The sequence below is a fragment of the Leptinotarsa decemlineata genome, unplaced genomic scaffold, assembly GCF_025532065.1.
Source record: "Leptinotarsa decemlineata unplaced genomic scaffold, Ldec_3_MD MMD2_P_RNA_scaffold_6, whole genome shotgun sequence".
In the NCBI taxonomy this organism is placed as follows: domain Eukaryota; kingdom Metazoa; phylum Arthropoda; class Insecta; order Coleoptera; family Chrysomelidae; genus Leptinotarsa; species Leptinotarsa decemlineata.
In genome coordinates this window covers 1,170,388-1,229,614 of record NW_027412533.1, presented here as the reverse complement: position 1 = coordinate 1,229,614, position 59,227 = coordinate 1,170,388, and the positions used below count along the sequence as shown (strand labels likewise).

General features: G+C 32.0%; 3 protein-coding genes and 2 long non-coding RNA genes across 8 annotated transcripts; 3 read left to right on the top strand and 2 right to left on the bottom strand.

Moving 5' to 3' along the window:
* Positions 1-1,812: 1,812 nt before the first annotated feature.
* On the bottom strand, positions 1,813-11,895 carry Nup37 (nuclear pore complex protein Nup37). The gene is made up of 5 exons (XM_023155775.2): positions 11,658-11,895; positions 11,420-11,599; positions 9,822-9,969; positions 9,081-9,297; positions 1,813-2,194 (listed from the first exon to the last, which is right to left on the bottom strand). Exons 1-5 carry the CDS (start codon positions 11,826-11,828, stop codon positions 1,945-1,947), a joined length of 966 nt encoding a protein of 321 aa, XP_023011543.1. The 5' UTR covers positions 11,829-11,895; the 3' UTR covers positions 1,813-1,944.
* LOC141480058 (uncharacterized) lies at positions 11,529-12,368 on the top strand. Its single transcript, XR_012464140.1, has 2 exons — positions 11,529-11,669; positions 11,892-12,368. It is a non-coding gene; the product is annotated as an uncharacterized lncRNA (long non-coding RNA).
* A 1,739-nt stretch (positions 12,369-14,107) lies between these two features.
* LOC141480059 (uncharacterized) lies at positions 14,108-19,407 on the top strand. Its single transcript, XR_012464141.1, has 3 exons — positions 14,108-14,867; positions 14,929-15,250; positions 19,060-19,407. It is a non-coding gene; the product is annotated as an uncharacterized lncRNA (long non-coding RNA).
* On the bottom strand, positions 18,132-19,010 carry LOC141480057 (NHP2-like protein 1). The gene is made up of 2 exons (XM_074169752.1): positions 18,830-19,010; positions 18,132-18,779 (listed from the first exon to the last, which is right to left on the bottom strand). The coding sequence occupies exons 1-2, from the start codon at positions 18,830-18,832 to the stop codon at positions 18,399-18,401; spliced, it is 384 nt and encodes a 127-aa protein (XP_074025853.1). The 5' UTR covers positions 18,833-19,010; the 3' UTR covers positions 18,132-18,398.
* A 4,754-nt stretch (positions 19,408-24,161) lies between the features above and the next one.
* Positions 24,162-47,782, top strand: Ranbp21 (exportin-5-like protein Ranbp21). 4 transcript variants are annotated; one of them, XM_074169748.1, is made up of 13 exons: positions 24,162-24,308; positions 24,466-24,753; positions 28,466-28,687; positions 30,202-30,513; positions 33,020-33,169; positions 36,737-37,122; positions 37,544-37,872; positions 38,077-38,466; positions 40,112-40,698; positions 44,611-44,734; positions 44,790-45,176; positions 47,085-47,401; positions 47,464-47,782. In XM_074169748.1, the coding sequence occupies exons 2-13, from the start codon at positions 24,478-24,480 to the stop codon at positions 47,590-47,592; spliced, it is 3,609 nt and encodes a 1,202-aa protein (XP_074025849.1). In that variant the 5' UTR covers positions 24,162-24,308; positions 24,466-24,477; the 3' UTR covers positions 47,593-47,782. The 4 variants fall into 4 exon arrangements, with proteins under 4 accessions (XP_074025849.1, XP_074025848.1, XP_074025850.1 ...); XM_074169747.1 differs by having other exon boundaries at positions 24,205-24,408; XM_074169749.1 differs by having other exon boundaries at positions 24,205-24,753; positions 44,790-44,999; positions 45,066-45,176.
* The last annotated feature ends 11,445 nt before the right edge of the window (positions 47,783-59,227 follow it).

The window sequence follows — 59,227 nt, the reverse complement described above, 5'->3', positions numbered from 1 at the left end:
ATGGACATTCAACATAGCTCTTAATATTTTTTTTCTGTGCTCTGAATGCCTTATAGGCATGTGGCAAAAAACCCCAGGGTACTAATCCATATTGTAGAACTGACTGAACAAGTCCATAATACAATCATTTAAGTACATTAAAAGAAACAGAGTCTCTGAGATGCCTTATCATGTAACAGCATGTGCTTGGTCTGGAGCATACAGCAGCCAAAAGAAGTTTTTATCCTTCAGATACATTAGGACCGATTTTCGAAGGTTATTTCTATTGGTATTGTTGGATATATGAGTCTGTTAAAATCTGTTTTTCCGTTAATCAGCTGTCGCTTCCCTACGAACGAAAACTCTCAAAAGTTAAAACTTGTGCGAGTTAAGGATTAACGAGATCTTGCCTTTCAACGTGTTATTCCTAACATAGGTTGGACGATAGGAAATGGAAATCACTGGTTCACACAGCGGTTGATTGAGTGAGTGAAGCAAACCACCCACGTCAACCCAACAGGCTACTGTCCCACCTGTGGATATGGCAAAGTTATTTCGCCATATGGTTGTCATCTCCATGTCAGTACATGAATCACAATTGCGAGCAAAAAGGTGGGGATGCTTCGCGACAAACATAACAAAAGAAAAAAGAAAGAAATATGAGGGCACGGTGAATATTCCAAGTTTTCTGAAATAATTCACCCATGAAACCCCTGATCAAATGGAATTTCAAGCTACCTTCACATACGTTTTCTGATGTTGAATACAGATTATTTACTCTTCGCATAGCTATAAAACCATGTTTTACATAGACTAACTAATCCCACCACTTGATAGTTTGTGTATAACAGATGTTTGAAAAATGGCCTCAGTTATCTGTTATTCCGTACCAAATAATAACCAACAAATGAAGTCAAATTATTAATTATTTGTGTTTTAATTTCTTTCACCTACAATTTCCCAAACATTTAATATCAGTAACTGAAAGTATTGAATAATCCTAAATGATTTTGTATAAGTAACTGCATCTGAAATCGGTATACATTTTTTTCATGCATACATTTCCATACCCAGATTCGAAATTCCATATAAGTAACACCCCTGATACTTCTGAATAAATGCAGGTCGCTCAAGGTGTGCCCAAGGTTTTGTGTCTGGACCGCAACATTTTATAATTTATATAAATAATATATTTTAATTTTCTTGATACTACTCCAGGGAGCAGTATCATGGACTCACTGCAGGCCTGACAATTTCTTTCAGATATATCTACTGAACAATTCAATTCCAATAAAATAAAGAATTTTAACATAACTTCTATCACAACAGAACTAGCATAAACTTGTTATGCATTACATGTGACGAAAAACTAAATTGATTGTCCTCATGTGAAGACACTAAGAAAAAACTTGCGTGTATTATTTTTCTTCTCGAGCAGCTTGGAAACTTTATTGGTGCTGGTTCTGTTTCATTATATGAGAAAATCCCTCAAAACTTTATCTTAAAAAAATCATCGAAGTAAAAAATCTCAATTTGAACGAATTCAAGAAGAAAATAAAACCATATTTTCTCAAATACTATTTCTTTTCCTGAAAGAATTTCAACATGCCATTTTAAAATAATTATCATCCTGTGAATGAGTGTACTTGATATTCAATACATTCAATAATCAAAAATCTATTTTAGTTCTTGGACTCCTTCTGAGAATATGTATTGTTACTTCCATTTCATTTATCAGTCTTAACGCATACTTATTCTAATTTTAAACTTTCAAATCTTCAATCGAATTACGTTTAACAAAACTAAAATACTACAGATGAAATAAAACTCTAATTTCAAACAGAAAAGTGTGTTTTTCAGCAAAAACAAATTCAAAATGCGATGGAAAGATTCACAGTGATACAATCAAAAGAAGATAATATCTGATGAAATGCAATAAAAAATTCACCTATAAATAAAACTTTGTTATTTAGCAGAAACCTTCCAAAAACATAATTTGTAATCATCCCCGATACAAACTAAAGGGTATCTATAATGCCAGCAAACATTCGTAGGTAATGTCACGCTAGCAGTAAGTTTTCCAGCTTGACTCCTAACATGAACAATTTTCAAGGTTCTGTCCAAACTATTCACGGCAGCAATAAGTTCCCCCTGAGGAGAAAATTTCACATTTCCGCCATTTTCTGTAAAAAGTAGGTTGTTGTGAATTGGTAAGCTGAAAGAAAAAATATCAAACTCTTAATTATAATGCTCCGTGTGAAGCAAAAGTTGAAAAAGAAAAGTGTAGCTATGGTTTTAAGTTTTATGCTCATTTATGATTAATATTTTAAAATCAATTCATGAAACTCATCAACTGATTGAGAAACTCGGATATAAGTTAATAATATATATGATTTTTTTACATTCAAAAGGATTTGAATGAAATGCTTTCACCTTAAGATAACGAAATGCAGTACCATGAATTAATAAAAAAAAATATTTCTCATACATAAAATCTTCATAGTAACTTAAGAACACAATGCAATGATCTCAAAGATTAATATGCCTATTTCAAATCAAAAATGTCATGAACCAATCATATCAATAAAGAAAGCTTCAGAACAAATGATACACTATCACCAGAAGTTCATAAATGAACATTATCTCATAACAGATCATTATTTAGACCTCAGATCTAAATAAGAGTTATATGCCCAAATTTGAAATCCACTCTATCATAAATATACTGCTGTTAACCTGACAATCTGAAAGTTACAACTTGTCAACCTCTGAATTTTCCCAATCTAGGTCATTAACAGATCATCTTGTACAGAAAATCACTAGAAAATCTCCAGATGCAGAAAATACACCAAGAAAATTATAGAAGTGGGATAAGTAATAAAAGCTCATAGTAATAATAATAATCGTCTTTATTATTTTTAAATAAATATATACAAAAACAGAATATAAAAATACTAATAACTACCTTTGATGTTACTGAAAATAAAGGGCGAAGTTTATTTTTGTTAAGTGTCAAACACCATAAAAATATTCTTCCACTTAACTCAAAAACAGAAATGTGTTCTAATTTGATATAATATTTCAGTTACTCATTGCAAATGTATTCCTCTCTGATAATAATGTATTTCAGAATTGAATTCCTTTGGTGTTCTTCACCATTAACTATTGCTATACACACCTATAGATATGTTTACTTACCTACGTACACTCAAAACACGAGTATCGACAGTTCGGAAAATAAATAAAACTTGAAAATTCGACCGGATCAATAGAGTGTACCTTCCATCAAAATCTAAATACTTCATAAGTTATTTCATGTGAAATTGCAGAAATGAATTATTTATTTCTCACAATGCAAAAGATGAGTCCTATGTAGTCAAAACCCTTACAGAATTATTTGTGTAAATTCTCTTAATTCCTATTCATTTTCTATTGAGAATGAGTGTTTTTGTGGGGAGTTGAGGAGACAGATAGGTTAATCCTATATTCATATGATTTTTTTGGCCTAACAATTGTTACCCTCCAGTACATTGCCATGTTCTGTCATGAGCATGAGTTTTGTGAGAAATGATATTTCTCAATATAAACTCAATATAAATCAAAGAAAAGATAGCTTTTGAATTTTATAACTAATCAAACAGTCTAAGCAAAAACTTCTCTTCGAACGTGAGAAGGAAGTCCACCCGGGTTATAGTTGGAATGTGTCATTTTGTGAGGCAGTCTGAATACTCACCTTCCAAAATTTGGTCGAAAGACATGAGAGGGGGTAAAAATTCCAAGAACGAACATGCAGTTATCATCAAAACAGGCGCCCAATTCAGCCCAACGTGGATTTATAAAATGTTGCATAGCATGAGGACAGACTGGATTGAGGGTAGACAGCAAGATGCGGAAGAGTTTCTTGGTTTTCTTTTGAATGGTCTAAATTCTAAATGATGAAATGTTGGAGTTAATGGATTTGTTTAAATGTTACGCTGAAGAAGGAAAACATCCTTTTCACTCTGCTACGGGCAATGATTCAAGTGATAAGTGGAAGGTTATACGATCAAAAAATAATAGATATGTAAACAAAAGGACCAACTTTGACAGTACACCCATAACCGACATCTTCGAGGGGCAACTAAAGTCGAGCATACGTCGTGCCGGAGATCACATTACTGAGAATTTCCAGGTTTTTCTCACGCTGCCTCCTAATATTGTGGAATTTGAATTCGACTTGAAAATTAATTCGATACTAGTTTCGTCGAAAAAACATTTTCCAGAAGAGAAGCATTACAAGCAATTCGCCGTTGTGTACCACGACGGCAAAGAGGCCAACATGGGACACTAAAAACCGATGCCTTCCACGTCGGCTACAACTGTTAGTTGAGGTAAGACGACTCCTCGGTCGAAACCGTGCAAAAAGACTACGTGCTGAAGCAATCTCAAGAATTAAGAATTGTATGCCTTTACGCGCCATTTTAGATGTATATTACAGTCTGGTCTACAGCCATCTAAGTTATAATGTGATCCTATGGGGAAACAGTGTTGACAAAGATAGGGTTTTCATTGCTCAAAAAAAAGTTGTTAGGAAATTACTAGGCATCCATTGGAGGGAATCATGCAAGACGTTTTTCATTAGTCATCAAATTTTAACCTTTCCCTGCATCTATATCTTTAAAATACTTTCATACGTTCGCGAATGTATAACAGACTGTATTAAGAACTCATTCTATCATAGCTACCCAACTCGATATGCAGAGGAGTTGAGCATTCCTAAACATAAAACTATAAAATTCGAACATTCTACCAAATATATGGGAATAACATTTTTCAATCGGTTACCAGACCATTTCAAACAGATGAACACTGTAGCATTTAAAAAAGCAGTTAAAACATTGCTTCTTTCTAAGGCCTACTATAGTATTGGCGAATTTCTCTCGGACCATCTCGACTGAATGGGTTCATGCGGCTTTGGCATGACATATTCAATTTTTATAACTTTTTTAATTTTTGTAATTCTGACTTTTGTTATATAAATTTTTATTGTATTATTTTTATCTACTGATCTACAATTTTATCGTTTGATGTGATTTTTATGTGCTTAATACTGACCTATCCTATACGTTTGTCAACGTCTTTGAGGATGAATAAATATTATTATTATTATTATTATATGGGGCTTCTGTGCTGAACAGCCACAACACTGCGACCTTTGCAGGTTTATTGTGTGTGCACTCATGTATACTAGAGTTCCTTGTCTAGGTCCGTCCTTGTAACCAGACTCCATAGGCCAGACCTCAAGTTCCCCATATATTGAGAGGGTTGTGGTTTTTTCTCCCCTAATGTTGCAAACCTTAGCCTTGACAGACCTTCGCAATAGCATAGTATGTGTACGGAGGTTTCCTCATCCTCTTGGCAAAGCCTGCATAGGGCTGTGTCTGCCAGTCCGATGTTGTTCATGTGTTTGTTGAGTCTACAGGGTCCCGTCAATATCCCGATCAGAAACTCTAGTTGATCGCCTATTCAGACTTAATAGGTACTCCGTGAATTTTGGTGATGGCTCTTTAATGAACTTTTTTGCCTGTCTCAGACCCGGCGCCTTATTCCACCATTTTTGAGATTGTGTTTCCTTCCAGTTGCTGTTACGAGTTTTTCGCAGCGATTTTGCTATATCACAAAAGGGTTCTGGGCCAATGGGGGAGCATCGTGCTCCTTCTCGTGCTAGTGAATCAGCTTCTTCGTTGCCCTTGTATCATATGTGGCCTGGTACCCAGGCTAATGACAGTCTTTTTTGACTACCTAGTTGTGTTGTGTTGATTACTGATTAGTTATTTATACCCTAAGTATATATATGATATATATCACGGGGACTCTCGCCCTTCTCGAGTTATACGAGGAAAACCAAAAATGCTGTTTTTCGTTTTTTTTTCGAATGGAATTGTTATTTTGGAGAATATCACAAAATGGAAAAAAATGTTATTGTATTCGAAGTGTACTATGACGATGTAATAATAAATATTAGATAAAACGTTTCATGTCAACATGGCCACCATCAACTTTTTTTTAAATACGGACCTGTCTTTTTCAATACAGATATTGATAAAGCAACAAATTCACAATCCAAGGGTTACCACATTTGATATTTTTATAGCGTTTCATTTGAAATAACTACCATCATCAGTGATAACGATTTTAAATTACGGCCCTGGCGTTACTTCTTTTGTAAATTTTTTCGATTTCTTCCCAATGTAATTCAGACAACCCAATAAATTCGACAGGTAGGTACCCCAACACGATGATAATTCGTACATTTTCGTTTTAGAAATTTTTGTATTGCCGTTATTCTTCTTGCAAGGCTGATTTTTCCCTAATCAATTATAATTCGTAATATTTTTATAATTCTCAATCCTTGAAGTAACGAAAATATCAGTTTATGGTCAATATTCGATTGTTGTATAATTTGGTATGATCAAATAACATCTCAATTCATTTACTATCTTGAACGCGTAGGCTTTGCTTGGTTTCCATGGCAGGAAAAATGAATGCGTTGTTGATATCTGTTGGGAACTGCCAGAGTTCATGAACGTATCAAAGATATATTCAAATGATGACAGGGCTGATACCGCTGTTCAATTATGCAAAATCAAGGAATATGTATGTTGAACTATACTCGAATCGTCGTATTCCAAACATCCAATTGTTTATACGATTAGAAATAAATTTGAGAGACCATGGTGCATTTGACAGAAAAAAAAACAAGAAGATGTGTGGTTACTGAAAGTGTGAGGAATGAAATAAATGTTATGGGTAAGCAAATATTATTACATAAAAATTTACACAGTGAAAACATCTTTTTTTTTTTAATTTAGGATTGGCCAGTCACAAAAATTATGCTAATCAAGATTGTTCTTTACGAGAAATTACCCAAGAAATGGGGATTTCTGTAAAATCCACCAGAACTATTTTGAAAAAGTACAAATATAAATGCTATGGGATACGCAAAGTTCATTACCTCAATGAAAGGGATTATGGAAGGAGAGTATGATTTGCGAAGTAGTTAAGACGTAGAAATAGGGAAGTTGGAAATATTTGTAAAAGAATAATATGGACGGACGAATCAAAATCACCAACAATGGTTGGTTAAACCAATGAATTCGATAGCTACTTAGATAAATTGCCACTAAATATCCGCCATGAAATACAATATTTTCAACAGGACGGCGCTCCTCCCCATAATGCAGCAATAGTAAGGGAACATTTAGATGCTATATTCCCAAGAAAATGGACTGGAAACAACGGACCAATTAACTGGCCAGCTCGATCCCCAGATCTTACTCCTTACCCCTTAGTCAGCTGACATGTTTTCGTGGCAATTGTTTTAAAATTTTCCACACTACAATTCACTTCATTTTGAAAAACCGTGCACTTTGCGCCTCATTTATGCTTCAAATTCTCGACAATATTCAGTGTTGGTAGACCTGGATATATCATAAGTGGTTTCATAGATTCTTGCTAGCTTTGTTTTGATTTTTATTTTGTTAACACTTCTTTTCGAATCACTTATCACTGTAGCACAAAGTTCCACAGTTTCATGTACACTCGGACTTCTATTTTCAGTTTTTTTTTTTTTAACAAAATACCCGCATCAACCTTCAAGGTTATTAGCGGTTTGACATAGCATTTCACAAAAGTTATTTACAATTTATGTCGGTTGAGAATGAGATGAGTGGTTGTGTATAACAGCTTTCCCCTAAGATGTCCTTGAGATTTTCGGCTAAGTTATGCTCCAGCCTTTCCGCATAGTACATTGGACACTAGTAATATGTGTTTTCCTGAGAGGTCTGTATCGCATATATCGCAGGATGGTTTTTGTTTTCCAGTTATTAGATATTCATGAGTGGGCCTTGTATGGCCGAGGCGAAGTCTGGTGATAACTATTTGATGGCTTATGACTTCAATTAAAGTTTTGTAAGGTATTGAAATGATTTGTTTTATTTCAGCTAGTTTGGAGGATTGTCGGGACCATACGTGTTGCCACGTATCAAGCACTTTGTTTTTGATGAACACTTTGAGGTCGCTGGGTGTTGTTCTTGTTTCTGTCATGGCATCTGCTTGTAGCCCAACTTCTTTCGCACTTTGGTTGGCTTTTTCGTTCCCACTAATGCCGATATGGGATGGAACCCATACTATAGTACTATAGTCTTTGTTGTATTCGAAAGAGCTTACATTTGATAAGTTCAACGATGGAGTGATGGGTATATATTTTCCGTATGGACTGGATGGGGCTCAGAGAGTCGGTTATTATAACGTATTTCGGGTAATCTGTTTGTTGCACATGAGTAAGAGCTTGAAGGGGAGTTTATATTTCATGGTGGTTACAGGAGTAATGACTGCTGCTCCTACTTCTTCATTCATTTTCGAAGAGTCGGTATATATTTGCAAATAGTCTGGATATTTGTCCATGATTTCGGAAAAGTGTTTTTTAACCACAATTTGTTTTATTCTTGCTTTGTCGTATGTCGTGAAGTCAGTGTTTATTGAAACGGATTGGCTCGTCCACGGCGGTGGAGTTATGATGTTTGTGTAGATAGGCGGTAAGTGGGAAAGTTCAATTTCTTGCAGGTACTGTTTTGTTCTTTCTGAGAAAGATAATTTGGATTTGTTGTGGTTTATGATTCGGTTGACAAGGAATGAGGTTTCTTTGAGGGACGAAATATGTACAGTGTATGACAAACTTAATATCTTTCTTCTTGTTGTTAGCGAAGACTCTCCAGTTTCTGCGAGAAGACTGGACAGGGGTTGTTATATATGCACCTGTAATTATGCATAGGGCTGCGTTATGGATGCTGTCAAGTGACTTCAGGAGATGTCCCGATGCTGAGATATAAAGTGTTGATCCATAGTCGATTTTGATTTGATTTGATTTTTAGTTTTTGTTTCATAACAATTTGAAATAAGTGTCTTTACATTTTTTTCATATGTCACAAGCCGACATGGAATTCATAACATTTCATTCATAAAATACATTACGGATGCGTTTACAGAGTGACATTTATAAATGAATGCACTTTAATATAACAGTATAGCTAGTAACTTTTTTTAACAAAATTGAAACTCACCATGGTTTTGTTAAGTCCCATATGAGAAGTTCGCCAAGTTGCAATGATGCTATTAGATCTCTATCTGACGGCGCCCAATGTACACTAGACAGTGGCTTGCTATAATCAATAGATATAATGGGAGTCTCACTATCGACATTATAAAACCTAATAATGCCGATTTTTTCAGCAACAAGAAGCTTACAGTCATCTGACCTGTGCCAGCACACATTCATTCCTGAAATGAAAGTTTATCGGTGAATAGTTTCCTTTCTTTAAACGAATTGATATTTCTGATTTGAATTCAAATTTACTTTTATTTCATTTAAAATACACAGGGCGTTATCAAATAATCAAGGGTGTCATTACAGACAAGTCGAAATTAAAAAAAGAATGTCTCAGAGTTGGTTCTCTCATTCATCTAGGTTAATGTTTTTTAACGACGATACTGAATGTATGAATTGATATCATAAGGCCTAAAAACGCCGTAAACCTCAGGAGAAAAAAATAATTCAATAAAACTTGATATGGTATGTATTCCTTTTTTCGAAGTAGGTCCTTAGGGCTACCCTGGCCACATACATTTTTGAACTGTTTTATCCCTGCTGAAAAGTTAATTTTCACTGAAAAATCAGTTTTGGCCAAGAAATTCTATATATCGAAGTGAATATTTTATATATAAGTATATTAAATATACCCAAATGAATGGTGAGCTATGCGACTAACTTGAGAATATAGGGGTAACCCCACTATTTAACTTACCAGGTGAAGTTAAATTGAAAGTGGACTTCAATTTGTAATCATCAGTAGACCAAATTTTTACGGTATTATCATCACTTGCAGAAGCTAAATAATTATTTTCAGGATCAAACATAGTGTCATTAATGTAGCTCGAGTGTTTACCTATTACCTAGAAGAAAAGAAACCTAAATGAAACATGTTTATGTGTGGGTTTAATTCAACTCGAGTGTGTACAACATACTTTCCTAGAGTGACCTTAAACTGATATCATTGACCAATCACAGGTTCTATCATCCATCCGCTAAAAAGTATTTACATGTATCTCATGTAACTACACATTAAAGCCAAATGCAAAATTATGATATTTACAACAGATATATATTGGACACCCCAACAATATTCAAAATAATCTACTACTATACGCTTGCGATACAATCAAAGACTTGGAACTTTTTTTTAACAAATGTGTCATTAACCTACTACATCAATAAAAGAAGCCTTCTAGGTGAAGAGATTCATTATGAAACATGGTAAAGATTTGTACTCATTATTTTCTAATCCATTGGATAATTGTCATTATTGCTGTTACTATTCATTCATTACTGCATCTATTTTCTTGTTTTATTGTGTCCTATAACATTACTATCATTATTACTGTACTATCAAATTAATCAACTATACTAATCTTTCACTCTATGTCCTGAAAATAGGTGAAATGCCCCTTGACACCTCTCTTTACCAACCAATGCAACTTTTAGTATTCAAGATGACTTCATATGCCTAGGTTAGTTCAGAACTTGCTCAGAAGATGACATGGTGTATCGAAACATCTGTTAGCATTAAATATTAGTGTTGAATAGAACTGGCCCATACTTGATGAAAATCCATATAAAAACTCATTAATACAGTTTGTGAAACCCTTTATAGTGAAAATCATACAAAAAACTGTGTTAATGAATGTTAAATATGTTAGTGTGAAGTATTATTTACACCTTACCCATTTAACCAAACTGAATCTTTACCTGTCCAGTTCAGTAACCACTTGATATTTTCTCATTGAATTAAGCAGGCAGTTTTCTCTGATGAATTAGTTGTTTTGAAAGAAATTTTACTTTATGACACTTTGGGGAATTTTAAATAGTTACACAATGCTTGCAATGGATTTTTCTTTAACAAATTCAATTTCTCAATACCTTTCCTAAAGGTTTAGCATTATTATATTGGTTTGATAACGGATGAGAAGGTGGTGTTGATATCATAGGTTTTTAGAAATACATCCCATAAATTTCAATTTTTAGAAATCTTGACTAAACATATTTATTTCAGTCTGTGTCAAATATTCAAAAGACATGAAAGAAATTATTTGTGCCAGTACTCTTTAATTCATTATCTCTCAACTGTTTTCATTTCACAAATATTGATAAAGAAGTGACTTCAGTAAGATTGAACATGATTGTTTCAGATGGAATATCTCATATAATTTTTGTTCGAAGGAACATCTGCAGATAAACTACACATTTCAGTGAATTTGTATTGATTTTTTTTATTTCTTCATTTGTTTGGACATTTCCAATTCTTATATTACTCTAGAAGACAATACTTTCAGAAATAGGACTCACCAAACAAGTATTACTTTCAGACAAATCGCTAGTGATAATTCGAATTTTAAAATCATTGCCTCCTACACAGAATATAACTCGATTGGGCAAAGTACTCAGTGATGTGTCTGGAGATATACTAAGGGTTGTACATCTTGCTGGATGAGAAAATTCTGTAACAATTCTCAACTCGATGGTATCCTAAAATTGTTTGGATAAATATACTGAAACAAAAACAGTTTCAGGCAATTGAAATTACGATTAGATCCAGGTGAGCCAATAAAATCTTCTTTTTGAAACCTATAAGCAATATGTCTTGGGACCATTCAAATTGTGAAAACTGGATGTGTAAAATTTGTCCATGTTCGGAAAAGTCTTTCACATAAAAAGGTTCACTATAGGCTTTTCTAGCGGTTTCAATCAAATCCATTTTTATTTTTGAAATTCAAAACGGAAAATTTCAAACAACAATATAACCAAACTTCTTTTTCAGTCCACAGCGGCCAATGCTATCTAGGCTCTCCAGCCAAGGAATCCAAGACAAATTAAAAAAGTAACAAGAAAAATTATTCAGCATGTCCACATTCCAATTACAACCAGCTAACCAGTCTTTCCGCAGGACCACTATACCACTACCAACAACAATTCTAAATTGAAAGAAAATTACACAGAAATAGTTGAAATTTAATTCAAAAAGGAAGTACTCAATCGACAGTGGTTTTAACATCAACTTCTATATTTTTAAAAGTAATGACATTCCAATGATTTCTAAAATACGGTTAAATGAGAATACGTTCTGCTACGACACTTCGCCACGTTAAATAAAGACGTTTTATTATTATATCTGTTAAATATTCTGCGATTTCTAAAAATTTCCTTTTACTTCTTATGGAAACTTTTTGAGAACCAATAATTTTGCATGTAATTTCGAAGTTTGTCATTCGTACAACACTTCCCTATAAAGTTCAAATATATTTTTAGGGCGATGTAGATACAATATGACATGTATCACATATGTTCTGTGATTCCATGATACATACGCTTCGCATCAAAGTTCAAATATTTGAACTTTCTAGCGACATTCGTATTTTAATTTGCTAAAAAGGATGTGAAATTTGGACGAGCATGGCTGCCCCTTATTAATGTTAATTTAAATTTGGTATTGTACAATTCCATAATAATAAATGTTCACCGTGCGGTGACCATTGTTTTTCAGCCGCGCGCATGACGCACTGGGGCGTCATGTACATTATTTTATCAAACCGGCGGTATTTTGCTAGCGCTTGTAGTGGATGTCACAAACCACCTACTATATAAGTAGTTTGTGGTGGATGTGTCGAAACAGTGGGAGCATGTTTAATAGGGTTGGGTTATAGTAAAATCGGCGTCGTCTGTGATTTCATTAGATTTAAGGGATAAATTTAGAAGTGCAATATGGGTGATTCAGAGATGAGTGAACCAAGTACCTCAAAAGGAAAAAGGCGAAGAATCGAAGTTAAAAACCTCACAGAAGAAGAACTTTTACGTATATTAGAGGATTCAGATATTGAGGACTGCGATTTTAATAGTGAGGGCTCCTATGTCCCTAGTGATTATGAGCTGTCCTCTGATGAAGGCGAGTCTTTTCCTTTTTTTGTAAATATGTTCAGCTATTTTTTACTTGTTTTTATTGTAGATGAAGGTAATCAAACCACCTTAACAGTTGATGACATCCGTATTTCGGAAGGCAGTACCAATATTGTGGACAATTCGGATGTATGGAATGATTTTTGTATGAGAATGAAACAAATTGATTTCCAAAAAACTCCAGGTTTCTTAGTTGCAATTCCTGAGAATGCTAGTCCTTATGATTATTTTAGATTATAATTTGACGACAATTTGTTGGAACATGTTGTTAATGAAACCAATAGTTATGCTGAAAACATTTCTTTCTGTTGGTATTTCGCAACATTCAAGAATAACTCGTTGGAGAAATGTTACCAAGGACGAGTTACTTCAGTTTATAGGACTTATTATCCACACAGGAACAATCAAGTGCAACGTTTTGAAGGACTATTGGAAAACTCATTGGCTTTTTGGGATAAAATGTTTTTCAAAATATATGAGTCGCGATCGCTTTTTCCTAATTCTGAGAAGTTTGCATTTTGCTAGAAATCCAAGTGAAGAAGAAACAACGCCAGAAGATCGTTTGTATAAGATTCGTCCCTTATTGAACTATTTCCATGAAAAAATGAAAACTATTTACTACCCCAACAAAAACTTATTCTTGGATGAATCAATGTTGTGGTTTTAAATTTAATGAACCATTATTTAAATGCTGGCCACGCCTTATACATGGATAACTTCTATAATAGTTTTGGTTTAGCCAAAAAGTTGCTTGAAGTAAATACTTACTGCACGGGGACACTAAGAGCAGGAAGAAAAGAAACTCCAAAAGATGTCACGACAGCAAAACTCAAGAAAGGAGAAACGAAAGGTGCATACAAACAAAATGTTTTGATCGGAAAGTGGCGAGACAAGCGGAATGTTCTTTATATATCTACGGAATTTAAAAATGATATAGTCCCGGCGCAAAATAAAAACGGTATTATCAAAGAAAAACCGTTGCCCATCGCAGAATATAATAAATTTATGAGCGCCATCGACCGTATGGATCAAATGATGTCTTATTACCCAAGTGTTCGAAAATCACTCCGGTGGTATAAAAACTAGGGATACATATATTCCAACTACTACTTTTTAATTCTTTCATTTTGTATAACAAACATTCGAAAAAGCGGTTATCCTATTACGATTTTCGTTTATCCGTTCTAGAAACAATTCTTCCTGAAGAACAAACCATAGTCGAACAAAAAATCACAAAACAAGGCACAAGACACTTTCCTGAAAAAATTGAAATAAGAAATAAAGAAGGAAGAGTTTTACGAAAAAGATGCAAAGTGTGTTGGGCAAAGAAAATAAGAAAAGATTCTACATATCACTGAACTCAGTGTCCTGATAGTCCAGGTCTGTGCGTTGGAAAATGCTTCGAAGAATATCATGAAAAAAAAATGTAGTTTCAAATATCAGATTTTTAGCTATGACGTTCTTAGTTTTGTTTTGTTCCTAGTTGAATACTTCAGTTTTACTGCGTTTATTTTGTTGTTGTTTGTTTTTCATATTATTTTTATATTTGTTTTTGTGTTTATTTTACCTTTGATGACATTGTGTTCGATTCACTATGTTTATTTTCATTGAGTATCTTTGTTATGGATATCATAAAATTATATTGCAATAATAATCTGAATGATTTATGACTCACTGGTGTGTCATGAGCACACTGAACCAAAGTTAGGTTCATTGTGCGCATGACGCGCCGGTGCGTCACAAAAAAATTATCAAATTAGCTCCTATTTTATTCCTTATTAACAACTGATAAAAGCAGTTCAAGGTCTATTCACCCTATTTAATGAAAAAAAGTTGTCAGGCCGTACGTAAGGTTCCTAACGTGTTAAAATGAAAACATTATTATCAAGTTGGGATTTTTTTAGGGCAAGAAAATCCTTAAGGCTTTTTCAGAGTGGTGCCTGTGCGAAAGTAGCGATTCACATTGGATTTGAGTCTCTGGAGATCAATTCCATTGGGAAAACGTTCTCAGGAATTTTATTCTACATAAACGCAGTTCTCCTGATGAAAGAGTTCTTATGTACCGCTCTTGGTGAAATCAAATGTGCCAAGTCACTTGAACAAATACCTACTACATCGTCTGTTCAGTATAATTTCCGTACTCCACTGCGAGAGACGGATAAAGGCGAAAACGTCAGTCATTTCTGAAAATTTAGTGACTACTTTTTTGGAATTATACCTACTATAGTAAGTTTCTGGTAGTGATCAATGGAATAGACCCTATATATGTCATGAAAAAATGAGAACTTTCAAAAATACCTTATTTTAAATATGTTATGTATATGTTTTTGCGAAGGATAAAACTCAGGAAAATCTTTTTTCGAAAAGCAATTGACAAAAATTATTCAATATGCAAAAAAACATTAAAATTCTCCGGCAACTATACCAACTTATACAAGCTCCCGAAATTACATTTTGAATTACATCCGTAAGTTAGTGGTAATGATCTAACGGATTCTAACGTAACACTGGGATATGTGATGGAATCGGCCATTACTTGACGAAAATCCATAACGCATTCAATATATTGTTAGTTGAAGTTGGGATGATTCTGCATCGTTACATGTCTCAAACGTTACATCGTTCTCAAATTTATCAACGGATACATAAATTGGTCCATTCGAAACGTATATTTGTTAAAGCAATTCCTAAGAATTTTTTTGCTGAATTCAGAAATTCCCCTGGACTGTTCGTTTGCTGAAAGAATTCAATTATTTCTCATAGGTACCCAAGATGTCTTGAGAACTTGAAAGAATCAAATACTGCGATTCTTGGTATTCGATTCCATCTATCACTATTTTCCAACCTTCAGAAACAGTTGGGTAATTTTGTGCGAAAATTTTCACAATTTGAGATGCAACAAGTCCATATGTATTACAAAATATAGAATAGAATAGAATATCCTTTATTCGCCATAAAAAAAATACAATAGTATTATAAGGTTTTGTCAAATATCATATATCATAAGAATATCATAAAAACACTAAATGAATAAATAAAAAATAAACAAATAAGAAAATGAGATGTGAACAATTTCTATATAAATTCACTGTCTACGTATATTGTAAATTCAAAATATTAGTTAGTGTTGAAGTCAAATGATAAAAATTCGTCGATACTATAAAAAGCGTTTTCCAGGCAGATATTCTTCATATAATTTGTAAACGAGGCTGTATTTAAGTTTTTTATATCTTCTGGTAGTTTGTTAAATAAAATAGGACCATAATAATTTTTCGAAAAACGGCAGTGATTTAGTCTTGTGAATTCAATTTTAATCTGTTGTGCTTGTCTGGTGTTATGTGAATGAAAATCGTTTTGATTCAGGTATAAGTGAGGATTTTTTTTTACATAATTTATACATGAATAGACGTAAAGAGAAGGTAATGTAAATAATTTATTATTAATAAATGTTGTTTTAACGTCTTCTTGATAACCCAGTTTGAAGATAACTCGCAAAACTTTTCTTTGCAGTCCAAACACTCTTTTTGCATGAGGCGAGTGTCCCCAGAGTACTAGACCATAAGATACATGGGACATAAAAAGTGAATGATAAGCAGTGATAATGGTTTCAATAGACGAGATGCCCATTAAACTTCTTATAATATAAATGCTCGTTGCCAATTTTTTGCAAATAAAATCTACATGTTTTTCCCAAGAGAGCTTTGGATCCATTTGGAATCCAAGAAATTTAATCGATTCATTTTGGTCTATAGGCAGTTGTTTGTGTGTAAAAAGTAATGTTGCGTTTTATTTGTATTTATTGTAATTTATTATTTGTCAGCCATCTATTAGCATTCGATTCTGCTACTTTCATTTCTTCAACTATAGCCTCGTAATTTGTGTTTTGGAGCGTTAATGACGTGTCGTCAGCAAATTGCGTAATCTCAGAGTCATCTTCAGTTTTGAAATCAATCACATAAATCAAGTATAGAACTGGTCCCAAAACCGAACCTTGGTAGACTCCGTTTTTTATTTCTTTGGTATCAGATGCCTTATTATTCAAAAAAACGTATTGTCTATGTTCCGATAGGTATGATCTAACAAGGTTAATTGAGTTTTCCTCAAATTTGAACCTCTCCAATTTTTTAAGCAGAATTTCATGTGACACACAATCGAATGCCGCCTGAAGATCGCAGAACACTGTTCCTGTGTGGACACATTTCTGAAATCCTACGACGATTTTATTTACCAGTTGCATTACAGCGTCCGTGGTTGATTTTCCGTTCCGGAAACCGTATTGGTAATCTGGAATGATGTTATGTACCTCAAGGTGTTCTACTAACTGCAATTTCAGAGCTGCTTCAAATATTTTGCCGATTACGGGAAGTATTGAGATGGGTCTCAGTTTACATAATTCTTCGGCATTTTTTTCTTTCGGTATTGGGATCACTTTAGTAATTTTAAGGCAATCAGGAAAAATTCCTGATTTTATTGCTTCGTTTATCAACTTTGTTAAGGGTGAGATTATGATATTTTTGATTATTTTCATTAAAAAGATATTTAGTTCATAATGGTCAGCACTAGTTTTATTTTTCATTTTATTTATTATATTTCTAGTTTCATTAAAGGTTACTTTAAAGTTTGGGAAACAGCTAAAATTTCCTGGCAATGGAGAAGTTACATGTGATTGGGTTTGTACTATACTGTGATATATATCGTCTGCTTTGTTAATGAAGAAGTCATTTATCTCATTTTCCTTTAGTTTGATTTCTGTCTGTTTTTTTGTTTTGCCCCTCTCTTCATTTATTATATCCCAACACGTTTTATTAATATTATTCGAATCCTTTATTTTCCTGTTATTAAACTCTCTTTTTGTAATATTGTAATTTTGTAATAAAGATTCAAACATTTGAATGGTATCACAATTATTTGAAACTGAATATTCAAAGCAGTTTGGGAAAATTTGATAAGAAAATATTTTAAATCTCTCAAATTAAAAAAAATTGAGCACCTAGAACATTTGACTTCAGATGATCACGCAGTTTAGAAAAGAAAACTAAATACTTTTTTGAAGGCGACCTAAAAAAAAGGGATGATTCAATCAAGTATTATAGTGAATAAAAAACAATTATAAATATAAAACTTTTACTACAATACTAAAAACATTCAATTTTCACTCTTCTTTTTATGATTATAACAATTAAAACCTCTCATTATATAAGTTTAGTAAAAACTTGTCTTTCGCACTGAAATGACTTCTTACAATGGATATTGGTATTAGTATTAGAAATGCCAAAATATTTTAATTTATCCACATGTATACAAAATAATAAGTAAACTTTTAAACTTAATTAAAAAAGTACATATTGAAATTAAAAAAATTTTTGTTTTCAACTTAAACTAATAGTCGTTCAATTTCTTGTTGAATTGTTTGTATTTGGGGCTTCAATTGGGACCCCTCATTGATAGTTACGCTACAAGCAATAACTGACCGTGAAACACCACATGCTCGGCCCAATGCTTGTTTAGACCTAATGAACACATATGGAACATTCTTGTCCTCGCAAAGTAATGGCAGATGTAGTAGGATGTCTAAAGGCTCAGCGTCTGCTGCCATAACGATAAATTCAGAAATTCCCCGATTAAGAGTTTTGGTAACTTCGTTCGCCCCCTTACGAAGTTGTTTATAATTCATAGCCTGCTGCACCAGATTCAAAATTTTTGTAGTAAGGGTAGCGTCGGCCAGTGGGTAAGCTTTTGGATTGACTTCTTCAGCCTGTAAAATTGCATGCTGTAAAATGATTTTCCACTTAATGACAAACTTACCATTTTTTGAAAATTATGTTCGATACAATTTTGAAGTGAGACTATATTTTTCACTAATTCAGTAACCTCTCGGCGATTCAATCGCTTCACTGAGGTGAATTTACCAATTTAAAAATCTCTACACACTCCAAACCACCGAATGACAACAAACTTTCAACATGTGCTTTGTCAGTGTTGCCAAACGAGTAACACCAGTATCACAAAATAACATCTTCTTCTTCTTTTTCCAGTAATGACTTTAGCTGCCAGGGATACCCAGCCAAGAGTTCCAGGATCATGTTGCTACTACAGATGGACCCAAATCCCACCTGGGTTTGCGCTAAAACAAAGTTCAACTGTAATTTGAAATCAGTAATTTTTTTTTGGTACTGAAGTCAGACCACTGATACCTTCCAGCGATTAATTCAAATTCTTCGAATTCTTTGAACATAATTCAATTGTAGTCCAGAAATAATCACATTGTCTTATCGACAGGTTGTTAGACCAACATTTCAACCAAAGTAGCTTTGTTTTAGTATGTTAACGTTCACTAACAACTCAATTACATTTTCAGGTTATCAATAAATACCTCAAGAGTTGCATTTCTCTAATTAGAAAATTATGTTCAGTAAATAAAAGTGAATAAAATATTCATTTATTTCCAAAGGTTTCGATAATTAACTGTCACTACCAGTTTGAATACTTCTTATGCTAAAAAGTAAGTAAACTATTGAATATTATTTATTTTCGTAAACATTAACTAACAATCATGAAAAATTAAACCCTTCCTCCCTTGTTATGGATTTGATGAAGAGAGATTATAAATTAAATAAATATAGTGGATAGTCTCAAATGCAAAAGTGTTAAGGTCCTAATAAAAACAAACTGATTCACAAACAGTATAGACACAGAAATAATTATTATATTTCGTCTTAAAATATACATTTGAGTTTTGTGGTTCCCACTCCTCAAAGAATGAAGAATATTCATATAGAGTTGTTTTCCAAATTTCATACTTCACGGGAATAAAGAAATGAGGGGATTGTTTACATGTGCATTCACTCAAAAAAACTGTGATAATAATACGTCTATAACTGGAAGCTCTGGTATAGAATAAATCTAAAACAAGGACTACTCCCAATCACCAGAACTGCAACACGCTTCTCGACGCGTGTTTCACCAACCAAGTTGGCGTTTTCAGGAAATGAAGAAGTCTAATGTCAGTAGGTAGTGATTAGTCTACTTCACCTCCTGGAGACTCCAACTTAGTTATTGGTGTTACGCGTATCGAGAAAAGAGTTGCAATTCTAGTGTTTGAGAAGAGTGGTTGTTCTGCAAAATAAATCACAGTCAATAAGCCCCAAAATCCCACGAAAACTTCAAAATTTCAATGAATTCAATAGTAAACAAAACAAGAAATAATCGTTTGATGCTTATCGCAGTAAGGTAGATCACTTCAACTACTACCGCATCCCCTTCAATAATGCATATTGCAATTGTAGACGAAACGTCAGGATTAAATATTTGGAGACCACGGATAATAATCCAGTAAATAGCCAATGATCTGAGAAACGATGTGAACAAACTCGATAAATACTTATAAAAACACAAGATGAGAATAAAACCCATCGGATGTGAAAATATGCCCGATATATATTGACAAAGGTCAATCCAATATTGTCTATTCTATTATTCTTGTTAAAAATAGTTTGGGTACAAACCAGTGACGCTCATGCATTGCAGAACAGGGGAACAAAGTTATAAAGACTATATACACACAGAAAAGCCCGCCGGAGGCGCAACATTTTTTGGAATACCACACCTATTCAAAGCAAAATACGTAATATTTGCATGAATGCAAACAAAAATTGTGTATTGCCGAAAATTATACGTTTAAAACTGACCATTTTAAAAACAAAAACAAGGAAAAAGGGTTGTCTTTGAGTTATTTAATATACCTAGATTAACTCTTCTCAGTCAATGAATGATAATAATTTTCTCTTCTAATATAACAGTTTTGTTAAAAAATTGCTACAAATATTTTATAAGCACATGTACTTAATTATGCTTATCTTTGACATATCTAAAAACGATTGAAAGTTGTGATGTACAGGTAATATAGGTGGTTTAATCAATTTCCCATGCAAAAAAAGAAATACTTTCAATCTCCTTGCTCATATTTTCCTTAATAATATATGCCACACTGTCTATAAGCTCATTTTGGATGGTTTTTGAGGTGACTGAAAAAACGCTACCGTTTAAAAAAGTGCCAAATTGTGAATCATATTAGCCCCATAACATTAACAGTTCCTTGTAATTGCCGCGATCAATCGAATCTTCGGTTTCATCGTGTCCGCGAAAAGCTCATTCTGGGGAACCCAAATAAATCGTAATATCGATAAGTCTTTTTGAATTCAACCGATTTTCCCTAACCTGATTATTAAAAGAAATTATGGCCCCTTTTTGAGCTGTATCTGAAGCTGTTTCTATATTTTGTTTGCTGAACAATTTTAATTTACAAGATGAATTTTTTAAATCGGGGTATCCTATTTTAGACCACGTTTGGTATTCAGTTTGTACGGAAAATAAAACACAGGTCCAACAAAAAAGTAAGAAATACCAAAACGATTTACCGAAATATTTTTCAGTCCCGGTCCGTCACGGCATCCCGTCAGAATAATTAAATAAAAAACAAACGCAGCCGTACACTAACGGAGACCAACTGGAGGATAGCCTCCTCTAACGCTATAATTTCTGCAAATAAAAGTACAAATCGGGACGTATGTCGCTGGTTGGTTCGGCCTCGCGCGGCTTGTGTTTTTTTAAAACGGTCGGAGGCTTGGCCCCCTTGCAACGTATGGCATTTATTATTTCGGGTTGATGGTTTATTCGTTCATGGGCGGTGCGTTTGAGGTTTATTGATGCAGGATACAGTGTGGTACGTACTACGTAGTGAGCGATAGTGTTTTTTCGGGCATATTATGTATATATATATATTAAAAATTAATGGTAAAGTAATGATACCCAAGCATTTTTAGAAAAAAAAATCGTAATTATTTGTCAATATCTTTCAATTTATTGCGATGAATAGCCTCAAATTTTATGGGGAGGCTAAGCCTCCCTTGCCTCCTCTGACGAGCCGCCGCTGGTACAAACAACACGCCAATATTCTGGCTACGTAAAAAAGAATAGTAGGGCGTTTTTATACTTTTCTTCTTCTGATGCCTATTTCAAAAGTTCATTTGAGCCAATTCAGAGCGGTCGGGCGGTATATACTGCGATCTGACTATTCCAGTTTAACGGGCAATTAAGCGCCTGAACGAATAATTCCAACTGCGGTTATTGGTTGAAAATTTCACTTTTTATCAAAACGTGCCATCACTCCGATAGTTTCTAAGTATTCCTAGATATGTTTTTGATCAAGAAAATATCACACCTTTGAGCTTATTGACTGTAGCGAAGTACACTTTGTCCTAAAAATTATAGAGAGTCGAAAAAAGCTTACAGCGTATAAAAAAATGTTTCCTAATTGCGGTAAAAAATGTGAATGCATATTCGGGAGTTAATGTTATTAAAAAGTTTATATTATAGGTCCGAATGGGGTGTTTCAAAGATGCAGGGTGTTATATTCTTAATTCCACAGACTATCATCGTTACTACTAAGCTGTCCTGCAAGGTGTATTGAACTTTTTTGAAAAATCCTTCTTTCAATATATAATATTGTAAATATCCATCAACTGATTTTGATGAAATTTGGCAATGTTACTTTCCGTGATAAGTTTCATTAAGCTTCAATTGACCTTATTAAGTGATGTGACCTCATAGTTGCCAACTGCGTTAAAATAATGACATTTGACATTTGCTTTGGGACATAATTGGAAAAAACCATCCTATATTTCTTCATAGCTGATTCTTCATTCTGGAGCCCCAACTTCATATAGGACGACTGGAATATTTTCAGACATATTCTGGAAATCAGTTTCTCATTTACCAAAATGAAAATGCAGAAGAAACTCAGAAAGATAGGTTATTTATTTATTAGCAGATGTCAAACTGTCAAATGTCATTATTTTAACGCAGTTGGCACCATGGGGTCGCATCATACAAATTATTGAGTTCAGTGGCGTCTCGGGGATACAGTATACAGTTTAGCCAATATTATTGTATGACACTCAATTTTTTGCTGAATAAAACATCTAAAAATGAAACTTTTTCATCCTTTGCCTTGTTTTCGTAGCTCACTTTGTTTCCCAGAAAAAATAACATCAAAAAGCGGATAAAAACAACTAGGCCATGTTTGCTATTTGTCAAGTTACATTTGAGCAAATATGCATAGAAACCCAAGTGTTTTACTTATTTGCTTTTGTTTTGTCAAAAAATCTCGAAGCAAGCAATGAGATTGAACCAACTTGTACACATATCGATAGATGGGTCAAGAATCGAAATCTGTCGCCCGTATTTTGTTGGGATCTCCAATTTATGGTCTATAATTTAAAAACATTTTGCCTGCTATCAATTCATTTCTAAATGTGAACCACATTGAAAATTGAAGGGCCAACTTGACATTGTCAAGCTGCGTCACTTAAGTATATAGAATAAAGAAAATAACTTTTGTCCAATTTCTATTAATATTTTTATTTGTTACGACCAGTTACAGTTCCCAAGTAAACTTGAGAATAGTTCAAGTAAACTTGACAATGGTTTAATAAACCGAAACCGGTAGTAACAAATAAAAATCTCAGTAGAAATTAGATAAAAGTTATTTTCTTTATTCTATATTGAATATGTATTTCTACAAAATAAATAGGTCATCTATCGAACAAGTGCGTCACTCAAAAGTTATATTCAGCAGCTCTGTGAATAAAATGCTGAATCTCTGTATCATTTCTTTACCACGAGTGCCGTAGGTCGAGGGTTTTGACAAAATATTTTACATGGCTGCCCAGAATGAACGTGATATTAGTAAAAAATTTGCAAATTTGAATCATTCACATAATGGGCTCCTTTCTAACTCCTCTATTCAGTGTAATAGGAATGATGTACAATAAAAAATAAAAAACTGATTTTTCAACTGTTTTTTAACAAAATCGACAAACGACAATTACTCAAAACTTTGTTTAAGTGTCTTACAAATATTATCCTAGTAAGTTAGTTCATTCATTATCGTGACCAATGGATATTTACAGTATTACCTAATATAAAAAATAAATATTCAGAAAAATGCAACACCCTGTGTTTTGAAAACAATGCATTTCCAGACCTATATGTTTGAATGAATTTTTATATTAAAATTAGGCCCAGAATACGGTTTCAGTTCTTGTAAAATACTTTGCTCTATGACTCAATTATATTAACATTATCCGCTAGAGTTCGCTGATTTAGGATTTAACCTTTCAGCCAATGTGATCGGATGAAATAAGCAACCGTCCGTCAAGTCAAATTGGTTTGCACATTTTTTAACAATGTCCAATCATATGTCGTAAACAAAAACTAAATTTTCGTAAGTTTTTCAAGACATATATTCAGATCCTTAACCTACATCACACTGCCAAATTGTCTGTATTCCCCCACTTAACTGGTTCCTACGAAAAAACGGAAAGGCATGCTTGCTTCAATGTGCTCGCAATTTATGAACTGATATACATTTTTGGCCGCAGAAATAATTAGAAATGGCTGGACCAGACGTTGCTGCATTAGCAGCAGATTTAGCAAGAGCGGTCGACCTAACCCTAAGTGATGGTGCTTCACAACAGGATAGAATGAGGGCCTACCAAGCTTGTGAGAGTTTTAAAGAAACTTCACCACTGTGTGCAGAGGCAGGTCTGTACTTGGCTGCTGGTATTCAGCACTCACCTATTTCCAGACACTTTGGTTTACAACTTATGGAACACACAGTTAAATATAGGTGGACTCAAATATCGCAACAAGAAAAGCTGTTCATTAAGGTTTGCTGCTCTAAAAATTTATTTATTCTATATATGTTGCTATTCAAATTTGAGTCTATGTATGGGAATTTTTGTAAACTTTGAGAGATAAATTGTGGCACAGTTGACTATTTTAGAGGCTTGTTTCAAACTGGAGCTGGTGGTAGAGAACAGTTTTTATAACTTAGGGTCTAATTTCACATGGTTTTTTGATATTTCTGTGATTTTTACAAAAATTATGTTATTGTTATAAATTTTAATAAGTTGAGTAGGAGTATTTACTGATCTTTAATTTTCAGAATATTTGGGACATTTGAGTTTTTTTTTAATTGGCAATAGTTTAGGGTCTTATCTGAAGACAACATATAAAAATTACCCTTTAGGTGAAAACTATATTTTTTTGCTGAGTAAAATAGGATTTTACTTTATGCAAAACATCTTGTTACCAAAGATTTTAGTGCCATTTACATTTGTAGGTAGTAATATTTTTATTTCTAACAAGGGGTCAATACATTCAATAGTAATTTAATATGAGGACATAATACAATTATTCAAAAAAATATTGACAATTAATGTTTGAAATGTCTCTCTCCAGCTCTAATGCTTAGCCTTCAGCGTCAAAGACTTCTAAATGCTGGTAGATTATTTGATAGTTCATCACTTCATGATGAATTCGTTCTTGCAAATCTTGTTCCTTATTACATTCTCTTTCATATACATGTTCTTTTATCCCAAAAAAAAACAAGAGGGTTCAGATCCAGGGACGTTACTCTTTTCCATTCATCTTTTTTGTTAGGCATTTGTTAAAACTTCCCATACTTGGCTGTCAAAATGTATAAAAAATCTTGAAAAGGACCAATTGATCTTTCATTTATTTTACCAGCTCATACTGGTGCTGAAAGTGATAGTTTCTTATTGAGTTTTCTACTGCCTAGTATAAATTATGTTTGTTGAATATTCATGTGCCATTAAAATTAAACTCCCAGATTTTCTGAAAACTGAATTTTTTACAGGACATTGCATATGAAAGACCAAAAATCCTGCTACTTATGTCTGGGTCTTAAGTATGTTTTTTGTTAAAATAACAAAAATAAAATTACTTGAAAACAATAGTAAAGAATCGGACTCCATTATTGGAACGCTGCGAAGGTGTTCTAAATTAAAACAAGAAGTAGCAAATTTTAGATTCACAAATTTTTAGCTGAATCAAATATTTATTGAATGTTGAAGATATGGAAGAATATTTCTCAATGGACAGGCTCAGAAACTAGCCAACAAAGTCTGTTTCATCTCAATACTGCAAACTCTATAGCTGGCCAGGAAAGATTTACACTTGATTCACTTTTCGCCTTCAATAAATTGCCTGAACATGAAATTCAAAATATTTATTATTGAAAAAATTCATTTTTTAGGAAATAAATGAAAGAAATTGAATATTTTTTATTAATATCTACATTTTAACTAATTTTTCCTTTTTTTTTTCTCTTTGTACAAATAATTTATGTTTTATGTGTTTTTGGACAATCATATATTAATTTATAAATTATCATACAAGAGTAGTTGTACCAGCCTAAATGCTGTTTGACTATTGATATAAAATATATTATTTGTAGGTAAGAACACTTTTATTTTTGAAACACTTGTAATGTAATGCTTGTAAATGTAATAATGATGATAATAAATAATATTTTATGTGAACTTAACAATAACTGATACAATTTACAGCAAGATTTTTACTATATACCCTGCAATATTAGGTATTACCTACAGTTCAAGCAGACAATTAATTAGTTTACCTACCTGAAAAACCAAGTTTTTATAATTCACTGGGTTCTAGTAAAACCAGTTTTATTCTCAGAAATCATACATAGAATAAATGACTATTATATTGAAAATCTTGCAAAAAATTGTATCAGTTATTCTTAAAACAAATTCACCAGTTCTGTCCAATTTTATGAGCTTTTCTAATCAGAAATAAATACTTTATTGATGTCGAAAACTATCATGTCAAAATCAATTTGAATTTGTACAAATATATAGTTCATATTCTCTATAATCTTTTTCAATTTGAACCATGATTTATGAGACATCCTCTATATCATTGGACTTCTTTTTGCACTATATTTAATGTTTAACAAGGATTCTGTTTGGTATATCCAAATTCAATGCTTTTCTTGGTCGATGTAATATTTGCTGATAATGCTGATAATAATAATAGTAAGCAGATTTCTTATGGAATTCACATATCTATTGACTCAGAATATGGGCATATTTTATAAAAGTTCTCTTCTTATATTCGAAATTGAAGTTTTTGTTTCATTCATTAGGATCATCTGACCACAATTCTGGTTACTTTTGAAACATACTTATAATATTCAGTATCGTATTTGAAACGTTTATTCTAGAAACCCGTCGACTGACATTTTTGGCAAAAATAAGATTCACAGTGATTTTCAACCGTACTATATGAGTTTTTCATTGGAAAATTCGTTATCTCCATTTTGATCAATATACTAGGCAACAGTGAATTCTGAATGGTTGCTTTCTCATAAAACTTGTGGATTCTCGAAATTTGACAAAAATGGATGTAGCTAGTTTTGTATTGTCATGTAAATTAACATTTTTTTTTTGTAAAATTCTTTCATCTGTCATGCATCCGTGTGCATGGTTTTATATGATTTTATTGCAGAGAATCTTCATTAATGTTGAAGATGAAAGTTGTTTCTTGTCTATCAAAAATTTGATTAAATGAATGTTAGGGATTTCTGAAATAAACAATTCATTTATGTATTTACCTCTATTTCCAGTTTCTACATAGGGACAATGACAGACTATTCAAACATAATTTTTGTAGTGTTAACTTCTTATGGGAGGGTTAACCGCTTTGTAACGTAACGCATCAGTATGTCTGGCTTCCCTTTCTCCACACTCTATCGCGACAGAGAAGTATCTCGCATGTTAATTTGCGGACGGTCAGTCGGGCTGAAGTAGTGTTGTGAGCAATATGTCACGTCATCGTAACACGTTAAACTATTGGAGCCAAGTCTACTAATGAGAACGGAGTTATTATTACTCAGATATGGTGTTCATTCAGTAAATGATGAAAAAAGTTATTTTGGCAATTTTTCTATCCTTTGTTATGAGCTAAGGTGTCATCCAAAAAAAACTTTACATCTATACAACTTAGTTTGCACATATGATTATATTTTAGAGAACATAAAAAGAAATCTGAAACCTGTTATTTTTGGAAGTTGTGTAATTATGCCTGAAAAACTGTTTTAACGCTAAAATAAGTTGTCGAATGAAAGTAAACTCGCTTTCTCTCGCTCTCTTTATACCTATACATATTAAATATGATTATTATAAAAATCTAACCAGCAAGCACCTAATATTATTTTCTTATGTGAAACGTAGCTTAAAAATGATAATACTGATTCTGTGTATATAAATTATTAGTATCATTATTTAATCCTACAAAAGTAACAATTGGCTTTTGGTAGCTATAATATATGTACATACACAAAATATTCAATAAAAGATTTTATTAATCAATAACCTTTCCTTACATTATCATATTAATATACATAAAATATAACTATTTCAATATTAAATAGTTCAACTTAGATTAGTTTAAGTTATCACTTCTGTAAGGCGTTCCAAGACGCACACGTTTTTTTTACTTTTACTATCTGATCAATTACCCATATTTTATATTTGATTAATTTTTTTTTAGGAAAATGCAATGAAACTTCTATCTGCTGGGGGCATCAGTGACGAATCTCATATGAAAGACGCTCTCAGTCGAGTAGTTGTTGAAATGGTGAAAAGAGAATGGCCTCAGCAATGGCCTGGTTTGTTATCCGAATTGTCGGATGCCTGTTCCTGTGGAGAAACTCAAACAGAATTAGTACTGCTAGTGTTTCTACGTCTTGTTGAAGATGTAGCCCTCTTACAGGTACCTTGTGGTGTAATATTTTAATGTTAATTTCAATTAACAAATTCAATGTTAATTTTTAATTTCAATTAATGATGAGAACTTTATGCTAATGAAAAGTTATATATGATAGTTTCACAAATATCAAGAAACAAAATACGGATTACAAAATATGTATATGAGCAGTAAAGTAACACAATCAATATAAAAAACTCAATATGCACAACATCTGGGTTCCCCAGGATCACATTTGAGTCCACTACTCTTCAACATCTATATAAATGATATTTCAGAATGTTTTAAGTATTCCATGCAGTCTCTAATTGGAATGATTATCTGCTAATACAAGAAGTCTTCGACAGGTTCATGAAACACTGAAAATAATGTGCTTTACCCAAACTTTCACAAATGCTATCAAATTAAATTCCGTCAAAATAATCCATAACATTTTGGCGATAAATTAGGAAATACATATATATATATATATATATATATATATATATATATATATATATATATATATATATATATATATATATATATATATATATAATTGCAAAAAAAATATATTTTTTCTCAAGAATTTGATCTCGGCTTTTGATGTATTCAAAATTTTCACTATAGAATTGTATAATCCAACCCTATTTTGATTGTTATGCAATTTATAGTCATTTGACCAAAATAAGGTATCGGCGTTACAAAAGTTAGAGAATCGTGGAATGAGGATTATTTTACAAGTGATCAGGTATACCAATATATTAAACATGTTGATTCCGTGTTAGGAATCACACGTTAAAAGGTAAGACCTCGTTAATCCTTAGCTCGCACAAGTTTCGGCTTCTGAGGGTTGTCGTTCGTAGGGGTGCGACAGCTGGTTAACGGAAAAACAGATTTTAAACAGATTTTTTTAAACATTGCAGTGGCTGTCTGCTTTCCAGAGACTGTACGAGTTAGCAATGATTTTCATTTTCAAATTAGTACATAACTTACCTGCAACTTATTTTGAAGAATTCTGTTTATATAAATCTCAGATCCATAACCACTTAATAAGAGAGAGAGAGACACTCTCAAATATTTCACTTTCCTCCAGCTAATTTGACTAGTACGGCGAAGTCTTTCTTTTATAACGGTTTTACTGAGTATAACAAACTCTCATTTTCTTTGAAAGATTCAATAAATGTTTTTCAATTTTAAAAAACTCATCAGCTATATAAAATCTCACCCCTGATTTTTTCTGTTTTGTAATATATTAGTTATGTATATCTACATATTTAAACCATTCTGGAATCATTGCAAAATGAATATATAATAATGTATGTATATTAGGATGTCCTAAAGAAATCAATAAATATTATATGTGCACTTACATGAAACTTTTTATTAGCACATACGCTCTCAACATTCATTAAAATTAAAAATTAACTTCGATATACTCTAATGATACTTGTGAATTTATATAAATATAAGATATCTAACAATAACTGTAAATATTGATGACAGAAAGATAAAGTTGTGGTTAATATATTCTTTTCCAGACTCTAGAATCAAATCAACGTAGAAAGGACATATACCACGCACTTACGGCAAACATGGCAGTCATATTCGATTTCTTCCTGAGACTCATCGAGTTGCATGTTGGACAATTTAGAATTTTTAGTGAAACAAATGCAGTTAAAGCAAGCGCTCACGGACGAGTTGTACAAGTGGTTTTGTTAACTTTCACTGGCTTTGTAGAGTGGGTCTCTATGTCTCATATAATGGCCCAGAATGGAAGGTTACTTCAGATACTCTGTCTTTTATTAAATGACACTGCTTTTCAGTCTCCTGCAGCTGAATGCCTTTCACAAGTAAGAACTCAAGTACTTGCCACATTTGTTATTTGATTTAGCTGAATTTTCATTTTCTGAACCTAACCTAATCTCATTTTTTATATATTTGTACTCTCAGTTAAGGTACTGTTGGCGAAATGGGGTGGAAAATGGTTGTTCATGATTTTCACTGAAATTAGAACTTCTATTGGAACAGGTTGAATATTAAAATTGTGCAAAATATAAAGATTTACAACGTTTGTATGAACCATTTTTCCAACTTCCCAAAAATTTTCCGAGAAAATTTTGAATAACTGGTTTGTTTCTTGAAGTTTCTTAAGTTTTCTACCTTTCACAATCTGAAAAACAAATAAATATAGATCAACAGAGAATCTGTTCAAAAGTGTAATGAAGGGCAAACTGAAAAGTAATCTGTAAAATAAACCTTTGTAAAGTTTAATCAGTCAGATTGTGGAAGATTAGAAACCCAAAATACTTGAAGAAACATTGACTCCTCCACAAAGGATAATCTAATCAATGTTTTTGATATGCTGTACTTTTTCCAATCGAAATATTCAGTATCACATTTTATTTTGATGTATTTTTTCAAAATCGATGGTGAAATTTTTTGGTGAATTACCTACTTCCAGATGGTGCAAAAAAATAACATTACTATGAAAACATTTGTCAGAAAATACAAAAACTGAAAAAACTTTTCTTCAAATGGAATTGGCTTGAAAAAAAATGACTGCAATATCAATATATGAAAATTGATTTCCCAGATAGATGAATTAGAAAATTATATTCTAGAATTCTAGAGAAATGAAGTTATATAAGTAGTATTCATTAATTTTTCTCAGATTTCAGTGACATTGATGAAATAGAAATTTTTATATTAGAAAAATAAAGTTATATAGTACATACTTATATTTTAGAAATATACATTATTCTACAAAAAAGTTAACTGAATTAAGATACACTGTTATGAAAATTATTGATTTTCAAAAAAACAATTTTTTTTTCATATTTATCACTAGTTAAAAATATACTCAATTATGCATTAGTTTGCACCTCTCACTTCGTTTCAAAAAATCGCCTGCAATGAATGTAATATAATCTACTGAAAACCATCCAAATAAGTATAAAGATTACAATTTTTTGTATGTTGAGACAATATGGGATTAATGTCCAATAATAAAGAGATTATACTGTCCAGTTATAATGAGGAAGGATGGGAAATATTGTGATTATAACAGGAAAATTAATTGAAAGTCAATCCAAGCTAAGAGAAATAAACTAGAGTAGACTTTTAGGGATGGTATAGTATATACGAAGTCAATTCAAATGGCATAAAAACTAAATAGTTACCGAACGTCGGCAGTTTCCTTGTATGGCATGGGCGGCGTGGTATAATTACGAGGTCTAATCGTTATTTTTATGTGAGAAGTTCATATAGACTATTAATGGATTTTTCACAATTTCCATCGAAACTAGACTTCTTTATGCTGTAGGTAAAACAATATCTATAACTTCAGTGGGAACTATTTTTGTTACACAAATTTATTATTTTTTGTTTTATTCATGAAAATTACTTATTTTTACCAAATTTGAAGGAGACTTCATTCACTAAATATTTTTTTTGATGTTGAACCTGAAAAATGTCTAATGAAAATATCAATGTCTTAGAAACTGTTTTTTTTTCAAAATCAGCAGGAGTATTTTTCAATTGATATATTTTCCAGGTGACACACAAGAAAAAACAATTTAGTAATACGGATTTTTAAGAAAAAATCCATGGTAACTGCGACATCACCTGAAAATAGATAATTCAACAAAGAAAGACACTGTTAATTTTGTATAAACTGTTTTCAGCACATGGGTATCAAGTTGAAAATGAGGTATTTTAAGGGTTGACATCAGTATAAAATTTTACACTGAATAATATTACGATTTAAAAAAATTACAGAAAATTAAGGCCACAAAAAAGTGAGTTTCCACCCAATATTGTGAAACCAAATGATATTCGTAGAGGAAAATATAAAAAACAACAAAATTGTTTTTTTTTTTTTTCATTTTTCTCAAAAAATGTTAGATCATTTGGAAAAATTGTTCATGCAGAACTGTAGATTCTGATAATTCATACATCTACTTTTTTCAGTAGGAATTCTAGTTTTGGTAGAAATACTTATAATTTACCTCATTTCAACTCCTCTACCTCGAAACGACTCAAATTCATGTTTTATTTAATAAGTATGATATTTTCTATCGTTTCTAATAATGTTTATGATATTATAATATTTTTCTGTTTCTAGCATTCTAACAGGCTTCTGCACTTGTTCTAGTTGCATGACATCTATTTTGAATATCCCTTCAACTGAAAATTGATTCTAAAATGTTTATTCTTACAACAGAAAACAGATCCTAACCTAGTGCTTGTTGGGTATAGAAAAATTCGAAATTTTCATTCATAAAACATGTACATTCGCTTATAGAGTTTTTGGGTTTTATGCTAATGTCAACTTACCATTTTTAACTTTTTTCTCAGATTGTGAATCGCAAAGGAAAGGTAGAGGAAAGGAAACCCATTTTACTATTATTTAACACTGAACCAATGCAATATCTTTTGACGGCAGCTAAGAACCCCGGCAGCTTATCAGATGAGCCACATTACTTATTTAAGAAGAAATTGATACAAGTAAGTAGTTCTAAGATAAAGGTGATCAAACGTTATCAAATAATTAAGTTATTAATGAAATAAATGGCTGAAATGGGATTACCTAATATTCAGCATACATATATCAGTAAATTAATAAATATAACACAGCAGTATAAAATTACAACACAAAAGATACTTAAATCATCTAGTGTTTTTTATATACTTGTGATGCACTGTTTGGAACCTTTGGTGTAGTAATGAATATTACTGGAGTTTTTTATATGTTTAATAATAGGGCAAAATTCAGAGTATAGTTGTAGGGTGGTTTTATATACTGTTTTATTGAATGAAAATTTTTGAACAATTGTTTCTAAGAGTGGAAACTGTCAAAAATCAAGATGAAGATGAAATGTATACCTACATTAAAAACTGGAAAAACTCAATAATACATCTAATTTAAACTTCTGAAAAACCAAACCAAATAGAAGTTGTTGAAGAAAGTTTCAGTAAATACCCTAAACATTCCTCATATATTTTTTTAATATACAGTGTGACCGTCAGAATCTGATTTTATTTAATAGCTCTTCAGAAATTTAACTTTGACGTCTGCATCGATCAAAATGAAAAATAACAAAAAAGGGAAATCATGTGATATGCATTCCTCAAAATTTCAATGTTTTTATTAAAAAAATTCCAAAATTGGGTTTATTTCTCATTATTTCAAAAAAAATTTCAACTACTTCAATAACTTCGATATTTTACTCAGTTTTCGTAAATCGTAACAATGTTAAAAATATGACTTGACACTTGATGAAAATCCATAACGTGAAATGTTAATTATTCTTCGTTTTTATTACAATACAATATGAATAATTCCAACTACAAATGCATTAATTTGGGTAGTCATCGTCATAGGATGAACAATATCAACTTCGACTGAACTAAATATAGATTTTATACAACCAAAACACTAACTCATTTCATCAACTGTGATGAAATATGAAATTTTTCAATCAAAATACATTCTTCTAAATATGTCAAAAATTAGTTTGCCAATCATGAAACGCCTGAAACATGTACTAGCACTCTTACCGAAATATGGTCAATTAAAGGTGTGTTTTTCTGCTGATTTTTTGAACCTGTATAGAAATTTAATAACATCTTGAATTTCGAGTAACTTTTGCCTAGTATAAAAATGGATTACTAATATTCTTTAAATAAAATTAGGATTATTATTTATTAATGAATATTCTTACAGTATAAATTTTGTTGAAGGTATTTTTATTCATTTATTTGCTTCGCCAGTTTGAAAACACGATACATCAACATTTTAGAGTGTTAACATTTGAATTTCTTAAAGTTTTTATGAATATACAAAGTATTGACCCTAATTTCAATAAGGTAAAATTAGAACATTTCTCAAGCATTACTTTTTTCATGACTCCAACAAGTTCACTTGAGATAAAAGAGACAATACATAAAGTGTGTTCTAAAGAAGCCACTGGAATTGATGAGATAAATGGTAAGTGCTTGAGAGCTGTTAGTGATGCAGTATGTTATCCTTTGTGTCACATAATCAATGAATCATTCAGTACAGGAAAATATCCTGAAAAACTGAAAGTTTCAAAGTCAGTACCGATATATAAGAGGAAAGGTTCCAAGGAAGACATCAACAACTACAGGAATGTATGCTTACAAAGTCAACTAGCAAAAATAATCGATTATTAGTTCAATTTCCGTCTAAGGAATTTCTTGAAAAATAATTTATTGAAAGGATGTCAACATGGATTTCGGGCTGGAAAATCTACAGAATTAGCTATGAACGAATTATGTAATATGATTTATTATAACTTGAATACTAGGGAATATCCTATTGCACTATATTTTGATCGCAGTAGAGCATTCGATACTGTTAATCATGAGCTTCTATTTCAAAAATTGAACCATATTGGAGTTCGTGAAGTAGCGAATAGATGGGTTTCTTCCTATTTACAAAATAGAAGTCAGATTGTCATGATGAATTCGTTCAAATCAAAGTCAACCAATGTTTCTATGGGTGTACCACAAGGCACAATACTTGGTCTACTGCTTTTTATCATATTTATTAATGACATGATTTTATCATGTGGTTCCCCGCAAAAAACCATAATTTATGTCGACGATACAAATCATATAATATCACAAGATAATCTGGACAAAAGCATTCATCTGAGCAATGTATGCGCTGAGTAATTCTTTCAATGGTGCCTTAATAATGGATTGATTTTAAATGCTTCCAAAACATTCTTCATGGTTTTTCAACAAAAAAATATCAGCAGTAACGCAAGCTCTCTTGTTAAAATAAATCATAAGTCAATTGAGCAAGTATCAAACATAAAATTTCTGGGTGTAACAATTGATGAGAAACTGACATGGAGAACTCATATCGAAAATTTGGTAGGGAAATTGAGTAGTATCAATTTTATTATCAGACAACTGAAGGACACTGTATCTTTAGAGGTTCTCAGAACCTCTAAAGATACAGTGCATATCATGGTCTAGTGTCGTTGGCACTCACATATGGCTTGATCTTCTGGGCTGGGGTAATTCAACACATATTGCTAAAGTATTCATTGCTCAGAAGAAAATCATAAGATGCATGATGGGAGTTCGAAATAATGTATCTTGTAAAGCTTATTTCAAGTCACTGTCAATTCTAACTTTACCATCACTTTATATTTATCTTCTAATTATGAATATTAAAAAAGAGCAAGATACCTACATGAAAAGTAGTGAAATTCACCAACACCAAACACGGAATAAAAATGACATTCGCTTACCATTCTCTAGGCTTAGTGTGGGACAGAATTCTCCAAAATACCAAGGAATTCTATGTTGTAACCGTTTCAATAGGATCTTTGGTGAGATAAAAAAATTTATTTGAATTGAAGGGGTTATATTTTTAGGAGTGATTAATTTTTGGGAAAGAAAGTTTTTTGCTTTCTACCACTCCATCTGATACAAAAAAAAGGGATGAGAGAATCTTCCAAAGAAAGGAAGGAAGTAATCAATTTGAAAATAAGTAACTCTATACATGGATGTGTAGATCATGCAAAGAAGTAACTTTCAGACTTTCTTTCAGTTTGTGTCTGAAAGTTACTTCTTTGCATGATCTACACATCCATGTATAGAGTTACTTATTTTCAAATTGATTACTTCCTTCCTTTCTTTGGAAGATTCTCTCATCCCTTTTTTTTTGTATCAGATGGAGTAGTAGAATGCCAAAAACTTTCTTTCCCAAAAAATTTTAATACCTTCAAAACAACATTATTCAATTACCTCAATGAAAATACTTTTTATACAATAGAGGAGTACCTCACTGTTTGATGCACTGTCTGTGAGTTTTTCATATTTTTGTGTGAGCTCTATAATGTTTTTATGAGTTTTAATACTATATGTTTTGACTAGTCTGATAAGTTTTGTACCATCGTGTAAAAAACTTCAATGATGAATAAATTATCTGTATATATTGGAACTTCAAAACTGAAAGTTTCAATCTAGTCTCAATACCAACGTAGTATTGACTTGGAGTAAATTATTCTCTAATATTTTTTAATTTGTCATCAGGTACTAGGTGGCCTATCAACTCAGGTCTGTAATTTATGGGGTAAGGAGGGTATTTCTCGCCCAAACAACTTTTCAATGTTCTTGGAAGCTATACTAGCCTACAGTAGTCATCCAAGTCTCACTTTGACGCATTTAGCAAACCCATTGTGGAATAGTATGTTGAAGAACGATCACGTGTCTAGAGATCCAGTTTTTCAGTCATACATCTTGCAATGGATCCAGTTCACCGCCCCAAAAATCATCAAGTTTAGCTATCCTGTAGGAAGAAGTCCTTCGGGTAACGAAATCACTGAAAGCGCATTGTATGCAAAGCTGGATTTTGACAGCGAGGAAGAATTTTCAGCATACTTTTATAGATGTAGGTCGGATATGTTGGATTCGTTCAGGTAAGATTAGATGTGATAAAGGTAAAAAATTTTAAAAAAAATCAGTTATAAACAATAGTTATCCAGTGATGAATGAGAAGGACAGTAATGAAATTCCTTAAATTTAATACTCAAAACAATACACTCACAAGAATTTTCCTTTTTTAAAATCTAGATTGCGAGGTAGTAATTTTTTTTGTATTAATGGGTCGAAATTCTTCACACTGGTCCTATTTTTTTTTTATTGAGACAGTCATCAATAATTACAATGATTTTCAATTCAAATAAGTCAAACGTTTTGAATTCTTCAAATTTTGTTTTAATTCGGTCAATATTATCTAAAATTTCGTTAATATCCCAACTTTTCTGGATTGTGTCTGATTGCACTTCTAGTCATTGCTTGTCTGAAATTATTATTTTATGTTTGTTTTTCAATTTTCAGACAAGCTACCGTAGTTGCTCCTCTGGTGACATTCAACTACGTTGAGCAATGGCTGATGAAATGTCTGGGAGTGCCAAACTTAACGAATGGTCTTACATTATCTGATCCCTTCTATCAGGAATGGGATGCTCTAGCTAATTTCCTTGAAAGTATTTTGAGCAGAGTATTGCAAGCTACAGAAAGACCTTCCATTGCCTCTGGTTTGAGATTACTCCAGTTATGTCTGGCATATCAGCCTGCTGATCCAATGATATTGTCAACTCTGCTAACATGTATATCAGCCTTGTTCGTATTTCTTAGTATGTCTACCGGTCAGATGGCACCTCAAGGTGAGTGGACTTATTTATACTTAGTGAACATTCTCAAATTAGGATTTGCATTAATGAGTTTTGAATACGTCTGTGAAACTATACAAAAGCAAATGTGACATATGATTGAATAGTAGCGATCACATTATTTCAATAGGAGGCTTCTCATTATGTCATTATTCTACTTATTTAAACATTGTCAAACTAATAAAATATTTTTTCTAGTAAATTCAGTAGCAGCTTCGGGTGCAGCGCTACTTCCCCAAGTCTTGGAGAAAATTTTCGCAACATTAGTCTACACTCCAGAAGGCCAAACTATAAGTACCAGGTCTCGGGCAGTGAAAAATGTTAGACGTCATGCGGCATCTCTTATGGTAAAAATTGGCAACAAATACCCTCTTCTATTACTGCCAGTATTTGATCAAATTAGAGCGACCGTAGAGAATCTTTCTAGAACTGACGGGCCGGCTAATCTGAGCAGTCTTGAAAAAGTGACATTACAGGAAGCTTTGTTACTAATTTCAAATCATTTTGGAGACTATGATAGGCAGAGTACCTTTGTTGGAGAGATGTTGAGGGAGGCGAATGGCCAGTTTCTTGAAATCGTTAATTCAGGTGAGTTTTATTTGAATTAAATATTGCCTATACTTTATATTGTGAGAGTTAGATAAAAAATTTCTTGGTGAATTCTTGCTGATAAAGTTAAGAGATCAAGTATTATATATAAACCTGTGTATGACTGCAAATATAAAACATATAACAATATAAAAACTAAAAAATAAAATGAAAGACAAAAATTATATATAGACTACAACAAATGAAACAGTCATCATTTGAAACATTTCTTCATAACGTTTCTCCAAGAATGAATATTTCACTGTTTTCCTGAATTGTTTATATATAGTTATAGTTCCTCCTTTTCTTGGACTTGTCCAAGAAAAGGTAATTCAGTATGAAAAAATCAAAACTGTAAAAGATACACAGTTAATTACATCAAGGAAAATATGTCCATTTTAGAGCTTACCTATTTGAGTGATGTTTGGAAATATAGAAAATGATGGTTAATTCATGAGATATTTGAAAAGAGCAAAAATTGGCCAATAACATTTAAAATTTTTTCTGGCGTTATTAAAGGAGATATTTATAAATTTTTAATCCGACGCTTTTTGTCTGAGAAACCACCAATTTTACTTTTTAGTAAGTTAGGCTTTATGCCGACAACTTCACTAATATATCACACGTAATCAAAATATCCTAAATTTTGAAACGTTTTGCAAATAAACTTTTTCCCTAATTTAACCAACTTTGTATCTTGTACAATTTCTGATTTTCCATAGTGATTCTCCCTATCTTGAACACACTGTATTCCTTTTTTTTGGAATCAAATATAATGGATTTTTTACTTGAGCTATGTTGGTATTAGCAATGATATGTGGTCATTCTGTCTTTGGTTTTAGTTACTTGTGGAAACAATCTGGAACCACATTTTCCAAGTACCCTGCACTTGCCAAAAAAGTCCCATTTTTCTTCAACAATTTATTAAAATTGCAATAAAGCAATTCATCAATCAGTCAGACCCTCAGGGATCAGTTCTGGGCCCGATTCCTTCTATTATAAATATAATTACTGTTTATTGCCTAATAGGATTCATTTATTTACAGGACATTAAAAATAAGTACAATATTCAATTAAATAATAGCAAAACTAATATTAATAACAATAATGTATAATATATAATATATTAGTATATAATAATATTGAAAACCTTAAGGAAAACCATTAAAATAATGATTAGAAGAAGAAAGATAATCAGTGTAATAATTAATGGAAAATAACAGATCTCTTGGCGGAAAGAAGACTACACTATTAAGGAATATTTTTCACTTGAAATTTTGTCTTTTCATGATATTTCCCAATTATCATTTTTTTTTAACTTGTGATGTGTACTTGTATTTATTATTTTCCAATTTCAGCTTAAAAACATTTAATTTTTCATTTCTAGCTTAAAATTTTCAATTTTTATCGATTTTTTTTAATCATTAAATGAAATGTCGAGTGAACAAATTTATGAAATATTGTATTTTTTTTTAAATTGGTGAATCATAACAATCTCAAATTGTTTTACTAAGTGTCAGTTATCTGCGAGCCTACAAGAATCGCAACTAGTGATTATCTTTTATCCTCATTTTACAGTTTATTGAGGCTTAGTGACTTTTTGATGATGAATGAAAATTTGCTCGATCAATCAATTATATTTCAGGTGCTTTCAGAGGTGCCCCAGAATTCATCAGATTTGTTGGACTGGACAAACCTCCGGTTCCTACGAACATGGAAGATGATTGCGGCCAAAACCGAAGCAACATTATCCTTTGCGTGAACCTTCTCTTAGGAGCTATTAAACGTTGTGCCTGGCCGGATGATCCGGAAAGGGCTACCCGCGGAGGATTTGTAGTTTCTCTCACAGAATCGGGTAATCCAGTTTGTCGAAATCCTGCCGCCCCCCACATCGTTCCTCTCTTGCCCCATATTCTCTCTCTCCTCAAAATCTTCAATGAACTTTTCACGCCTGTAGCCCAAAATCTCATACATAGCAGTTACAAGGGTTGTTTGGCGATGCAGGAAACTGAAAAAATGAATCTGTTAGGGCTGATCGGACATTCCGTATCTGAGGTTAGTGAAACGCAGGTTGTTCAGAGCCCCCTTGAAAGGATGCAGAGGTTCCTGTCGGGATTGCATGAGAGCTGTTATCATATGATGGGTTCTCTCGGGCCTTCTCTTGGAAGAGATTTGTACAATATTCCCGATCTTGGATTGGCTATTGTTAACAGTGTCCTGTCTCACATGCAAGTAAGTGATTGTTTCCTTTGACCACTAAACTTCAATTTACTTTTTCATCAATAGAATTTGAAATAGTTCAACTTTTTCACATATTAAACAAAATATGTGCAAAAAGTATTTTAGGCTTTGAAGAAGAAAAAATGAACAGCATTAAAATAGGTATTGAAGAAAGAAATGGTCTGAATTTTTGTAGTGGCCCTTTTATTGGGAAAATTGAACACAAAAGTTGTATAAAATTAAATATCTACAACCAGGGATCACACGTTAAAAGGTAAGACCTTGTTCATCTTTAGCTCGCACAAGTATTTGCGTCTGAGGGTTTTCGTTCTTTGAGAGTGACGGAAACACAAGTTTCAACAGATTTCAACCATTTTCCAAATACCCTGAAATTTTCTGAAAAAGTAGAAAAATCGTTTTGTTTTCAAATTTTAACCCTTCGACAATCATTTGTTTTTCACAACGTGTGGTGATAACTTTCTTTTTGACATCTAAATATGCCAGTAGTATTTTTTGGTTGAATTTCCATAGAAAATTTGTCAAATAATAGAAATAACTGAAAAAACCTTGTTTAAATACAAACATTATCTAGTTAATTCATTTGATTTCAGTTTAAATCTCTGACGTAGAGGGTATTGTTACATTAGTGAACGAGGTAATTGAAAATCATTACAGTGTCAGATTCTGCAAAAAAAAAATTAAAATGATAAGGTTTCTCAGTATCAAATATTAGAGTTCAATTTTGACTAAGAAAATTTGACTGCCACTACTACTCCTAATACGACAAAATGTCTAATGATTCCCTTTGTTTTATCTTTGTTTCAAGAACCTACTTGTTTATCTGAAATAGAGGATATAATTGATAAACTCAATTCTAATAAAGCATCTGAATTTGAGAAAATATCTGCAAAAATTGTAAAAACAGTTTGAGTGGAATAATTCCATACAAAATGAAAGTTGCAAAGGTTCTGCCCATATACAAAAGTAAGAAAAAATTGGACCAATTATCTGTGCTTCCAGTTTTTGCAAAAATATTAAGAGAAATTGATACATAGAAGGCTATTGAAATCTTGAAAATAACCTTCTATATAAAGCTGAATATGGTTTTCGCAGATCTTATGACACATAGATAGTGCTATGGAGGTAGTGTCTCAAACTTGAATGGAAAGTTATAAAAATAAAGATGTTTCTTCGGTCTCGATTTGTGAAAAATTTTTTGATTCAGTTAACTAGTATATTGTTGAAAAAATTATCCAATATTGGAATCAGAGGTAATCTTGAATGGTTTCAAATTTTTTGGATGTTAGAAGACAATATGTTTATATAGGTAAAAAGCTCTCTCTTGGACTTGTTTTTTCTTATTTATAATTATTCTCTACACAATTTCCAATTGAATGGTATAATCAAATTATTTACTGATGATATTACTACTATATATTTCTTAGACAGTTATACATAACAATAACAATGTTAACTTTGAAAAAAAAAATTTTCAGCACCACGTGCTTAAAAGGTGTATTTTACAAGTTCTATATCAAAGTGAGATGTTATTTTGGATATTTTGATTCAAATTAATTACATCATATTAATAACTCGAAAAATTCCACTAATATAGTGAAAAACATATGAGTTTTCTTTGAGGAAGTAATCAAAAACCAGTATCCAGATTTTCAATTTTTTTTCATAAAATTTTTGTTTATGTAAAAGAAGTATTGATACAACTACAACTTTTGTATTCATTTTTTCAATAGAATATTTAAATTCACTAGAAATCATTAAAAAAACGTTATCTCCTTATTGAATTCAAATATTCAATTAATTTTTCTATTATATGTACAATATTTTCTACGTTTTCTATTAATTTTAATTTTGTTATAAATTTTTCCCTTTCTTGAGTTTTTAACAGGCGTCTGCACTGATGCTATATTCCTATAAATATCGATTAAAATCAATTTATGACCACATAATATACTGAGACAGAGAAAAGAAAATTATTGAATTATTATTAGATTTATTGGGTCTATTGACTCATCTTTAAATTGAGTATGATACCTAATATATTTGATAGTATAATTACAGACTTCACCCAAATATTCAAATTAGACTTTAATCCGAAAAATCAATAGAACTAAATTAAGTGAATTAGTTGGATTACCTGTGGAGTGGTTTGGACACTGTTTTTCAGGTGGATTCTATATACACAAATTTTTTCAAGGCGTTCGACAAGGTTATCCTTCAAATGTCCTCCTGGGCAGATTACATTCTCATCCGAACGTGAAATACAAACATTATCCTCTTATTATTTATTATGGAAACAGCACGTCTGTTACATGAAACCAAAAGTCAATATTACTCAGAAAATACACTTTTTGGCAGATAGTCTATTCTACCTATAACCACACCTAGCTTGGTGAAAAAGTCGTTCATAAAAAGTGGTTACTCAAGTTACAGTAGAGAGTTTATAAAACCCCAACAAGTGTTTCGCTATATGAAAGCTTTCTCAGGCCTTTTCATAGTCGTACTGTCTACTGGAAATCTCACAATAAAGTGTTACTCAAATACGTTATGGGTTTTCATCAAGTATCAGCTAATCATCGCAAAACTCTGTCCTTTCATGGGTCTCTTCAATATTGGGAGCAGGAAAATGTCGCAGGAGGCTAAATCTGGTGAAAACGGTGGCTGAGGCATGATAAAGGTGTTGCTTTTGGCCAAAAAATTACAAACAAGCAATAACGAGTGATCAGGTGCATTATTGTGATGCAGAAGCCATGTATTGGTTTTCCACAATACTGAACGTTTTCTTCGTATTGCTTTTCGCAAGCCGCGCATAACTTCAAGGTAATACTCCTTTTTAACCATACGACCATGTGGTAAGAACTCCTGATGCACTACGCCACGGTAATCGAAAAAACAGTGAGCAAAACCTTGACATTTGATCGAACTTGGCGTGCCTTTTTGGGTTTTGACTCTGCTGGGCTCTTCCATTGGGATGATTGGACTTTGGTTTCGATTTCATAACCATGTACCCATGATTTGTTACCAGTTATGATCCTTTTAAGCATATCTGGATCGCCTTTGACATAATTCAACAATTTCTAAGCGATTGACGGGTTTTTTGGTTAAAATTCAGCAATTTCAAAAGGAGCTTCATGTCCAAAATTTACAAAAAAAATATATATATTCGAGACGAGTGTACTCACATAAAATAAACGTTAATCGAATGGACGTAGCCCGTGAAATTTGAACATTTTGCAAATTCTTCCATTTCAAAAAAAAACTTTCAGTTTGTTCTCATCAAAACACTTCTTCAAATTCCAGTTCGGAAAAAATTGTTTATAATAGAATCAATATATATAATTCGCTTCTTCAAAATTCGAAAAAAAATTTAAATGGATGCTTGATCAAAAAATATTTGAAAATATATTTTCTGATGTAAAAGTGAAGTAAAATGATTTTTTTCAGCATTTCTTATTTTTGATTTACCCATTTAATGAATACATTTTTTCTTTTAAATTTAAGTTGCATATTTCCAACATAAGCTGAAAGAGTTTCTTGTGAGTTGTTATTGAGTTTTAATGTTATATTCAGTGTCATGTTAATATAATACAATATTCCTTGCATAAAAAACAGCTCGCAATATTCCAGATTTGTTGACATAATTTTTTTATTTTCCAATTTTGTCTATTTTAACCAAAAAAAGTATATTTTACCATCATCGAGGTAGTCATGCTGTCTTTTTGATTTTTCTCGTATTTTATTAAAAATGGCAAGTTACAATGCCACCCTAACTTTCAATCCATACTGGAGTATCTAACACAAGTTTCACATAACTCCATTCTCAGCACTGGTCGAACTATACCACACACAACTTCATCTCCTCTATTGTTGAAACAATAAATAATAACAAAATATATTTTCTTACAGTATATACCAGACTACAAAGTGAGACCTATTATCAGGGTTTATCTGAAACAGTTCATTTTTTCTTGCCCAGCTCCATTTTACGAAGCAGTAGTGTTACCTATAATGGCACACCTCGCTCCGATAAGTAAGTTATTCAGACTAAAAATCGGCTAATTGTTCTCAATCACGAATTTTCACAGTTTCCTCTAGGTTGAACACGAAATGGCAACAGGTGATAGAGTTCCGGAACCGAGAAGCACAAGAAGACAACGCCGATACTCAAGAGGTGCTGGAAGATATTCTTACCCGAGCCCTGACCAGAGAATACTTGGATTTACTCAAGGTAGCTCTAGTCGGAGGTAGCGTAACGCCAGAATCCAACTCTGAGACAATGGAAACCGAAGATCACAGTATGGATTCTCCTACTCCTCCTTCAACACGTTCAAATATCACAAACGAAGTTATTTCTGATTTAGGTTTAATTTTGCTGAGGAGTGAGAAAACATGTCATTCCATTGTACTGACCGTTCTGGGTGCCCTATCTTGGATCGACAGTAACGCTTCGTTGAAAGCCACAGCCCTAACAGGTAATTCATTTGAAATATTTCTATTAGGTCATTCAAAACTGTTCTGTTTTGCAATTCAGGCTGAGCCTGTTGATATATGGCTCATTATGAGCATGCAAAATAAATTAGAGCGATTAATCTTGAGTATATACTGGTAGATATACGAGTAAGAAAAATGAGTTTAAAATAATTTTTTTGTTTGCTATTTCAAATAAAACAATAATCGTTGAATTATCTCAAAATGTATTTGTCCATTTTTTAACTTTGGTTGGAATCGGTGTTTACATCTTCAAAGATTTTTTATGAAGAATTACGTGAACGCGATTATGTGTATACAAGGTAGGTCAGAGTGTCTAAATAGGCTTGTTTCATGCTATTGAAAATGATACTGGTTTGCTTATAGGCTTATCGAGTTAGGAGTATAGTACTTATCAAGTCTAATCGGTCCCAATACCCCTTTATATTTGCAGAAAAAAAAAATTCGAGAAGCAAGAGTTTAAATTGGCCGCGTGTCTATTGACCAATAAAATTGATTGTGTCTACAGCGGTGTTGTCAAGTGTCAATTATTTCAACAAAAATACGAAGTTATGAAACATTATGAGTACATTGTCTCATACATTCAAGAGAAATAGCTGACTGGATGGCAATATGGCTAATATATAACATTGAATTTCTTATTTTTGGTGGGTGGCATGAATGCATAATTGATTTATTTGATTGGGGTTCATGAGCCTTCGAGAACCATTTAAAAATATAGTTCGTTAAATTCTATTCAGAACCATGGTTTTCGAGTACATTTTATTTCATATGGAGAATTTTTTCATGAATTTAAACGGTAATGGGTTTATATACACTTCCATTATTAAACTTTTTGTGATATCAACATGAAAATGTCTACTGCCAGAGATATTTCAAAAATAACGTTTTTAGTGCATTTTGTGTTATTTGGATCCCGTGTATAATTAATTCTCCCTTCCAATGTATTTCTTACACTTTCTTCTTAGATTTAGTTGTAGGAAGTGTGTGTGATTTTACTTTGAATCACGAATGAATCATAAACTGTTTATACGCTCCGTGAATTTTACAATTTGGCAATGTTCATTATTTGTATTGTTCATATTGGTCAATCGAACAAGAAGCGGGACTAGGCCCGTGACGTCACGGGCCTAGAAAATCCGATTTTTAATAATTAATCACGGGAAAACAACGCTATTTAGAGAGCTGAAACAAAGTACACTATTTTTCAACTTTAAATTACTACCAAATGAACTGTAGACCAAAAATCATGAAACAAACCCATTTTAATGATCAAAAATAAGAGATTAGGTTAGAATATATTTGTAACAGTATGAAGGGAATCAAAAATATGAACAACTTGACCAAATTATAGTTCCATCCGGTGTATTTCTATAGAAGGCGTGAGTGAACCTGGCAGAAATGGGTTGGAAGAGGTTTTGTTAATAAGGAAGTGGATGTTAGATATGTTGTTTATATCAATCAAGTTTTTGAAAAAATATTGAAAACACATCTTTAAAGAACTCCACAAAATATGCAATTTATATTTGATGAATAACATTATCGTAGTTTTGTAAATATTCAAGTGAAAATCTCACATTAAAGGGTGTTTTTCTCAATATCTGAAGTATAGTGTGTAATCCAATTATATCTTCAGGAGTTTTGATTTTTTTTTTCATTAAGTATATAATGAATTGTTACATGTACTTTGTGTGAATCATGGTGTTTCAATAAAAAAAACTAGATGATAATGGGCAATTAATTATATTTATGAACATGAGAAAGTTTCTACAGACAGTTACTCAAAAAAGTATTACTTAAAAAGCCATACTGATACTTACTTGTTCTTTGGCTATCATAATGATTCACCTCATATATTTCATGATTTGATGATAATATGAAACATCTTTCAGGTCCTATTGTTAGGCAACTCTCCTCTGACAAGTCTTTGAATGGAGAAGTAGCGACACATATCATGGCAGCAGTTCTTAACGCCTTAACCCTTCATGGCCAACACGAAGCCAATCAGGGGTCGTTACTAACACTTGGGGCCCAAATCTACGAAATGCTACGACCGGCATTCATTGAAGTTCTAGCTGTTATGCAACAAATACCTGGAGTGAATCCTGTCGACTTGCAGAAGCTGGATGAGAGAATTTCTGGTACTACAAGTAAAGGCAATAAGGTCGAGAAAGTAAAGAAGGATCTTTTCAAGAAGATCACTGGAAATGTAAGTTTTTTTTATTTTTGAAGACCCACCATGTATCATACAAGTTTTTGTTTTCATTTCAGCTAATTGGCAGAAGTGTTGGACAGTTGTTTAAGAAAGAAGTGAAAATCCATGATCTGCCCCGGTTAGCTTTACCAAAAAAATCCGATAATAATGAGGTTATTGTGTCGTTGAGAAATATTTTCAGTTAGTAGTAACTTTTGGCTGTTATTTATGTATTTAAATAATTATGAATCTGTGCAACATTCCTTGTTGTTCAAATCTTTTGACTGGTACGATTTATTGAATGAATTTATATTAATTGCATTATTTTGTATATAATTTTGTTAGCTTTAATATATTTAATTTTATTTTGTTTGATAGTAAATCAATTTCCCTCTACTACTGTTTGTTTTATTTAATCTTTGTGCAACAGCAAAATTGAAAAGGAAATAACACACAGCTTCTATTTGCAAGAATGCACAGAATATTTATCAATAATAACCCTCCAATAACTTAGTAGCTCACATATTATTAAGTGATTTTATTGAAAAGTTTTAGATGATTGTGAAATCCAATTGCCTGTGTTTTGAACTTTCGGAATAAAGTAAGTTATTGCGGCACCAAAATGACAAAGTGTTCAAAATATCGTTGCAAGAATCGAACATTTCGTTAGATCTCTACAAATTTGAATTGAAGAGGTTATATTTTTAGGAGTGATTGATTTTTGGGAAAGAAAGTTTTTGGCTTTCTACTACTCCATCTTGATACAAAAAAAGGATGAGGGAATCTTCCAAAGAAAGGAAGTAATCAATTTGAAAATAAGTAACTCTATTTATGGATGTGTAGATCATGTAAAGAAGGAGGACTTTCTTTCAGACACAAACTGAAAGAAAGTCCTCCTGAAACAGCTACTTTCATATAAACATTGAATTACACGAAAGAAAAAAATTCTTTCGAAACAAATACTTCTATATGAACAGTGAATTATACAGAAAATACTTTTCTCTACTCAGTTTGTATTTCAAACATTCGTTGTGGAATAAAAATCAGATACTTATTTTCAAATTGATTACTTCCTTCCTTTCTTTGGAAGATTCCCTCATCCTTTTTTTGTAACAAGATGGTAGTAGAAAGCCAAAAACTTTCTTTCCCAAAAATCTCTAAAAAATTTTTGACGAATCATCAACATACCTTTCAAAAGGCGTAGTCTCTGCAAGTTATTGGTAAATGACAAAAACAAAAAATATGTCTTGGCTCTGATCCCTACGGAACTCCTTCGTTGACACTTAATTACATAGATATTTTATACTTATGCGAGAACAGCTTTCAGCTGTTATATATTGTTTTCAATCATAAAAGACCTAACTCACTTCAGAGCTGATCTGTAATTTTTTGGTAGTAAAGTGGTTCGAAACGGATTTCATGTTAACACAGTCGAATTTCTGAGGTGACAATATTACAAACAAGCTTCACCAATTGAGCTACAAATTGATCTACCACCCATCATATTCGCCAGATCTAGTTCTCTGCAAATTTTTTCTATTCTCACTTAATTATTTTGAATGCTTCAATATATGTAAGGATGTACTTTTTTAGTTTAGCCCAGAGCGTAAATAGATTTGATTGATTGATAGATAGTATGTTTATTGTTTAAGAATAAAATTCTTGTTACAAACACAATGTCATAAATAAATATTAATATAAACATGAGTATAAGATTGATGTATAAAATTTAAATGATTTATATACAATATAAACTATATATACATACATATGCAAAGGTTACATGACAAGAACTGGGACAACAAATAAAAATATGTTTTTCACACACAGTACAATCGCAATTTTCACACATTCTAAATTAGAAGGCATCTTCAAAATATTCTTGTAGGTCATAATAGGCTTTATCACTTAATAGTTTTGTACATTTCTTTCTGAATATGATACAAGAAGTCTCTTTCATTCCATTGAGAAGTTTATTGTTTTGCTGGAATTCAATGATAAAAAATTCAAGTCAAACCAATTCTTCACTTTTTTCATGTCTCGGCACATTTTTTTATGCAATCTGTTTTTGTCCTAGTCATGTCACACTATAGTTGTGTCGTCAGCAAATAAGGTAAAGCTTCCTGTAATCGATATGTTGGTTAAATCATTAATATATAGCCTAACACAGAGCCTTGAGGTACTCCACAATTTATCTCTCCAATGTCCGAGTTGGATGACGTTCTTACAAATTGTTTTCTATCAGAAAGGTATGAACTAATCCAAATATGACTGTTGTCCCTAAAACCATATCTTGTGAGTTTCCGAATCAATATGCTGTGATTGACACAGTCAAACACTTTGGATGAGTCACAAAGCACTGCTGCAGTGGCTTTCCCACTGTTGATTTCATTATACACCAATTGCAATACTGTTGATATAGCTCCACTTGTACTCTTGAAATTCTGAAAGCCATACTGATGTGCACTCAATATCCCATTATTGGTTAAAAATTCCCATATTCTTTTTTTACTAATTTTTTAATTATTTTTGCTAAGGTTGGGATGAGGGATATAGGCCTAAAGTTTGCTGGGTCTTCATTGTTGCCGCCTTTATGTAGAGGAATGACAACCGAAGTTTTGAGAATTGAAGGAAATGTTCCTTGCTCGAAGGAGTTGTTAATCAGTTCAACAAGTATATTGAGCGCAGTCTCAAGAAGACTTTCGAGAATTTTAATAGTGGAATAGACCAGAAAAACCTCCTCTATAACTGAAATTCCGTTAGTTTTGAATAATTGCTGAATTTATTTATAGGTTATGTCATTATGGTAACTTTGTATTTTAATACCTGAGTTGATATTTTTTTATATTCATTTTTATTGTTCAGTATCAGGACTTGGATTTTTTTTTCACAACGTTTGAAATTATAATATTCCAATTTTTAATAGTTAATTTACAGTTTTAGTTACAGTAAGTACCTACTCAACTCGATTATTTGATGAGATTTTCTAAGGTATTCTGTAAATATAACTGTATAATTCCGACATTTTTGGAGAATTTCCCTGAACAAATTCATTCGACTGGTTTGAATAAATGTAGGTACGAAACCATTATCAAAATGGGTGGAAAAAAATACGGGGACCGAGAGAGTGATGGGTAATTAGTTAGGGAATTCGAAACTCGAGCCAGGCGAGAATAGTGTCCGACCGAAAGTTCGGTTTCGGTTTTGGTCGAGTTTTCAGCAAAAAAACGGGTTTCAGTTTAGTTTCGGTTTCGTCGGCAAACCTGCCGAAACCGAAACTGCATTCGGGAGTTTTCGCGCTGTGATCGGTCATGTTCGGCACGTTGAATTTCATACAAGCGACGAAGACATTTTGCCGTGTCCACGTGCCTAATTATTTCGTGACTCGTGACTCACATTGTGATTTACTTTGTTTATTACATAAATATTAAGTACCTATAATTGTGATATTAGGTAACAACTTAAATAAGTAATTTTATGTTTGATATTTTTAAAGAACCAATTATAATATTCAAAAAAAGAATCTATACCTACCTACCTACTCAAATAATTACCTCACCTATTTTAAGTATTTTTGAGGCGCAATTAATATTTTTTCTTAAACTAGGAGTTGTTATGTTGATTTGTTGATCATCAATTAGTAAAAATGTCGAAGACTGCATAACGTTGTGATTTAAAGATAAAAAAAATAAAGACTGACTGATTATAATAACGTTTTCTTTATTTTTCCCCCAAAACAGAATCCTTGTACATATACGATTGAGTTTACGAAAGAATACACATGCATCATCAAATTGGAATAAAAACCAATTTTTATATAGTAAAAAAGGAAGATAGAATAGCATTTAATCACAAAAGCTCTTGTTTGTATGATATCTTTTCAGAGCAATTGATGACAGCCGTTCGGCAGTTTTCATTGTGTACATGTTGTGGTTTTAATTATTTCATACTATCATACTACACACATAGTTGTTTTTACAACTGATCAACTGGACATTTTATATTCTACAGTAAATCAATTGTACATTATAAATATAAATTTTAATCTCAAATTGGGAATTGCCTCATGTTCAGCCAACAGGAATATCATGTACCTATTCAGTAGGTATTACTTAAATATCAAAGTTGAAAAAAGGAATATAAAATTTGGTTTTATAGAATTATTAAAAGACTTTTGACGAATTTTATGACATTGACTCAAAATCGTAGCAGGTATGGCGTTTTCATCGTTGGTGAATTTCAAAAATGAAAGTAATTTTTCATTGAAACATTAGGGTATTCGGATCGTTTCGATTTTGTTCGTTTGTAATTTATATCGGATGCACCAATTAATATGTATTCTTTCGACGCCACAATTATATATAAATGTATTATTCTTTAACACAGTACATTACCTTTTCTAAAACCTAAGATCTAGAGAAGACTATAGACATCTGTGAAGAAGTTGCTCAATTAACATATCCGTTAAGGCTGCTCCCTTATTTGAGTCAACAAAATCCGCGGTAATCAACCATTTTAAAAATTAAATTTCCCCTTAGCGGGAAAAAATCTGTTTAGATAGGTTTGCGATTTCATTGTACGAAGATAGACAGTTAGTGAAGATAGACAGTAGCCAATTTCAGACTTGGACACTTTAATAAGCCCAAAGGAGTTTTCCCGCCTTACGAACTCTCCTTCATACATAAAATACTTCGTTATTATTCAGCTACCCATGTTATTGGTCACAGGAAAGAATCCTAACGAAGTTACATAAAGCAGTATCTATTGGATAGTTTTTTGCGGCATGTTTGAATTCGACCAATTACAGCATCTTGTAAACAGTTCTCTCTGTCCACCACACGAGTGGCGTGGGGTTCCAAATACGAAATACCAAGCCGTGTTATAGTAGTTTCGAAGCTCGAAAGGTAAGAATTATTTTATTTATTTATATGTAGAAATTGTCACCATGTCAAATTGAGAATTTGTGCAGATATTTAAATTTCAAGTTCGGATAACTTACCGGTAAGATGTTTGCCTTATTATTTGATGAATTTGAATCACTCGAAATATTATTACCGTATTAAAACTGATACAGGCAAATGGCTGCCATAAGGATTGCATTGGTTTGGTATGAAGGCGTAGGTCGGATTTTTTTAAAGGTATTTGTAGGCTTCGTAGAGGGTTGGTTATTTTTTTAAGGGTTCCTAATTTTATTTGTGATTTTGTCGTAAATTTTCATACGAATTGTAATTATATAAATCGACAAAATAAATTTTTAAATGTGTATCTTTGTTCATATGGCAAGCTATACAGCGTATAAGACTCCATTAGTACAGTGTGTTTTCCTATGCTATACTAAGCTTATGGCATATTACACGGTGTGGGTATAGGGTGTAAGGCATCAAATATAGGCAATATTTTTGTTATTTTTCTTGATTTTGAGGGGTATAGAGTATTTCAGATGTAATTATAAACTTATTCACATACACTTTAAGTGATGACGTAGTCGAAAATGACGCCTTTGTTGATTTTAAAGCATTTATTGAAATGTGAATCTTTGGAAACAATATTTTGCCGCCAAAACGTACATTTTTGTGAAATGAATATGATTTGAGCCTCAATATATATTTTACTAAATGAAATGATTTCCGGTTTCATCAAAAAGCCATTACTAATAAAAATTGGTTTATACAGGCATTAAAAAATTGTTTCGTTATGTAAGTTTCAATTTTTTTTTGGCATTGCTGGAGAATCCTAGCAATTTTAGTAATTGTACAGTGAATTACGCTAAATACGTACTTCCATTTTTTTCCTGTTTTGAGGAAGCCTGTGATGGTTGTGCTCGGGTTGATATCTATGTGGAAAAAAAAATTCAATCAAATACTCATTTACTGATAAGCATATATTTTTTCACCCAAAATGCACATCCCAAACTTTCATTTTTCATGTTTGTTTTGCGTTTCGAAAATAAGTTTATTGTTGAAATATACTTTATTGTCAAGTCTAGAGGATACCTACCTTATTGCAGAAGTATAAAAAAGAGTTGGAATTAGAAATACATTTTGTAACCTAGGTATACTCCTATGTGAATATACAACATGCATAAATATATACAGGAAAATATAAATCAATGTCAACATACTTCTAGATAGTTAACTAAATTAGATATAAACAAGAAGATAAATATTTCGAAATAATATTTCAAAACATTCATCTCTCCTAACAAACATAGTTAAGTTTATTGTTTGTCAAATTTAATATTATTCTAAATCAAAATTGATGAGTTAATTTAACAGTCAACTTCGAATTTTTTACAGTAGGTGAAAGTAGATAACTCTCACTTATTTTTTAAACTTGAACAAATTCTTTAAATTTCTCGTGGGAAGTTTGATTTTGGATTGCTGTATTCATATTAAAGATCTAATAAAAAAGTACCTAGGTACATACCAAGCTATACCAATTTTTTTCATTAGGGTTTGAAATATGCCAAAGTATTATGTATTGAATGTTTGGAAAATCATATATTGATGTATTTGCTAAAGGCCAAATAAAAAAAAGGGTTTCAGGCATTTTCATCGATTTAAGCTCAATGTATGAGGGGTATATGTTGAAATTATTGCTAGAAAGAAGAAATGATAATATGAAGTCAAACACTTTGTTTCAGAATTGAAATTATAGGATTTGTGTATATACTTATCTCCAAATTATGAATTCCATAAACTGATTACCTTGTACAAAATATTGAGCACCATTTCTTGCTCATTTAAATTGGTCATGTAGGTCTAAACTTCATTTTTAAAAGGCGTGTAGTAATAAATAACTCCAAAGGAATAATTTCAATGACATGCTAACTTTTTTAAACAACTAACTATTATCATTTTTATTAAATATTACTAAATATCAAAAATCTGCCTCGATCTGATATGCTTCAAAATTTGTTTGGTAAAACAAGAGCAGCAAGCATAATATTAGTAAAACTGCCCTAAAATTAATTTTGAATAAATAATTGTTTTACAAATGTAATAATGAAAATATAGTGTCGTTTAATAATCTTTTTTTGTCTCATTATGTGAGAACATTCCTTGTTATCATTATTATGTAAATTAAATATAAATAATTCATGTTTTCATAGCGGCTATTAAATGAATGAAAAATACACTCATTACATTACATGTGAATACAAATTAGGTTATAACCATCCGTTTGAGAAGTATATAAAAACTTTCACAAATATTCGGAGGTTTTATCTTTTGTCGGTTGTTGGTATGATACGATATCTCAAACATTACAAAAAATTGTTATTTATTGTCAATAGCTTCTCGTAGTTAAGTCTGGTGCTGGTGAATTCGAGAAAAACCTGCATCCTATATTGTTTTTATTAATTTGATTTTGTCATCAATTTGTTTCGATCTGCATTATCTGTCAAATTTTTAATAAAAAAAATTTCATTTGTGCGGTTATTTACCAATCAAAAAAAATTCTTAGTGTGAATTTTAGCGCATAAGATAATTCTAATTTGTTGCCAATATTCGTAACTAGCACCATTGTTGCAAAATAATTCAAAAAAAACCTGAACCAAATTTCTTAGATTTGACAATTATTTTTCAAGATATATTTTATTTGAAGTACATTAACACTTTTTGTGTGTTTATAAAATTACAATAATAATAATAATAATGTCATATATTCATGATTGAAAATAACGTGATACACTTTCTTGAATTCAACCCTGTATAAGGTAACTTCACGAAACATCTATTTTTGTACTTTGTGTCAAATAGTAATAGATTCACATTCAAAAAGTTAATATTTCTATTGAACTGAGATGAACTTTTCTCAAAGTTGAACGTCAATTTTCCACTTACGAGCATAGGAGCAACATTTTCAATGCGTACGAACACAAAAATACTTTTTTCACGACATTTCTTGAAGAAGTTATTCAATATTTCTCAATTATGTTTGCAGGAATCGATTTTTCTAAATCGGTTCTTTTGCCGAAAGTTCTTAAGGAGTTTGAAATAAAAATATTTTTTATATACAGGTCGTTTCTTTTATCATGTGGTAACATTGCTATATTCTAAACCGTAACAGATACGAAGACAATTAAATGGGAAAAAGGTAACTGTCATCGGGAACAATACAATGGTCGAAGAAAATTTACGGGGACTCTCGTCCTTCTAGAGTTATACGGGGAAAACCAAAAAAAGCTGTTTTTCGTTTTTTTTCGAATGGAATTGTTATTTCGGAGAATATCAAAAAATGGAAAAGGAAAATGTTCGAAGTGTACTTTGACGATGTAATAATACATATTTGATAAAACGTTTCGTGTCAACATGGCCACATCATTTTTTTTAAAATACGCACCTGTCTTTTTTATTACAGATATTGATAAAGCGATACATTCACAATCCAAGGGTATATCACATTTGATATTTTTATAGCGTTTCATTTGAAATAACCACCATCATCAGTGTAACAATCAAACAGAAAAACAATTTGTTTTATCTTGAACTTATAGAAAAAATTAAACCAATACGAAGAAATCGAAACAATTTACAAAAGAAGTAACGACAGGACCGTAATTTAAAATTGTTGTCACTGATGATGGTAGTTGTTTCTAATGAAACGCTATAAAAATATCGAATGTGATACGCCGTGTTGGATTGTTAATTTATTGCTTTATCAATGTCTGTATTAAAAAAGACAGGTCCGTATTTGAAAAAAAAGTTGATGGTGGCCATGTTGACACGAAACGTTTTATCGAATATTTAGTATTACATCGTCATAGTACACTTCGAATACAATAACATTTTCCATTTTTTTATATTCTTCGAAATAATAATATCATTTGAAAAAAAACCAAAAACAGCATTTTTTGTTTTCTCCGTATAATTCGAGAAGGGCGAGAGTCCCCGTAAATTTTCTTCGACCATTGTATTGTTCCCGATGACAGTTACATTTTTTTCCATTTAATCGTCTTCATATCTGTTACGCTTTAGAATATAGCAATGTTACCACCTGATAAAAGAAACGGTTTCTACATCCTTGAATTATTTGAAAATGTAAGGTAGATTTTACAGAATTTGTCGATTCTGAAAATGCGCCAACATTCTTAATGTAGAATTTAATTTAGACACTGTGTATTGTTTAACCAATGTGTCAGTAGTATCCATTATTATTATCAATTGTGATGTGCATTACTTTTGAACACAGAGTACTACTCTGTACTATTCTAATATTTATTCATCAATATCTTTTTTGTTCCTCTCAAAGTAGTCCCCCTCAGATATAATACACTCATGCCAGGGTTTTTTCAATCTTTTAAACAGTTCTGATATGCACTTTTTGATGTGCTCTTGAGCGATTCGGTTTTTATCTCTTAATCGTTGCAAAACGCCGTCCTTTCATGTGTCTTCAATCAAACGTGTTAGGAATCACACGTTAAAAGGTAAGACCTCTTCAGTCCTTAGCTTGCACAAGTTTCTCAACTTCTGAGAGTTTTTTGAACAGAAACATTAAAAAGTCCCAGGAGGCAAGTCTGGTGAATACGGTGGCTGAGGCATGATTACGGTGTTGTTTTTGGACAAAAAATTACGACCAAGCAATGGCGAGTGAGCAGGTGCCGCTTGTAAACATTTTTCTGACTGAGTACAATCACCGTATGCCACTGTCAACATTTCAAGTGTTTTTGAGCACTTGATTCCGTTTTTTCCACAAAATTTGATGCAAATTATTCAATTTTTTTTTCGATGGCACAAAATTGCAGAATACGCATAACACTCTAACTTTTATGCCTCTCACCGACAAACTGAACATTCTAAACAGCTGAAACTGTGAACAAATGTTCGAGACGAGTATATCAATGTGAAAAAATTGAAAAATCGCTAATCGAATTTACGTAACCCGCGAAATTTGAACATTCACCTAATGTTTTAACAATCCATGTATATTTAAACTGTCTTTTCAAAAATGACCCTCATAGGGTCGCACGTAATTGAATTATCAACAGAATGAAGCATTGCAAAAACTAGAAAGTTTTTCATGTAGGTTTTGCCTTCAGCCTTGTTTTGAAACATTAATTCAATTTACAAAAATTGGTCGAAAAATCAAAATTAGCTTGTGCAGCTGAAATTCTGTACATGCGCTAAAAATTACATTCAAAAATATTTTTCATTATAACTTTGTTCGATACTTTAAAAAATCATACTGCTTTTGTTTTTTGGTTACTATCTCCATTGAATCAAAAATTGATGCCAAGCCATTCATTGAATATAAATTCTGAATGAAAATATACTCCCTTTGGATAACGTTGATCGATACAACCGCCTTTCAGGATTAGATGATCTTTTTTGCAAACACAGTACACTGGATAATGAGGTTTTACATATGTAAAAGATCATTCAATTTCTCTTCTCATGAGAGGTAGTCACTTTTTCTTGAAATTAAATGAGCATGATACCATATTCTTATTTTCTTCAGGCCGTTTCTTTTATCAAGCAGAAAATGTTATCCTACTTCAAACCTCTAAACTAACGCGTCTACACGGAACCTTAGATTGGCATTTCTATTTAAACCTAGTAAGGCAACTCATTTATATATATTTTTTTTATATATTTTATATATAGTGTGCGGTACATAAATCGAAACAATTACATTTATTATGAAAGAAATGCAAAAATGGGTCGTTTTTTATCACGCTTTTATTAGCATCACCTGTATGTATGTATGTTTGTTTATTTCTTTGTAACTCTCAAGCTCGGAGTCTGTATTTGACAGAGTTATCGACACTATTGCTTGATCTATTCGCGGGCAGATGGCGCTGTACGTAACCTCCTTGATATAATTCGAACTCACTTTACATCTATTTCTTCATTTGAAAAAGGTATTTTTTTATTAACAGGCGCGCCTGCCTTATTTGTAACCCTCCTTTGCGCGCTTGCTGCCTTGGGCTTGGTAGCTGATTTTCAGACTCGCCCTCCGGAATCGGAAAATATCAATGGTCATTTTTTAAACAACATACGGCTGATTGATCCCAAAGTTTAGATAAAATTTTAAAAAGAATAAAAAACAGGCTTTTATAGCATTCGAAACTAAAAAATGAAAAATAAATGTAGTTAAAAATAAAAAACATTGAACTAAAAAGTGAAAAAAAATTAATAAGCTCAAAACAATGACGAACGAAAAATACTATTATTATTGTGAAAAAAGCGTGGGCGCTTTGTGCCTTATTTTTTGTAAATCAAGCGCCCGTCGCTTTTTTCACAATAATACTAGTATTTTCCGTTCGTTATTGTTTTAAGCTTATTAAAAAAATATTTTTAACTTTTTAGTTCGATGTTCTTTTAAAGCGTGTTTTAGTTTTTTGAACTATATTTATTTAAGTACAAGAGGGGCATCTTTTTATCATAACCTAAACTATCATACCTCTTCCCCCACCTCTTGGTGACCATCACGCTTAGAATTTGAATAAATGCTCAGTGTGACGTCAATAATAAAGACATTTTATAAGAAGCCATCCATGTGACAAACTTTTCATTCTGGAACAAAAAAATGTTCAGTCCTGGTAGTGATAGTAGGATCCAGAAGGATCAATATCTAATTCGAAAAAAGCAATAGTTGGTGTTCTTCCACCCATCCAAATGTTATGCATTTCGAACTTTTCAGGATAAAATTGAGGCCTAGTACAAAATTCAACCGATTCCAATCTTATCAGTAAAAGTCTAATAGTGGCTTAACGAGAAACAAGAAATTTTATTCTTGCTTTCTCTCTTTTTACGAAATAGCTTGGACATATTTATCACGGCTATCTTTTATTTGTGAGCTTTTAATTTTCTGTCACAGAATGTGCCCCTGTAACAGTGT

What these genes read in the sequence shown, in the direction of transcription:
- Ranbp21 (XM_074169748.1), top strand. Translation starts at nt 24,478, where the DNA reads ATGGCTGGACCAGACGTTGCTGCATTAGCAGCAGATTTAGCAAGAGCG. An exon ending in GATATGTTGGATTCGTTCAG is followed by an intron (nt 37,123 to 37,543) that starts GTAAGATTAGAT and finishes TTCAATTTTCAG; the next exon opens with ACAAGCTACCGTAGTTGCTC. An exon ending in GTGTCCTGTCTCACATGCAA is followed by an intron (nt 40,699 to 44,610) that starts GTAAGTGATTGT and finishes ATTTTCTTACAG; the next exon opens with TATATACCAGACTACAAAGT.
- Nup37 (XM_023155775.2), bottom strand. Translation starts at nt 11,828, where the DNA reads ATGGATTTGATTGAAACCGCTAGAAAAGCCTATAGTGAACCTTTTTAT. An exon ending in TGGCTCACCTGGATCTAATC is followed by an intron (nt 11,600 to 11,657) that starts GTAATTTCAATT and finishes AAACAATTTTAG; the next exon opens with GATACCATCGAGTTGAGAAT. An exon ending in TTTCAATTTAACTTCACCTG is followed by an intron (nt 9,298 to 9,821) that starts GTAAGTTAAATA and finishes CTTTCATTTCAG; the next exon opens with GAATGAATGTGTGCTGGCAC.